The 60,948-nt window shown below is 37.5% G+C and overlaps 1 protein-coding gene across 1 annotated transcript; it reads left to right on the top strand.

Moving 5' to 3' along the window:
* Nucleotides 1–5,284: 5,284 nt before the first annotated feature.
* On the top strand, nucleotides 5,285–38,591 carry Afm (afamin). The gene is given in 17 exon segments (XM_087185294.1): nucleotides 5,285–5,466; nucleotides 7,633–7,673; nucleotides 8,369–8,439; nucleotides 9,777–9,909; nucleotides 10,760–10,971; nucleotides 12,279–12,411; nucleotides 13,007–13,104; nucleotides 13,656–13,785; nucleotides 25,262–25,476; nucleotides 33,578–33,710; nucleotides 34,340–34,437; nucleotides 35,413–35,554; nucleotides 36,313–36,385; nucleotides 36,388–36,434; nucleotides 36,436–36,533; nucleotides 37,323–37,455; nucleotides 38,530–38,591. Coding segments are annotated over 17 exon segments (1,872 nt in total). The 5' UTR covers nucleotides 5,285–5,372; the 3' UTR covers nucleotides 38,551–38,591.
* Nucleotides 38,592–60,948: the final 22,357 nt, after the last annotated feature.

The following is a 60,948-nucleotide window of genomic DNA, read 5'->3' as shown; positions in this document are numbered from 1 at the left end:
CAAAAAGAAAAAGTCATGACAAGGCTTTTAAAACTTTCAACTTCATCTCCTGAGTGTATAATTCAATCTTGTTATTGTACTGATTAGTATTTTTCTGATTCTAGAGTTGCACACTTTTCCTTGTGCTGTGCTAGCTATTTATCATCTTCTTATGCCTACTTTTTAATTGGGTTGTCTCTTAATGAGCTGTTAGAGATCTTTATATATTTTGATCATAGGTTACATGCATTGTAAATATGGTCTGTTTAAGGACTACTTTTCATTTTAATGATGTCATTTAAAGTTCTAAATTTTGATGGAATGTCATTTATCAATTTTTTTCTTTTACACATCATGTCTTTTGTATCCTAGGTAGTTCTTGCCTACCCTGAATTCATAAATATTTTCCCTTATATTTCTTCATAAAGTTTTATACTTTTAGGCTTTCATATTTAGGTTCATAGATCCCTTCAAGTTATTTTCATGTATGGAAATAAAGGGTGGAGGTTAATTTTTTATGTACGGATACCAGGTGTTCTAGTGCCATGTGCTGAAAACAGTATCTTTTCCTTGGCTCTCGAATTGAGTTTATATTCTATAAAATGCTAATGTTAAATAATCTTTCAAAACTCAGTGGACCACATATGTGTGGTTCTATTTCTAGATTCTCTGTTTTATTCTAATGATCTATATGTCTTTCCTTACACCAACACTGCCTTGATTACTGTAGCTTTAGAAGAAGTCTTAAAATTAGGTACTAAACATCTTCCAACACTGTTTTTTGTCTTTTTTTAAAAAACTTTTCTAGGTCCTTTGTACTCCTACATAACTTTTAAATTTCACTATCCAATTCTTCATTTATAGCAAGTATACACAGACCTGAAGTTTTATATATACCTTGTGTTTTCTAATCTTGCTAAATTCAAATACAAGTTCTAGGGGCTCCTAGAGATTTCTTAGTATTTTCTCTGTAGATGATCATTTCATCTACATCTAAAGATTTTGCGTCTACCTTCCCAATCCTATCCTAACTGTGTCATTTTATTTCCAGACTATTTTGGTGAAGCCTAGGTTTCAAAGTTTAATGGACAGATAAAGAGTAAGCATATCTGCCCTTGTTCCCCACCTTAAGGAGAAAGCATTGTATCTTCTCCATTCATATAAGGCGTTCTTGCTGGAAGTATGAAGTACATGTCTTTAATCTGTTGAGAAGGTTCTGTTCCACTTCTAGTCTCCTGATAGCTTTTACCATGAACAGCTGTAGAAGTTTGTCCAATACTTTTTCTCCAACTAGTGTCAGGATCATATGGCTTTTTCCTTTCCTCTGTTAAAATGATGACTTTTGGAGGTGGATCTTCCAATGCTGAACCAACACTGACATCCCTATAACAAAACCACTTTCTACATCCTGCCAGATCTGACTTCTAAGAGATTGTTTTGTTCAACAAATTTCTATCTATGTTCATACTTTTTTCTTCTATTATCTTTATCCAGTTTTAGGATTAGCACAATGCTGATTTCCTAAACTGAGGGGCGAAGTGTTCCTTCTTTTTTCTGCTTTAATTGTTTGATATAATTTATGAGTTAAAATGTATATGAGCCTGCTGTTGTCATATAGGTAGGTTTTCAAGCTAGGAATATATTTTCTTTAATAGGTGCTATTCAAATTTGATATTTCCTCCAGAGTTAGTTTCATTAATTTGTCTTCCAAGTTACTTCTTAGAAGTTGTCAAATTTATTTTAAAACATATTTTTGTAATATGCTTTCTATATCCTTTTAAATTCTGTAAAATCTGTGGTAATGTCTCCTAGATCTTGATATTGTAATTTAAAAAAATGTACAATTGATATTGTATAATAGGAAGAAAAGGTCTATAGGAGCAGGAGAAGTGGGAGGGGTAGGGGAAAGGAAAAAAGGGAAAAGAAAAATTTTAGAAAAGGAAAAAAATGGAAACAAAGTCTTTGCAAATAGGGAAGGGTGGAGTGAAGGGAGGGCAGGGGAAGTGGAAAAAAATAAGAACCAAGATACTCATGTAATGGTACAAGATCCCAATGATGAATGTAACTGTATTTTACACCTAAAATGTACCAATAATCTTAATGGGGAGATAAAAAGAAATAGAAAACAGTAAATGTATGGAGAGTCATCTTAATTACTATTCAACTTTGTGAGAATATTTACAATTTTAAAAATAACTAGTTTTTACTTACCAAATTTATTTCTGAGATTATCAGGGTTTTTGTTCATTTGTTTATGTATAGAATTTATATCTAGTGTTGGACCAGTATAGAATTAATATTTTCTTCTAGAAAACTAAGTTTGAAAACCTTTTTCTTGGAGAAAGGTTTTTCCAGCTGCCAATAAGATTTCAAAATGTTAAAAGTCATTTTTCTTCCACATGATCATTTCTACTTTCTGGTATTTATTTTGAAGAGATAATCATCAGAAATTCCAGGACTAAGAACTATGTAAAAAGATATTTTTGCACCATTTTTTTATAATAGGTAATCTAAAAGTAAGTATGTATTAGTTGAATCAACTCATTATATTGTAGATCATCACTTCCATGAATTACTATGTAGCCCTAAAATGGGATAAAAATAATGATAATGAGGTTAATACTGATAGCTGGCATTTATTGGGTACTTACCGTGTGATGGCTACTGTTCCTGGATGCTTTACATACAGCTACTGGTTTCATTACTGGGACCCTGTGGCCTAGGTTTCAGTATATAAATGAGAGAAGAAATCTCTCCATGATCACAAGATCTGCTAGCACAGAGCAGAGCATTTGAATGTGAACACAGACAGTCAGGCATCGGATATCAGCAGCCCAGGCTGCAACAGAGTTCCAGGGGGGTACCTTTAAGAGTACCAACAAAAGGCAGAAAATGCAATGATTTCTTTTCCTGCAGCCCCTTTGGTGGCTGGAACCAGCAGTATGGAAGGCAAACCAGAGGGACCTACTTGAATTTGATCCAAGTCCCTGAGAATCCAGAGTAACTTGCCTTGCTTTGCTCTTTCTCAGCCTTCACCCGGTTCCATAAACAGTCAGTATATGTTTGATGTGGTAGGAGATGGTGACCTTCAAGGATGTGGCTATGGTCTTCAGTGAGGAGGAGCTGGGGCTGCTGGACTCTGCGCAGAGGAAGCTGTACCGAGACGTGATGCTGGAGAACCTCAGGAACCTGCTCTCCGTGGGTGAGGCTGGCTCCCTGTGTGACCCCATGGCTGCCTCCTGGGTGTCTCTCTGGGCTCAGGTGTTTGAAGTTCTGGGACTCTTGAAGTCATTCTCTAAGCTTGGGTGCCTGAAGGGCCCAAGGTCTCTGTGTAGCACAGACAGGAGGCCTCTGATTGTTCTCTCCAGGCCAGAGTCTGTCTTTTGAGCTATAAATGGGCAAATTAGGGCCCTGCTCCATTGGTTTGTCATGAAATCAGCTTAGTTAGTTGCTCCAGTTTTGTTTTGGTGTTTATTTGATTTATGGGAAGTATTACTATTTTTTCTTTAACAATATATTTGTAAATAATTTCAAATTTGCAGAGAATTTATAAAAATAAAAGAGCAAGAGTAAAAAAAAGACTAAGAATTTGGCATCTGTCTATGAAAATATTATGTTTGGAACAGTTTAAGCTCTACATAATAAGCCACAGCAATACAGTTGAAAAACTTAGAAGGGTATATGACATCAAGATGGTAGAACAGGATGTTCCAGGTTTCACCCTTCCCACCTCCAAGAATACTATCCAGAACACTTTCATAAAAATCCCAGAATTTCCAAATGAGACATAATTTCCTGGACCACATAACCCAAACTCAAACCCAAACGTTAGAAGAATAATAAGAAGGTCTCATTTTGACAGCACTGCTCCTCCTACTAGATGATGCAATGTCACTGAGGGAAGATTTTCTTGGGTCCACAGTTACAACAATGGGAAAGAGAACTGGAGGTGAACACCTAGCTGATCCGGCATTTGGTGACAGTTCTTAGGAGGCCCACTCCTATCTTGCCTCATGGGGAATGTGAAGGTAGAGACATAACTAAACTGTCTGCCGTGCAGTAGAAAAAAAACAGAAGATAGGGCTTATAGCAACCAGCATGCAGATCTGGACAGTGTCTCTGTTTTTCTTCTAGCAGTGATGATCAGAGACACCAGCCAATAGCATAGCATACCCATGAAGCAGAGCTGACTGGTGCCAGAAGCACAATGGAAAGTCCTACATGTTTTGAGACAAAATAAACCTAACAGACATTTACAAAACATTCTATCCATGCAGGAAAACACACATTCTGTAGGTTGGCTTCATTGCTGAATTTTACCAAACATTTCAAGAACTAATACTAATTATTCTCAAACTCTTAAAACAAAAAAGTAGAGGGAACTCTTCCAATTTCATTTTGTGAAACCAGCACTACACCAATACCAAAGCCAGACAAGGGCATTGCAAGAAAAGAAAGTTGTAGTCCAATATGTCTGTTAATCAGTGATGCAAAAATTCTCAGCAAAAATCCTCAACAAATTAAATTCACCAGCACCCTGAAAGGATCATTCACTATGAACAACTGGGATTTACCCTTGGAATGAAAGATTGGTTAGATATTAATAAATCAAGAGGTAGGACATAAGAACATAACAGAATGAAGGACAAAACCCTTATGTTTATCTCAATAAAGCAGAATAATATTTGACAAAATTCAATATCCATTCATGATAATAGCTCTTAACAAATCAGGTATAGAACATGATAAAAGCCATATATGACAAGCTCACACTAACATCATGAAATGAAAAATAATTCCATATGTAGAATCATGTTCTTGGTATAGATTCACAGAATTTGAGTAGTTCAAATACTGTGACTATTTTAGACTATCAATTCTCATTATAGACTTGTTTTCAAAAAGTTTTCATTAATTGAGCACTTTATTTGATATGCATTTCTAGATTCAGATGTTTTTATTGTTTTCTTTGTTCCAATCCTATCAGATATATACATTTTATTACTTTAAAGTCCCCTTGACTAACAGTGAAGCTTAATATCTTTGTGGTTGCATTTTGTCTTGGTGTATTATCTTTTCTAGTCTCTTTCCTTTGTATTTGTAGTATTTGAAGATTTTTATTTGTTTGTCTATTTGCTTAGGTACTGTGAACATTAGCCTGTGCACCTTTTTCTAACTCAGTAGATTTTTTCAAATGACATAAAGAGACTTTTTTGTGGTTAATAATTTGCAGGAAATTTTGTGATGTGATCAAATAGAAACCAAATACACAGTACTTCAAAAACAGATTGTACATGTTACTCGTTAACTAATGGTGTTCAAGAATGACATAAAAACCTGATCCCTCAGGTATAGTGCTTTCCTTTGTGAATGTTATTTCTTTTCTTTTTTAAATGCAACAGTTAAAACTTACAGGTTTTTTTTTTCTTGTTTTTTCTTTGATTGACTCCCTAACTCTGCCTACACAGACACACCCTCAGGATATAGGTAAGAAATTTACTTGCATATCAGTAAGGAATGACTAAATTAGTATAACTTTTTTCAATTTAATTCTTCCTCGTTTCTCTCTCTCCTTATGTTTATATATTCTGATCAGTTATCTCAGCAGTCCTGTAGAATTTGTGTTTTGCTAATCACATTACTCAGTCCATAGGCAGACAGTTTTCACACTCAGAAAGTAGTCAGCACTGATGGCAGGATAAAAAGTGTTGTGAGACGTGTAGTGGACTTCACAATATTGGTATTTATTGAAAATGTGTATTTTTATAGCAACAATGGAATAAAAAATATGAGTTGAATTTTTCTAGGAATGTGGTTGCCCAGTGTATCTCCCAACTAGATAGTAAATACTTTTAGGGTACACAAGACCCCATGTCCTCATTCAACTGGGCATTTTCTGCATACCCCTTAGTACTATTCAAGGCAGTATGGACCTTGAGGAAGGAGTGAATTTTATATTTCTTACATTCAAAGGGAAACATTTTAACTTTATTTGTTCAGAAAAAGGTTTTTTAAATAATCCCTCTGACCTGGGAGTTGCATTTTTCTGTAAAAGTTCCTGTGCAATGCAGTGGCCCTGAAAGTGCAGATCGTGTTTTACTCAGTTTAACAATCCCAAAGTGCCTGCTAGTGAGGTGTCATAGGGCTTGGTGAGAATGATCATTTTTTATTTCTCTCTCTCCTTGTTTAAAAAATCCTGTAGATTTTTGTTAGTTTAATATCTTTTATGCCTGTTTTCCTTTTCATTTCTATTACTTCTACCAAAATTAAGTTCTTGCTGACTTCTCAATAAAAAATTGCACAAGTCTTCTAATGTTTACTTTTTCAAAACATCCATTCCTCCATCCATCTATTTGACAAATACTTCTTATCACTTTCTATTTGACAGGCACCATAGGAGATGCTGGCATGTGATATATATCATTACCTGATTATGTAGAAATGTGCAATGGCTCCCAGTGGCTTCTGATTGAATCCTAAATGCCTTGGTTTTATGTGAAAGACTCCCATAACCTGAACCAAGCCCTTTCTATTCTAAAGAAGTCCTATTATTCACCTTTATGTTACTTTTTCATCAAAATAAATTGATACATATATCTCAAGTTTCATATCTCTGTACTTCTGTTCATAACATTCACAGGATTCTCTTCATACAGAAAGGGCTCCTTGCTACCCTGCTAATTGAATCTTTTACATTTCTCCTCCTCCTCCTCCTCTTCTTCCTCTTCCTTCTCTTTCTCCTTCTCCTTCTTCTTTTCCTTGTTCTTTTGTGGTACTGGGGATTTAACAGGGCCTTCATATTATGCTACATTTCCAGCTCTTTTATTTACTTAAAATTTTTAAAATTTTGAGACAAGGTCTCACAAAGTCACTGAGTTGCCCAGTTTGACCTTGAACTTGTGATCCTTCTGCTCCAGGCCCCCAGAGTGCTTGGATTACAGGTGTGCACCAGCACATTCAATTCTTTTACATTTCTCAGATTCAACCCATATACTGCTCCTCCAGTAATCTTGTTCTGATTCCTCATCCAGGGATCATAAAGCACTCCTGTCAAATACTGAAGCATTTCCCAAACTGTTTTATAGTCATGTGTACAAGTTACTTCTGCTATGAGTGCCTAGGATGCAGAGGTCCAAGGGAGAGGTCTTTCTTGATTACTGTTCATTGCCTCATGGTGTTCAGCATACTTTGCAAGACATAAGGACTCTGTAACTGCATCTATGTGAACAGACATAAGTGTCCTCTGGTTACTATATGCTCATTGGCAAAGAAATCTGTGATTTTAGGAGAGTCTCTGTATGACTAACACTTATAAACTGCACTGACCTGCAGCCTGCCATGGCATCTCCTATTAGGCCTGACCTGGAATTACATCACCTATCAGTAGTCTTCATATTACTAGAGCTCCAATCATAAATGGCAGTAATGGGGCATGGAGATAGTGTTTCTGTTTGGCATTTACATCAGAAGACCTTCAATGGCAAATCACAGTGTCATATTTGGTTCATATGACTTCTATTTTCCTTATTAGGTATATTAAATTACTTAATACTGTTTCATTTAATACTTTGTTTAAATGTCATATGTAGCTATTTATTGAGAAAATGTTAAAATAGCAGGATACATAATAATCTAAATATCCTTGCTTTTCAGGTAACTTCAATGTTAACCAGAAATTTATAGAAGAAAATATTGTACCCATATGAGTTGTGCCAGACTCCTTGTTTTGCACATGTGGTTTTTAATATTTTTACAAAACAAACATCATAAATTTCTTTAAAATCAACAAGTATGCCTACACAACTTTCTTTTCCTTCTCTGTTTTACTCTTTAAAAAATTTTTTATTAGTGCTTATTAATTTTCCAAAATATTGGTTTTCAATGCATGTATTTTGGTGATATCCATCCCCCCAGTACACTTCCTTATATCCTCCTTTATTCCGTTCCTCTTGTTTAGTAATAGTTTTCTCATCTACATTAATGTCATTTTAGATTCTTCATATTAGACATAACATAAAATACTTGTCTTTCTGAGGATGGCTTATGTTGCTTAACATGATGATCTCCAGATCTATTCATTTTTCTATAAAGGACAAAATTTTGTTCTTCTTTGTGGTTAAATAACACTCCAACGTGTACATTTTCTTTATTCATCTGTTGATAGGTACTGTCTTAATTCTCATTGCTGGGACAAAATACCCTTAAGTTGAAGGCTGAAAGGTCTATTTTAGCTCACAGTTTGTAGAGCTTTCTGTGCATAGATGTTTGGCATCAAGGCAGAGTGGCATGGCAGAGGGGCATTGCAGAGGAGAAACAGTTCATGGCAGGGTAGGCAGGAGGCAGTAGCAGCAGCAGCATCAAACCTCCCTTTGCATTTTATCCCATCCAGGATACAAGCTTGATTGTTGGTGCCACTGACACCCAGTGTGGGCTTTCCCATTATCCACACCCAGAACAGTTGTAAACTAATCAATCGACTAATTTAGTACCACATATCTTTAATCCATATTCACACACTCTAGATGGAACCACCTCTGAAAAGCCCCACCTATGAAAACATGAGGTTTTGGGGGGGACATCTAGATAAAAGCCATAATAGGCACTTAGGCTGGTTCCATATCTTGGGTATGTTAGTTGTGTCAAAATAAACTTGAGTATGCAGGTGTCCATATAGTAAGCTGACTTTATTTGGATATATACCAAGAAGTGGTATAGCTGGGTTTATTTTTTGATTTTTGAAGAACTTCCATACTGATTTCCATAGTGGCTGTACTAGTTTACATTTCCACCAGTAGTGGACAAGTGTTTCTTTTCCCCAGCATCCTTGTCAGCATTTATTTTTTGGTATTCTTGATTATAACCATTTTAACTGGGGTGAGGTGATATCTCAGTATAGTTTTTTTTTGTACCGGGGATTGAACTCAGGTCCTTGTGCTTGCGCAGCAGGCGGAGAAACTACTGAGCTAAATCCTCAATGTAGTTTTGATTTGCATTTTCCTAATGACTAAAGGTAGTGAACTGTTTTTCATATAATTATTGGTCATTTGTACTTCTTTTGAGAAGCATCTATGCAATTAATTTGCCCATTTATTGATGGAGATATGTGATTCTTTGGTGATTAGATTTTTGTGTTCTTATATATTCTAGAAATTAATCTGCTGTTGAAAAAGTAATTAGCAAAGATTTTCTCTCATTCTGTAGGCTGTCTTTTACTGTTAGTTGTTTCCCTTGCTGTGTAGAAACTTTTAAATTTGATGCACTTACATTTATTTATTCTTCCTATTATTTTCTGTGCTGTTGGAGTCCTATGGAAGAACTCTTTGCCCATGCCTATGGCTCAAGTGTGTCCCCTGTTTTTGTCTAGCAGTTTCAATAGTTTTGATCTATTTTGAATTGATTTTTGTACACAGTGAGAGATGGGATCTAGTATCAATTTGTGAATATCTAATTTACTCAGCACCATTTGTTAAAGAAGCAGTCTTTTTCTCCAATGTGTATTTTTGACTCATTTTCTAGACTCCTTTTGATGATATTTATTGTAATCTTATCTGATAGATTTGAGAAATGTTAATGCTTCTCAAAGACCATTATGTAGAAACTATATTAAAAAACTAAATACAACAATTATAAAATCTGGATGAGGCAATTGAATTATCAAGAAGATGAAAAATTTGTATCCTTCATTCTTAATTAATTTCCTGAGGCTATACATCAAGTGGCTGCTCCTGTGAATTTTTATTAGACATCAATGAGAATTCTGCCAGAAATCACTATGTGCCCTGTATGAACTGTTGTAGGACTATCATTGCATTTTCTCGGTATGTCCAGGAAGCAACCTTTGATGATATGGAAATTCTGATCAAAGATGTGATGAAATACAAAGATAAGTGCTTGGCCAACAAGACACTTCTAGAGTGTTCAAAACCAGCTGTAAGTAAATTGTTCACAATTCTTATATATGCAAGATTATTTGTCAACATTGAGAATTTCTAACTTGGAATTATGAAAAGAAAGATGCCCTATGCACATCATTTTAGTTTTGAATAATTTTAGTATTTAGGACAAGTTACTTTTCTCTGAAGAAGTGCAATTCTGTACTATGTTGTGCTGGAGGACTTGGGTGTGTACTTGTATGAATATGTTTTATGTACACAGTATGTCATGTATATAGGCAGAAAAGCAATTAACCCATTTATGTGAACAATTGAAAATTTTTGCATGAAATTCATATAAGTTACCCATAAAAATTCAAGGAACAAAGATTTGAAGAGAAAAAAATGTATTATGTTCCAGTGTTATGGGCATTCCAAAAATGGATCACTAGGTATTGAACAGTTAATAGCCTGAAAATGCAGATGGAAGTAGAGAGGCACTACTCTTACCTGCTTCCTTCAATATGTGCCCCACTGTGGCACCTCTCTTCTGGGTCTCCCCTATCTCTATGTCTAGAAGCTACTAAAGAACATTAGCAAACCCTTTTCCAATACATTAGCACACTGACCTTGTTACTTTGAGAAATGAGGAAAAAAGTCATAATGGATGGGAAATGGGAGCAACACTGAGAATAGGTTAAGGGGTCCTGGGTAGGATAAAGTTTCCCAAAGTATGAGATGGTTGTTGAGGGTGTGGGTGAAGAAGTTTTTTTTTGGTAATGGTTGGGAAATTGCCATCTCTTTCTCAAAAGATGACCCTGATCATTTATTGTGTCCCTTGTGTCTTCTCAAAAGGCAGAATAGCTTTACCATGACTAAAAATTGTCCTTTTCCTCTCTGTTGTTCAGAATAATGTTTTACAGGACATGATATGTTCAGTGGAGGGGCTGCCTCAAAAGCATAATTTTTCACACTGCTGTAGTAAAGTTGACTTTGAAAGAAGACATTGTTTCTTATATAACAAGAAAGCTGATGTAGGATTTCTGCCTCCTTTCCCTATTCTAGATCCTTAAGAGAAATGTGAGGCTTATAAAAATACCAGAGAATCTTTTCTAAATCAGTGTTTAATTTTAATAGAAAAATGATTTAATTGAAGCATTATTCTTTCACAGGAACATGGCTGACTGATTCATTAATTCATCCAAAATATATGTCATTTTCTGTGCTCAGAGTTGAGGATATAAATATGAATGAGAGAGATTGTATTAGTTAGCTTCTCCATCACTGGAACCAAATACCTGATGAAATTTAAAGGAGAAATGGTTACATAGTTTCAGAGGTTTCAGTCCATGGTCAACTGGTTGAAACTGAAACATGATAGAGGAAGAAGTGGTGGACAAAAGCTGCTTACTTCATGGCAGCCAGGAAATGGAGATCTAGGGAGAGAACCAGAGAGACAGCAAGGGGTGGGGACAAAGTAAACCCTTCAAAGGTGTACCCTTGGTGTTCTGCTTCCTTTAGCTAGACCCCACCTTCAACAGCCCATTCAGCTATGAACTCATTAGTGGGTTAATCAATCTCTGTAATCTAATCACCTTCCAAAAGCCACACCTCTCTGAACATAAGAGGAGGAACATTTTTGACTCAAATTCCCTGCTTTCAAGACCTTCACATTAGTGATATACATCTTCTAATGCAGTAAGGCCTAGGACAGAGGTGGATTTGCAGTGTTAAATTGCTAGTAAACACAAGAAAAAATAATTTCTTCTCCCCAAAGGGAAATTGCAAGTTTTTTCTTTTCTTTCTTTTTGGTACCAGGGATCAAACTCGGGTCCTTACGCTTGTGAGGCAGGCGGCGGAACTGTTGAGCTAAATCCCCAGCCCTGCAAGGTTTTTCTTAAACCTCAAGCAGATAGTAAATTACTGGATGTTTAGCCAAAAGTCTGTTTTTGATTCACTAATTTCAGAAGCAGAGACTTTTTCTGGAAAGCTGGTGTACTTTGAAACCTGTTGCAGGTTTATTTAAACAAAAGTAAATAGGATCCTTGAATCTGAATGGGTTGTGTATAGACCACTGTTCTTTGAACATGGAAGGGAGATCTGCTGTTCACTGGCCAACAAGGGATGAGGAGAATAGTCATAGATCAGTGTTCAGGATTAGAACTGTAATCACTAGCCTTAATTTGGAGGTAGCAACTCAATGATGAAGACCTCAGCAAGATTCTTCCTGGGACTGGATAATGCTGCCTTGTATCGCACTTTTCTATTATGGGACATCTTATTTCCTTTTATCTTCATTTTTACAACTTGCTTTTCTTGTCCTCTCCTTTCCCTTCCCTTTTCCATCTCTTCCTTTCTCTTCTCTACCATTTCTTCTTGTTTGTTCCCTTTATTGTCTCCTTTTTTAAAACTTTGAATTTTTAAAAGATGTATGTATGAAGTTGCCAGAAGAAACCCCTTTGTCTTTGCCCCTACACTACTAATTGTTGCTGCTCGCTTTGAGGAGGTGGTAAAAACCTGTTGTGCAGAACATCAGAAAGCCAACTGCTTTCAAGCAATGGTGGGTATTAAATTTGCTCCATTAAAGAGAAAACAAATCACTCAACATTAGGCTTCCAGGTCCTCACTCAGTATGAAATCTGAGGGCATTTACCAGATATGATACTATCTTGCTACATTCACTGATTCTCAACCCCTTGGCTACCAGCTGCTAAACTCAGTACTCTGTTTACCCAAGACCCTGGTAAGACAGTCACTAATTTTCAAGGGCTCTCTTCAGGCTTTTTATACTTTGCAAATTGGAAGAGATCCTTCTTGAGTGAAAATCCAGGTGGAAGATTTTCCAGTCTTAACAATAATCAGTGCCTATGGGATGGAGCCATCCCCACAGAGACAGCAAGCTCACAGCCCACTGCCCCAGGAGGCCAGCACTGCACCACTTTCCACCCTGTGCAACTCAGAAATCAGGATCCTGGCCTCACAGTTTAAATGTGCCACAAATGCAGTGTTCAATTTCTAAATATACAAAAATAAAAATCCCATAGATTTTCTGTCTCTGAATAAAATTCTGTAAAGGTTTGATTGATATGTAGTTAAAATAAGAAAATAGTGAGATTGTGCTTCTGTTTCAACAGAATTTTCTCTTTCTCCTTCAGGCCACACCTGTTACACAGTATTTAAAAGCATTTTCTTCTTATCAAAAAAATGTCTGTGGGGCCCTTATGAAATTTGGACCCAAAGTCTTAAACTCTATGTGAGTTTTATAATATATATCTTATCTCTACTTCTCTTTTTTTGTCTGTGTTCCATTATTGTTAAATACTTAATGAACTTTTATTTGTATTTTTCCAGTTCTCTAGGAGGTATGAGGTATGTGTGTTTATGAAGATAGCTCAGAACCAGCTCATTAGGACAGGATGAAAGAAGACTGGGGAGAAAGGGGCTACTTCTGGGATATGTTTTGGTTAGTCTGTGATGGATGTTTTTATTGGCCTGCCATAGGCTCATATCAGGAAGTGGAGGCCTTCACATAGTATCTCTTGCTGTAATAATTATGGCAAAGAGCGTCTCTTTCCAGTCTTTTTTGCTTGGATACATGATGCTGGGGGAGGGGTGGAATATCAGCCTAGAATTTTCGAGTGACTGTCTAGATTGTACAGCCCACCATCAGTTATTTGATAGAATATCTGTGCAATGCTAAATGGCCCCAGGGGTGTAGGAGCTGGCAGCTTGTTTCAGCTCAGAGTGCCTTCTTGTTGCACCTGGTATTCACATCATTTCAGTGGCTCTCAACTCTCTTTCCAGAAACATTGCTGTGTTCAGTAAAAAATTCCCCAAGATTGAATTTAGGGAACTTACCTCTCTCCTACAAGAGGTTTCTTCTATGTATGATGGGTGCTGTGAAGGGGATGCTTTGCAGTGCATCCATGACCAGGTAAATATTCTCTAAAACCAAGCAACATACTGATTTTTAGCACTTACTTTTTTCTTTCTTAAGCATGTAATAATGGTACATATTGATAGGATACACAGCATTATGACTTGTATTTAGATATTCCCCCAAAGCCTCATGTGGTTATAGGTGGGGCTTTTTCAGAGGTCACTGAATCTAGAGTGTGGGATTGATTTGTGGTACAGTGGTAGGCTCGATGGCACTAAGATTAAGGGTGTGAGTGTTACCCACCCTAAGAAAGACTTTTCTTGTTGCTTTGCTACCTTCTGGCTGCCATAAACTGTTTCCTCTCTGCCAAGCCACCCTGCCTTGGAACCAGCCGATTATGGACTGAAACCTCTATGAAATGTAAGCCAAATCAAAGTTTTCCCCTTTAATGTTGGGTGTCAGGTTTTTTGTTTCAGCAACAAGAAAAGAGGATAAGACACACAGCATGATATTATACATATTATACACACATGGACATTACATATCTATCTATCTATGAATCTATCTATCTATAGAAAGATATATGATCAAATTGCAGTAATTAGCATTTCCATGCCCTAATCATTTCTTTATGTTTGGAGCCTCTTTTCTACTTCTTCATAAAATGTATAACAGTCTATTGTGAAGTATAATTACCCTACTATGCTGTAGAACATTAAAACCTATTCTTCCTATCTAACTGCATTTTGGTAACTATACCCAACCTCCTTCTATCCCCTGCCCTATCCTAGCCTCTAGTAATTACTGTTGTACTTTCTTATGCTTTTGAGATCAACATTTTAGCTTCCCTATGTGAAATAAAAAATTTAATACCTGTCTTTCTGTGCCTAGCTTGTTTTATTTAATATCATGGCTTCCAGTTTAATTCATTTTGCCACAAATGACAGGTCTTCATTTTTTTTTATTAAATTCTTTTATTGGTACATTGTAGGTATACAACACAATTACATCTCTCATTGGGAATTGTACCTTTACATAATACATCTTGGTTTTTATTATTTTCCCATTCCTAGCCCTCCCTTCATGCCCTCCACCCTTCCCTGTTTACAAAGACTTTATTTCCATTTTTTCCATCTTCATTTTTTTATGACCAAGTAATATCCTTTTTTGGTAAATACACCACATTTTTAATCTATTGAGATACCTTAGTTGATTCCATATTTTGGCTGCTGTAAATAGTGCTGCAATAAAAGTGAGAGTGCAAGTAACTGTTTGAAAAGCTAATTTCATTTATTTTGGACATGTATCCAAAGAGGCATGCCTAGATCATGTAGCAGATCTATTTTTAGTTCTTTGAGGAGCCTTGATACTGCTCTCCATATGGCTGTATTAATTTACATTCCCACCAGTGCTGCATAAGAGTTCTCTTTTGTACACATTTTTGCCAGCATTTGGTGTTTTTTGCTATTCAGAACATAACCATTCTTCTCTGAGTAAGATAATATTTCATTGAGATATTGACTTGCATTTTCCCTGTGGCTGGTGAGGTTGGTCATTTACATTTCATCTTTTGAGGAATGTCTACATAGATCGGTTGCCTGTTTTTTAAAATTAATTTTATAGTTAAATTTTAGGTATACAATATAATGACATTCATCGTTGGAAATTTGCACCTTTCATTAATCTCTCTTGGTTCTTTTTTTTCTCATTCCCCTGGCCTCCCTTCAACTCCTCCATCCTTCCCTATTTACAGACTTTTTTTCCATTTTTTCATTTTCTCATATTAATTCCATTCCCTTCTTTCTTTTCCTCTCCCCCTCCCCCTTCCCCTTTGCCTCTTTTCTTCCTATTTCACATTATATATTATACCTTATAGTCCTTATTTACACTTTCAGTTTCTCACACTAGAGAAACTATTCAGTATTTACACATGTATGTCCTATTTATTTCACTAAAGAGCATCGCCTCAATGTGCATGTTTGCCTCTTTTTAAATAGGATTATTTGGGTTTTGTAGTTGAATTCTTTTGAGTTCCTTATATGGTCTAGATATTAATCATTTGTCAGATGAGCAGTTTGCAAATGTTTTCTCCTGTTATATCAGTTGTCTCTTTGCTCTGTGGATTGTTTTTTTTGCTGTGCAGAAACTTCTTAATTTGATATACTTCCATTTGTCTATTTTTACTCTTTTTTTGTGTGTTTTTGGGATCTTTTCTGAAAAGTCATTTCTTATACAAATATTTTTCCACTGTGGTTTCTCCTAGTTGTTTCACAACTACTTTTTTAGAGGTATATCTTTGATGATCCATTTTGAGTTGATTTTTGTGTATAGTCAGAGGCTAGTTTCATTTGTCTACATAGGGTATCCAGTTGCCTAGCACATTTTACTGAAGACATGCACATTTTACTGTTTGCAGTGTAGGTTTTTGGTACTTTTGTGGAAAATTGGTTGGCTGTAAATGTATGGGTTTGGTCGCACAGAACACGCTGAATCAACCCGCTGCAGATAGGCAGACTTGCCCACGCCCTACCGAGGTCCCCAGTTGCACTGAATACACTGAAATCACCCTGCTGCAGATAGGCAGCCACCTGGTTCCACACTACAAAGATGCAGAGGACACCAGACCACCAGACCAAGGTACTGAGTCCCGCTGTTTCCAGCCCAGAGGTAGGGGCTTCTGAGCCGTGGTCCCACAGCTCCTGGCATAGAGGAAGGGGCTTCCAGGACACCATCCCTCCCACCACTCCCTGCCCAGAATGAGGGGCTTCTGAGCCACCATCCCACTGCTCCTGATCAAGAGAAAGGGGCTTCCCAGCCACCATCCCTCCTGCTGCTCCCAGCCCACAGGAAAGGGCTTTTGGGACACCATCACCACTGCTGCTCCTGGCCCCTGTCCCACTTCACCCAGTACAGAGAAGGTAATCCATGTAGGCGCTAACAGCCCCCCGCCCCAGTCGAAATGAGAAAACACATAAATAAGTCTCAAAACCAGACTTCCAGATCACCTACAGCAACCCCAAAGGGAAATGAGATGGAACCCTCTGATACTCAACCACCTGGACCCACTGAACTGGCAACAAAAGGGGATCTGGAAAAAATGAAATCAGAAATAATTTCTCAGATAAAAGGAGAAATTGTGCCCCTAGTGCAAGGCATGATTAATAAATCTAGAGAGGAGATCAGGAACATGATGGAATCCCAACATAGGAAACAAATGGAATCCATAAAACAGATGCAAATAGATTTCCAGGACATGAACTTTCCATTGAAAGTCAACACAGCAGAATGAGCCAATGTGAGGACAGAATTTCAGATATAGAATAAAAGATTGCAATTAGTGACCAGGAAAAGAAAAATGGCTTCAAAATTATAAGGGAACATGAGAAATCAATCCAGCAGCTGCTAGATGATGCAAAGAAGAATAACTTAAGACTGATTGGGCTCAATGAAGAAATAGGAGAGAGTGCAGATGACATAAAAAATCTCTTCACAGAAATAATGGCAGAAAACTTCCCAAGCAGGGGAAAAGAGCTTGACATAAAGATAAGTGAGGCATATAGGACTCCAAATAGCCGTGATCAAAAAAAATCTACACATAGGCATATAATTGTTAAGATTCCAGAAACATAACAGAAGAACAAAGTTCTCCAAGCAGTCAGAGAAAAGAAACAAATCGCATACAAAGGAAAGCCCATCAGAATCACAGCAGACTTCTCAACACAAACCATCAAGGCAAGAAGAGCTTGGAGTGACATATTCCAAGCCCTAAAAGAAAACAGCCTCCAACCCAGATTGATGTACCCTGCAAAACTAACTTTCAAAATTGATGGAGAAATAAGATACTTTCATGACAAAGAGCACCTTAGGAACTTCATGAATACCAAACCACCACTCCAAAGAATTTTACACAATATCCTAGGAACAGACATTGAGGATCATAACCCCAGGAAGCAAAGCAGAATGAACACATCAGGCATGACAAGAAACTAAATGTAAAGGGGGAGAACCCAACAAAAAGAGAAAGTCATGGCAATGACAAGTCAATACATTTCAGTTATAGCCATCAATATTAATGGTCTCAATTCACCATTCAAAAGAAATAGACTGGCAGAATGGGTCAAGAAGCAAAAACCAACAATATGCTGAATACAAGGAACACACTTAATTCAAAAGGAAACTCATAGACTGAAAATTAAAGGGTGGAAAACAATACTCCATGCAACAGGAACCTGAAAAAAAGCAGGAGTACCTATCCTCTTTGCAGATCAAGTAGATTTCAAACCAACACTGATTAAGAGAGATGAAGAAAGACACTACATCCTTGTAAAGGGAAGAATCCAAGAGGAAGAGATGACAATCTTAAGTATCTATGCACCAAACACTAGTGCACCCAACTATATAAAACAAACACTAACAGACATAAAAAGTCATATATGCAGTAATACTATTGTAGTGGGGGACCTCAACACCCCACTGTCACAAATAGATCAACCAGACAAAAAATAAGTAATAAAATATTAGAACTCAATCGAACTCTTGAACAAATGAACTTAACAGATGTTTACAGAGTCTTCCAACCCACAAAATCAGAATACACATTCTTCTCAGCTGCACATAGGTCATTCTCCAAAATAGACCACATACTCACACATAGGACATGTTTAAGTAAGTGCAAAGGAATTGAAGTTATCCCGTGTATATTATCAGACCATAGTGCGATGAAATTGGAGATCCATAGCAAAAGAAACTCAAAAAATTTCATAAGCACGTGGAAATTGAACAACACACTTCTGAATAACCAATGGGTGACAGAGGAAATGAAAGAAGAAATCAGACAGTTCCTTCAATTAAATGACAATGACAATCCAACATATTGGAATCTATGGGACACAATGAAAGCAGTCTTACGAGGGAAATTCATAGCAGTGAAAACGCATATTAAGAAAACAGAATGAGCCCAATTAAACAACCTGATGCTGCACCTCAAGCTTCTAGAAAAAGAAGAGCAGAACAACCCCAAAGCTCATACAAGGGAGTAAATTATCAAGATCAGAGGAGAAATCAATGCAATGGAGACTAAGAGAATGATACAAAAAATCAATGAAGCCAAGAGTTGGTTCTTTGAAAGAATCAACAAAATTGACAAAACTTTTGGCAACCTTGTCAGAAAAAGGAAAGAAAAGGCCCAAATCCATGCAATTAAGAATGAAAAGGGTGAAATTACAACAAACCTAGCAGAAATACACAGGATCAACAATACCTACTTCCAGAACCTATACGCCAGTAAGATGGACAACACAGAAGAAATGGACAGATTCCTAGATACATAAGAATTACCAACATTGAACAAAGAAGAACTAAAAATTCTGAACAACCCAATATCAAGCAATGAAATTGAAAATGTAATTAAAATCTTATCAACTAAGAAAAGCCTGGGCCCTGATGGCTTCACTGCTGAATTCTACAAGACATTTAGAGAGGAACTGCTGCCACTACTGTTTAAACTCTTCAATGAAATTGAAAGGGAAGCAATACTCCCAAATTCATTCCTGGAAGCAAGCATCACCTTGATTCCCAAAGCAGAGAAAGACCCAACTGAAAAAGAGAACTATAGGCCTATCTCACTAATGAACATAGATGCAAAAATCCTTAATAAAATAATGGCAAACAGAATGCAGAAGATCATCAAGAAGACCATACACCCTGATCAAGTGGGATTCATCCCAGAGATACAGGGATGGTTCAATATATGAAAATCAATCAATGTAATACACTATATCAATAGAGCCAAGGACAAAAACCATATGATTATCTCCATAGAAGCAGAAAAAGCATTTGACAAAGTCCAACATGCATTTATGATAAAAACCCTCCAAAAAATTGGAATAGATGGTCTCTACCTCAAACTGATACAAGCCATCTATGAAAAACCAACAGCCAATATCATACTAAATGGTCAAAAACTGAAATCCTTCATACTAAAATCAGGGACAAGACAAGGATGTCCACTATCACCACTCCTGTTCAATATAGTTCTGGAAATATTAGCCACGGAAATTAGACAAGAGAAAGAAATAAAAGAAATAAAGACGGGTAATGAAGTCAAATTGTCACTATCTACAGATGACATGATACTGTATATAGAAGACCCCAAAAACTCCACCAAAAGTCTTCTAGACTTAATAACCAAACTCAGTCAAGTAGCTGGTTACAAGGTCAACACACAAAAATCAATAGCTTTCCTCTACACCAATGACAGACTCACTGAGAGAGAAATGGGGCAAATAATTCCTTTCACAATAGCATCCAAAAAACTGAAATACCTAGGAATCATCCTAATGAAAGAAATCAAAGACTTCTTCTCTGAAAAGTATGGCACTCTGAAAAGAGAGATTGAAGATGATATCAGAAGATGGACAGACATCCCCTGCTCCTGGGTAGGAAGGATTCATATAGTGAAAATGGCCATACTTCCAAAACTGCTATATAGAGTTAATGCAATTCCAATTGAGATTCCAGCAGCATACTTCATAGACCTTGAGAAAACAATCCAAAAATTCATTCGGAACAAGAAGAGACCCAGAATAGCAAAAGCAATTCTAGGTAACAGAGACATGGAACGGGGTATCACAATCCCCAACCTGCAACTATACTACAAAGCTACTGTGATAAAAACAGCATGGTACTGGCAAAGAAACAGACCTGAGGACCAGTGGAACAGATTAGAAGATGCAGAAACAATGCCAGACACACTCAGCCATCTCATCTTTGATAAAGGAGCCAAACACCCTCACTGGAGGAAAGATAGCCTCTTTAATAAATGGTGCTGGAAAAATTGGGTTTCAACTTGCCAAAGATTAAAACTAGACCTGTATCTCTCACCATGCACTAAACTAAAATCAAAGTGGATTAAAGATCTAAATATTAAAATAGAAACTCTGAACCAGTTGGAACAGAGGTTAGGTAGAACCCTTGAAGACATCAGTGTAGGAAAAGATTTTAAGAACAAAATCTCAGTTGCCCGTGAACTAGCACAAACAATCAACAAGTGAGATCTCTTCTTATGAAAAGACTTCTGCACAGCAAGAGAAACCACCAGCAGTGTGAAGAGACAACCCACAATGTGGGAAAAAATCTTCACCTGCTCTTCCTCAGACAAAGGTCTACTATCTCGAATCTATAAAGAATTTAAAAAGATCAGACCTCCCAAATTTAAAGACCCAATCCAAAAATGAGCATCTGAAATGAACAGACATTTCTCAGACAAAGAAGTAGAAATAACAAATAAATACATGAAAAAATGTTCAACATCACTGGTCACTGAGAGATGCAAATGAAAACAATGCTGAGATTCCACTTCACTCCAGAAAGAATGGCTGCTGTCATGAAACCAACCAATAACAAATGCTGGTGGGGCTGTGGGGAAAGAGGAACCCTGCTCCACTGCTGGTGGGAGTGTAGACTGGTGCAAGCACTGTGGAAATCAGTATGGAGATACCTCAAAGAACTAGGCCTGGAAGTCCCATTTGACCCCACTATTCTACTGCTGGGGATCTTCCCCAAAGAATGGAAAGAATCATACCACAGTGATATATGTGCGCCCATGTTCATAGCAGCACAGTTTGTAATAGCTAAAACTTGGAAACAGCCCAAATGCCCATCAACTGGAGACTGGATCAAGAAAGTGTGTTTTTTTTTAATAAAATTGAGTACTACTCAGCCATAAAAAATGAGAAATTAGAGACATTCATAGCTAAGTGGATGCACATTGAGGTGATACTCTTAAGTGAAATAAAGAGGACACATATGTGTAAATACTGAATAGTTTCTCTGGTGTGAGAAACTGAAAGTGTAAATAAGGACTAAATGTATAATAGGTAATGTGAAATAGGAAGAAAAGGGGCAAAGGGGAAGGAAGTGGGAGGGCTAGGGGAAAGGATAGAAGGGAATGGATTAATATGAGAAAATGGAAAACTAGGAACAAAATCTTTGTAAATAGGGAGGACTGGAGGGGTTGAAGGGAGGGCTGGGCAAGGGTGAAAAATAAGAACCAAGAGAGACTATGTAAAGGTGCAAATTTCCAATGATGAATGTCATTATATTATATACCTAAAATGTACCAATGATTAGAATGAATAATTGATAATGTAAAATAAGAAGAAAAGGTCCAAAGGGGTAGGGGTAGTGGGAGGGGCACGGGAAGGGAAAGAAGGGAAAGGAAAAATGCTGAGAAATGGAAAAAATGGAAATAAAGTATTTGTAAATAGGGAAGGGTGGAGGGGGTGAAGGGAGGGCTGGGAATGGGGAGAAAGTAAGAACCAAGATGCATTATGTAAAGGTACAATTCCCAATGAGAAATGTAATTGTGTTGTATACCTACAATGTACCAATAAAAGAATTTAATACAAAAAAAAAAGAAGAATTGACCAAGAACTAAAATAGGAGATGAAAAAAAAATAAAGATACAGTATAATACCAGTTGTCGTAAGATTAGCACATAGTTGATTTCTTTTATTTTTGAATGTAAAATGTCATAAACAGCTCTTATTTTTTCAGTGGAAAGTATTTTTTGTAGTTTTGGAAGACATTCTTTCAGTATAAAGGTACTTTTCTAATAGAGACATTTTAAAAAATGGAAGAAATTTAAAATGTTTACTAAGGGGAATGGGAAAGGAAAAGAGGGAAAGGACAAAGTATGAGAAAAAAAAATGGAAATGAAATCTATATAAATAAGAAAGGGTGGAGGGAGTGAAGGGGGCACAGGTAATGGGGAAAAAAATAAGAACCAAGATATATCATGTACAGGTACAAACACCCAATGATAAATGTAAGTGAATTGTATAACTAAAATGTACCAATAAAAGAACTAAAAAGAAAACAAAACAAAACAAAATGTATGGGTTTACTTCTGGGGTTTATGTTTTGTTCCACTGCTCTGTTTGCCCTTTTTGCTTGTTTATGCTGGTCCATGGTGTTTGGGTTTTACAGCTCTGTAGTGTGTCTAGGTCGGGTATTGTCATGGCTCCAGCTTTACTTCTTTGCTCATGATTGCTTTGGCTATTCTGGGTCTTTCTTGCTTCCACATAAATTTTAGAGGTTTGTTTTTTTGTTGAGGGCAACTATTTTTTACTCTGGAGTTGCCCTAATGTGTGATTACTTTGTTATAATGAAATCAGAGTGTTAATGTTAAAAAATAACATAGAATAAAAGTAACATTTTAATAAATAACCTCCCCTAAACACTTTTTGAAAACATGAGATTATTATCAACAGACTGTATTTTCTGACTAAATATCTTAACATAAAATTTATGAATTTATAATTTTTGAAAATTTATTTATTCCAGATTGAAGCTTCCTTTTATAGAGATGTTAGAACATAGTAGAAAAGCACAGGGAATGACTTCTTATCATTATGGGGTTTTGTTTGTTTGGTGAGTCACTTTTACTTTTATTTTTTTTGGAAGACATTTATTGGCACATTTTAGTTATACATAATGATAACATTCATCATAGGGAATTTGTACCTGTACATGATATATCTGGCTGCTTTTTTTTCCTCATTCCCCGCCTTCAACCTTTCTTCCTCTTCTTATTTACAAAAACTTTGTTTCCTATTTTTCTTTCTATTCTTTTTTTTGTTGCCCTTTCCTTCCTTTCAAGAGCTGCTTTTCCTTACTTCATCAGGATTTTTTAGGTACAGTTTACCAAATAATTTCAAATAATGTTGCTTTCTTTGTATCTTTTTTTTCAAATTGTAAAATGAAAATTGTCCATATTTATAGTACTCAGCCTGATATTTTGATGTATGTATACATTATGGAGTTGCAAATCAAGCTGTTTAACATATGCACTTCTTTATGTACTTATAATTTTTGTGGGGGGAACCCTGTATTTAAATCTACTTTCACAGAATTTTTGAAGTATATAGTATTGATAATAGCTAGGTCATCATGATGTACAGCTGATCTCTTGAACTTATTCCTCTTGTCAATCTGAAATTTTGTGTCCTTAGACCAACTTCTACCTAGTGTCCCATCCCCTGGCCTCTAGTACCTGAAGCAATTCTCTACAGGAATATACTAGTGAACATAACGTTGCATAATTTAAATTGTTCATGCACTCAAAGATAATGCAATTTAGAAAATCCTGAGTTTTTCTTAGTTGAAATTAGGGTTTATCTTAGTGATTTTTAATCAGTTTAACTGTTTTAGACAGTATAAAGATAGCATGTTAATTAAATAATTTGAATTTTAGGGTATTGAGATATGCTTGTTTTATTTCAAGCAGTAGACCACAAATGTCAAAGAATTATTTTATTCCTAATTATACCCCAGCTAAAGGAAACTTACTCATGATTTATTTCTGTAGTGTTTTATTTTTTTGGAAATGTGCATTTTATAATGTTAAATCTAATTGTGAAATTAAGATATACTTGTAATTTTCTGTGAAATTCAGTGGTGAGATTAAGGGATCATATTATATTTCAAATTTCTTAGTGTCTAACTGAAAATAGAAGTGAATTTTCAGAGAGTTCAAGATAGACTCTGCCTAGAACAGCAATAAGCCCAGGTGAACTGTGAATGTTTGCAGACTGGCTCTGCGTGGCTGGTTGGAAACATGATACCAACCCCCATTCTGTTTCTCAACTTGGCACCGAGCTTTGTCCCATTCCTCACCTCTGATATCAACAGAAAATTCCAGTGTGTGCAGCTTGAGTACAGTCAGGGAGGTCAATGAGGGCTGGGACACAGTAGAAAGAACATGCATTCTGGAAAATTTGGAAAGGGGACAAGGGATCTGATCAGCTTTTAAAAATCACCCAGCTGGTCTGTAAATAAGGTAATTTCAACTGCTCCCTAATTTTTAAACTTTATGTAGGAGTCTGAATCAAGAGGAAGGATAGAGACAGAGGACAGTGCAAAATTTTCTATTTTGCACATTTGAAGAAACTCAAATTCATAATATCCACAGGAAAATGATACCATGAGTAGAAGAGCTTCCTATATTTGAGAAGATTTATATGGTAGTTGCTGTAGTGGTTTCTTTGCTCTCCATTCTTTCATTCATTTATCAAATGTTTATTGGATTTTTGCTATATGTTTGAGTTTCAGCCCACATATTAAGAGCAAGTCTATAATACTACACTGACTTGTCTCTGATGATCACCATTGAAAGCACAGGTGAATTTTTTTGGCAAAGCAGTAACATTTGGAACATAAGATGCCAATATATCAGAGTAGTAGGGGTAAAGTATTTAAAAGTTTAATACTTAATAAATATGAATTTATGATAGAGCTTATTTTTTATAATTATTTTGTGTCTTGAGAAAAAGCTTGTGTTGATGTGAAACTTCATGTGTGTTACATGAACACAAAATTTAAATCAATATCATTCATCAAATTAGCAGATGAGGTTATTTCAGATGTCATGTTTGTGAATGCCTTTGCTCACAACCATTCCATTATGAGGGAAATGCATCCCTGAAGAAATTTTGGAAATAAAGTCATTTCTCATTCTTATTTGGTACAGAGCAAGGTTATGAGACATATTTTTTCAAAACAAGATTCCATCTCCAGCAAAATCAAACAGTGCTGTGAAAAGAAAATACCAGAACGTGAAGACTGCATAATTAACTTGAATAAAGATGACAGACCAAAGAATGTATCTCTAACAGAAGCAAAATTTATTCACATTGAACATATGTGTCAAGAAAGAGAAACTGACCCAGAGCACTTCTTTGCCAGGTAATGTAACTGTCTATTGACATTTAAAAGACAAATAGAAAGAAACTTGTAAGATTTGTTCTATGTTGGCTAATTTTGGGTGATAGGATAAGCAACTGTTTAATTCACTGGGTATCACACAATTTTTGAAAATCATAGTTATAGGCTATAATGTTTTCATATAACTTTTTAAAAAACTGTTATAGTGATGGCTAACATTTATTGAGAACTTGGGATGTGCCAGGGAATAGGCTAAATATTTTGTACAGATTGTCTACCTCAATTTTCTTAACATTCATCTAAAATAAGTACAGTTTCTCCCTATTTTTAAGATTTGTAAAATGAGATATAAAGAAGGTAAGTGACTTGTTCATGATCCACTGTAGAAAAGTGCAAAGTGATGTTTGATCCCTCGAGGTCTGGCCTAGGAAGCTGTAGGTTTAGCTACTGTGCTGAACCACCTTTCCCTTGTTATAGGAAAGATTCATGGGCTAAATCTGCAAGCACTAACTCTGAGTCTGGTGGAGTCACTGGGACAAGTTAAGCTTTCTTTACTTTATTATATCATAAATGAATATTCATTCAAAATTTATTGGTAATGAAATATAATCCAAGCACTTTACTGGTTTTCTACCTCTGAGAAACCATTAAGAGACAGGCTTATAGGGCCAGGGATTTAGCTCAGTGGTTTTGCTGCCTGCTGTGCAAGCACAAGGACCTGAGGTCAATCACCAGCACCAAAAAAAAAAAAAAAAAAAAAGAGACAGGCTTATATTAAATAAGTACAAAAAAAGGTTCTTTTAGTTCTGAGGATAGCACTAGGACCGTGTTCTAGGTAATTGAAGAAGCAGTCAATTGAATCTGAGGGCCCTGGGAAGGCTCAGTAGGAGGTGCTACTTGAAGAAGCTTTGGTAATCTAGACAGAGAGGGTAGGGAGGTTATGGATTGGAGTGTAAAGTGCTTGGTGTACATATGGGTGTGAGCAGAGGGTCTGCACTGAGAGAGAGACAAGGCTACTGAGAAGTGATGGAGCCAGATCAGCAGGCATCCTAAGTAATGGGATGTTCCTGAAGAATTTCCATTGAAGAATAGAAAGGACACATCATTTTCATGTTTTAGAAACTTCACCTGGAAATGTATACCCATTTGGGTCTTATGTGACTGAATATGTGGTTTCCTCATTCAATGAGATGGAGCGCACAAGTGAAGAAGCAGGTTTTGTGGGAAAAGTAGCATGTTTAGGGTCTGAGCATATCAACTCTGAAGTACTTGTACAGTAACTGGAGATATCAAGAGATAATTATATTGTAAACCTGGAGTTCTTCAGGAAGTCTTGATGGACGATATAGTTCTGGGTTGAATAAACAGCTACCTTTTATTGAACATGTATTAAATTTTATGCTTTTATCTACTAGCCAAGTGGATTTTGTAAAGAAGCTTCTGAAGTTAGTATACTTTTATCTTTCTCACTTTACAGGTGATGACATAGGCACAGAGAGGTTAAGAAATTTGCCCTCAAGTTACACAGATAACATGTGGCACAGCCAGGATTCAGAGGCAAGCAGTCTGGCGCCAGACTCCTGCTCTTATTACTGTGTTACGTTGCTTCTTCTGAGCTATGGAGAGTGAGTAGAATTTAACTAAACAAAATTATAAATTTTGCCTGACACATCAGCTCAATAAAAGGAAGCAATCCTCATCACCACTGTTCTCATCATCTTTTTTTAAACTATGCAACTTAAAAAACTGAGAGAATATAAAAGCTAAATTTTAATACAGATTAATACAGACAATTTAAGGTAGAAGAGAGGAACACAGCATCATTATATACATATAAATTAAGGCCCAGTTTCCCAAAGGCAATGTTCCTTTTCAGGTCTAAAATCAGGTTTTGCCTTTTTCAAATCATCATCTTTGTCCTCATAGACACTATTGTCTCTGTGACCACACAGTTTGTGAGGAAACATGAGGGAGAAGGGCAGGGAAGGGGAACTGCCAAGGACCAGTTCTAAGGTGCAGTCTCTCGGGTGTTAACATCTGAAGCAAAAGCACAAATGATTGCCCATCCCAGTGTAGGGTCCCAGGGTTTTGTGTTTGCAACATTTTAGGAATATGTCTGTAGGTGTGCCTTGTCTGCCACCACCCTGGGGTAAAGTCCATAGCTCACAGCAGATATTAAAAGGAGCTCTGACTATGGAGGTGAAATCCCACTTCCTTAGTGATGGGAGTGTAACCCACATATGAACTGAGGGGGTAGGTGGGAGGCTGGAGAGATTGTATCAGGAAACAAGATTAATGAAGAAAGTCAAAGGCTGAAAGGTGGGTGGTGGAAAGGGCTGCTAGTTCATGAAAAACTTTAATGAGGTTATGTCCTCATAAAATATGTAACTTATTTTGAATGAACAGATAAAAATTTTTTATGAATACTGTAAACAGCATAGCTAAGGTACTTCAGGAAGACAGCTTTCTCTTAAAAGAAGATTTAGCCTCTTATAAAGAATGGAGGAGAGGGGCAAACATACCACCACTCCCAGCACAGAGAAGGAAGCTTCCAGGTTGATGTGCCACCACTCTCAGTGCAGAGGAGGAGGCTTCCAGGCTAATGTACCATGGCTCCTTGCACAGAGGGAGTGAGCCATGAGGGTGCCAGGAGCACACCCCACACTCCATCAAAATAGGAAGACATGTACACAAGCCTCAAAACCAGACTTCCAGATCACCCACAGCAACTCAAAGGAAAATGAGATGGAACACTCTGATACTAAACCACCTGGACTCACTGAACTGGCAACAAAAGAGGATCTGGAAAAAATGAAATCAGAAATAATTTCTCAGATAACAGCAGACATTGAGCCCATAGTACAAAACATGATTAATATATCTAGAGAGGGGCTGAGGAACATGATGGAATCCCAACATAGGAAAAAAATGGAATCCATAAAACAGATACAAACAGATTTCCAGGAGATTAAAAACTCCATTGAAAGTCTACACAGCAGAATGAGCCAATGTGAAGACAGAATTTCAGATATAGAAGATAAGATTGCAATTAGTGACCAGGAAAAGAAAAAGTGCTTTAAAATTGTAAGGGATCATGAGAAATCAATCCAGCAGCTGCTACACAATGCAAAGAAGAGTAACATAAGACTGATCGGAGTCAATGAAGAAGCAGGAGAGAGTGCAGATGACATTAAAAAACTGTTCACAGAAGTGATGGCAGAAAACTTCTCAAGCAGGTGAAAAGAACTTGACATACAGATAAGCGTGGGATATAGGACTCCAACTAGCCTTGATCAAAAAAATCTACACATAGGCATATAATTGTTAAGATTCCAGAAACCCAACAGAATAACAAAGTTCTACAAGAAGTTAGAGAAAAGAAACAAAACACATACAAAGGAAAGCTCATCAGAATCACAGCAGAGTTCTCACCACAAATTCTTAAGGCAAGAAGAGCTTGGAGTGATGTATTACAAGCCCTAAAGGAAAACAGCCTCCAACCCAGACTGATGTACCCTGAAAAACTCTTTCAAAATCGACGGAGAAATAAGATACTTTCATGACAAAGAACATCTTAGGAATACCAAATAAGAACTCCAAAAACTTTTAGACAATATTCTAGGAAAAGACAACAAGGATCACAACCCCAGGAAATCCAGCAAAATGAATCCCTCAGGCAGGACAAGAAATTAAATGCAAAGGGGGAGAATCCAACAAAGAGAAAAAGTCATGATAAGTCAATGATAAGTCGATACGTATCAGTTATAACCATAAATGTTAATGTTCTCAACTCACCAGTCAAAAGAAATAGACTGGCAGAATGGGTCAGCGAGCAGGATCCAACAATATGCTTCATAAAAGAAACACATGTAATCCAAAAAGAAACTCAAAGACTGAAAGTTAAAGGGTGGAGAACAATACTCCATGCAACAGGAATGCAAAAAGAAGCAAGAGTAACTATCCTCTTTGCAGATCAAGTGGATTTCAAACCAACACTGATTAAGAGAGACAAAGAAGGACACTGCATCCTTGTAAAGGAAACAATCCAAGAGGAAGTGATGACAACCATAAATATCTATGCACCAAAAACTAGTGCACCCAACTGTATAAAATAAATACTAACAGACATGAAAAATCAAATAAGCACTAATACAATAATAGTGGAGCACCTCAATATACCACTGTCACAAATAGATAGATCAACTAGACATAAAACAAGCAATGAAATGCTAGAACTCAATCAAACTCTTGAACAAAGGAACTTAACAGATGTTTACAGAGTGTTCCACCCCACAAAATCAGAATACACATTCTTTTCAGCTGCACATGGGTCATTCTCCAAAATAGACCACATACTCACTCACTGAACATGTTTAAATAAGTGCAAGGGAACTGAAGTTATCCCTTTTATATTATCAGACCATTCTGCAATAAAATTGGAGATCAATAGAGAAAGAAATTGTATCAATTTCATAAACACATTGAAATTGAACAACACACTTCTGAATAACCAGTGGATCACAGAGGAAATTAAAGAAGAAATCAGACAGTTCCTTTAATTAAATGACAATGACAATAAAACATATTGGAATCTGTGAGACACAATGAAAGCAGCCTTACGAGGGAAATTCAGAGCAGTGAATACTCATATTAGGAAAACAGAGCTAGCCCAATTAAACAACCTCATGCTGAACCTCAAGCTTCTAGAAAAAGAAGAGCAGGACAACCCCAAAGCTCATACAAGGGAGGAAATTGTCAAGATCAGAGGAGAAATCAATGCAATGGAGACTAAGAGAACGATACAAATAATCAATGAAACCAAGAGTTAGTTCTTCGAAAGAATAAACAATATTGACCAGCCTTTAGCCAACCTTATCAGAGAAAGGAAAGAAAAGGCCCAAATCCATGCAATTAGGAATGAAAAGGGTGAAATTACAACAGACCCAGCAGAAATCCAGAGGATCATCAATACCTACTTGGAGAATTTATATGCCAATAAGATGAAAACACAGAAGAAATGGACAGATTTCTAGATACATGTGAATTACCAAAGTTGAACGAAGAAGACCTAAAAATTCTGAACAACCCAATATCAATCAATGAAATTGAAAACATAATTAAAAACTTACCAACTAGAAAAGCCCGGGTCCTGATGGCTTCACTGCTGAATTCTACAAGACATTAGAGAGGAACTGCTGCCACTACTGTTTAAACTCTGCAATGAAATTGAAAGGGGAGCAATACTCCCAAATTCTTTCCTGGAAGCAAGCATCACTGTGATCCCCAAAGCAGAGAAAGACCCAACTGAAAGAACTATAGGCCAATCTCACTAATGAACGTAGATGCAAAAATCCTTAATAAGATACTGGCAAATAGAATGCAGATCAATAGAGCCAAGGACAAAAATCATATGATCATCTCAATAGATGCAGGAAAAGCATTTGACAAAATCCAACACTCATTTATGATAAAAACCCTACAAAAAATTGGAATAGACAGTCTCTACCTCCATCTGATAAAAGCCATCTGTGAACACCAACAACCAAAATCATAACAAATGGTCAAAAACTGAAATCCTTCAGACTAAAATCAGAAACAAGACAAGGATATTCACTATCACCGCTCCTGTTCAATATAGATTTGTAAACATTAGCCACGGCAATTAGGCAAGAGAAAGAAATAAAAGGAATAAAGATAGGAAATGAAGACCTCAAATTGTCATTATTTGCAGATGACATGATGCTCTATATAGAAGACCCCAAGAACTCCACCAAAAGTCTTCTAGACTTAATAACTAAATTCAGTAGAGTAGCTGGATACAAGGTTGACACACAAAAGTCAGTAGCTTTTCTCTGCATGAACAATAGACTCACTGAGACAGAAATAAGGCAAACAATTCCTTTCAAAGTTGCATGAAAATAAATGAAATACCTAGGAATCAACCTAACAAAAGAAATCAAAGACCTCTTCTCTGAAAACTATAGCACTCTGAAAAGAGAGATTAACAATGATATCACAAAATGGAAAGACATCCCTTGCTCCTGGCTAGGAAGGATCAACATAGGCAAAATGGCCATACTTCCAAAACTGCTATATAGATTCAATGCAATACCAAGTGAAATTGGATCTCCCAAATTCAAAGACCCAATCCAAAAATGGGCATCTGAAATGAACAGACATTTCTCAGACAAAGTAGAAATAGCAAATAAATACATGAAAAAATGTTCAACATCACTGGTCATTCGAGAGATGCAAATGAAAACAATGCTGAGATTCCACTTCACTCCAGAAAGAATGGCTGCTATCATGAAATCAACCAATAACAAATGCTGGTGGGGCTGTGGAGAAAGAGGAACCCTGCTCCACTGCTGGTGGGAGTGTAGACTGATGCAACCACTGTGAAAATCAGTATGGAGATACCTCAAAGAACTAGGACTGGAAGTCCCATTTGACCCCACTATTCCACTGCTGGGGATCTTCCCCAAAGAATTAAAAGAATCATACCACAGTGATCTATGTGTACCCGTGTTCATAGCAACACAATTTATAATAACTAAAACTTGGAAGCAGCCCAAATGCCCATCAGCTGGAGACTGGATAAAGAAAATGTGTTTTTTAATGAAATGGAGTACTACTCAGCCATAAAAAATGAGAAATTGGAGACATTTATTGGAGAAATTGGATGCACATTGAGGCGATACTCTTAAGTGAAATAAAAAGGACATGCATGTGTAAATACTGAATAGTTTCTCTAGTGTGAGAAACTGAAAGTGTAAATAAGGACTAAAAGGTATAATAGATACTGTGGAATAAGAAGAAAAGGGTCAAAGGGGAAGGGGAAATGGGAGGGGTAAGAGAAATGAAAGAAGGGAATGAGATTAATATGAGAAAATGAAAAAATAGAAACAAAGTCTTTGTAAATAGGGAGGGATGGAGTGTTTGAAAGGATGGCAGGGAAGGGGGAAAAAATAAGAACCAAGATGGATTATGTAAAGGTGCAAATTTCCAATGATGAATGTCATTATATTGTATACCTAAAATGTAACAATAAAACAAAATTTTAAAAAAAGAATGGAGGAGGCATCTCATGGCACCTTGGTCATGTTTTGTATCTTCCATTAATACAGGTTAGATGTCCCTTGTCTGATAGGCTTGGGGCCAAATTGTTATGGGCTTCGGATTTTCTCATAATTTTAAATATCTACATATACATAATGAGATACCTTGAGAATGGGATCTAAGACTAAACTTTAAATTCATTTATACTTTATTAAAACTTTATACATGTAACCTGAAGGAAATTTTATACAAGATTTTTGTGCACTTGCAAGTTGACTGTAACCTGTTACATGAAGTCCGAGATGGAGTTTCCACTGTGGCATCCTGTCAGTGCCCAAAATGTTTTGGATTTTGGAGCATTTCTGAGTTCAAATTTTCAGATTTTCAGATTGGGGATGCTCAGTCTGTACCAGGAGTCCATAGCCAGTCAGGGAATTAGTTTCTTCAGCTATAAAATAGTGCTTATCTTGTTTATTTCTTATACACAAAGCTTGATTCAGAGTGCAGCACCTACTAAATCTTATAAACTGTAGCCTTATTCTACTGTCTTTCTCACCTTCTCCTCATGTCACAACCACCAAGGCTTCTGGAGCCACTGCCAAAGATTCAGGGCTAAAGGGAGTGTTACTCCCCTATGTGCCCAGTTATAGAGGGGAATGGAGAGAGTCTGTGCCTTATCTCTTGCTAAGGCTAGACTGAGAGCAAGGAGAAAACTACATGCACACTATTCCAAAGTGGAAGTCTGAATGCACTCTTCAACAGAATTACATTCAATGTGTAATTTTTAAAGCTCTGGTAGCAACATTTACTATTTCTCATTCATTATGTGTTACATTATTTTATTTATTCTCTCAACTAAAAATGTCTAAACCATAACATGGAAGAGAATTTTTATTAAATGATCTTCTGTGGTGAGACTGTCTTCCTCAGAGACTCCCTGATCAAACCAGAGGAAGAAGTTAGCATCTGACAGCAGACTTAGCATTGCATTTGACTTGAAAGTGGAGTTGGGTGTCTTGCTTTTCTCTAATTTTTAATATACAAAATATCTCACACATCTCAGGTTTCTTTATGAATACTCAAGGAGACATCCAGACCTGTCCACATCAGAGCTTCTGAGAACTGCTGGAGTGTCTGAGGATTTTCTGAGAGATTGTTGCAGCAGAGAGACACTTACAGATTGTTATCGTCACATGGTAGGTTTGATCATTGTAGATTCAGAACTTGGAAAAGGAACAACAATAAAACACTTAAAGCTTACATTGAAGTTTTACTTCAGTCTAGGGCAAAGAAAATGTGATTAACCAATCTGAGTGTAGTTTGAATTCAGTGTAAGATTGTCATTGGGAAGAGCAACATCATCAGTTTAGCTTATGCTGTCTGTTCCTAATGCTGAAATGAATCGTGATGCTTTTTTTTTCCATAGAGACACAATTTGTCCCACTGGATCCACTCTCATTCTGTAGTTCTTCATGTTATGTGAAAGAGAAGCTGTCAAGTATTTGAAGAAAACTATTGGAAGCTTAAAGTTCCAAATCTAAATGATTAGAAAAAGGTATAAAATAATGACAAACATGATAAAATATGTTCCTTAGCAATAATTACTAGCTGAGTCATTGTAGGAAAGTCTCTTAATTTCACAAGGCCCATTTCCTTTATTTAAAAATGGTGATAAATTCTCTGGCCACTTAAAAGTAGGAATCAAATATAGTCATTGTCAACATAAATTTTTAATTAGACTTTGTAATTCTTAAAGCTCTAAAAAGGTACAAGATGATGAAAAATTGGACTTTGAAATGTAACCATGACTGTTTTTAATTTTCAGAAAGACAAATTCAATGACACAACTGGGGAAAGTCTCCAGATGGTACAACAAGAATGTAAACATTTCCAAAATTTGGGAAAAGATGGCTTAAAACACCAGTAGGTTGATTCCACACGTGGACTAAGTATAAAAATTCCCCAAGGTGGAAAAACAAATTAGGTTAGTCTTTCAGTTATGGCCAATCCATAACTCTGGGAGTGAATAAAACAAAACAGACAGGAAAGAACACTGAGCTGTTATACATATTTTTGCCCAGAGACAAGGCTGGATATGAAAGAAACACTAGACACTAAATTGATTCTCTGCCACTTTAGTTTCTGTTTGAACTTGGCTTTCTCATTCTCAGATCAAGATCCCTGCATTTTGCCCTGTTTTGGAGTGACATGGAGCAAAGTTCAGGTTGCAACAGTTTCCTGGGAAGGAGAAGGTTTGCCTAGGATTTTGACCCATTTTAACTGAGTTTATAGAAATAACTCTGGGTTTGCTGAACACTGCAATATTTATTCCTTTAGTGCTCTTGTGAGCATTCATGAATAATATACAGTTAATTCAGATTTTCTTAATGAATTATCACACTAGTTGGTGTCTCTTGAAACTAAACATCTTCAAATGAAAACAAAGCACAACTTAAAAAATATGATTTCAGTATTTCTGCAATCGTGCTTGTTAGCTGAGAATTCAAAGTCAGTCCATTAGTTTTCTTTATCTCATTCTCAATATGCATCTTTCAAATTCTCCCTTAAAAATATTTACTAACTATGCAAAGAATTTCAAGCAGAATTTTTCTTACTAGGCAAGATATTTTTTGCCAAGAGCTCCTATACTAATAGGTAAGAAAGGACAGGTAATTCTAAAGGCTTAAGACATAACCGTGACATTAGAAAGGAAGTAAAACTCTAGAGATGTAGAAGACAGAGTGATGGAGAAAAGAGAGTAAAGAGATTTTTGCTACTATCTATGAGAGCAGAAGTTCACTTTGCACTTACCTTTGAAGGGCCTGGGTTTTAATAGCCATTCAAGGGCAAATGGGTATTTGATTTTGTTCAGAACCAAACACACATGTGTTCTTTCAGCTATCTTATTAAGCTCACAAAGATAGTCCCCCAGCTTTCCACTGAAGAACTGATCTCTCTTGGCAAGGAGATGGTGACAGCTCTGACCACCTGCTACACACTAAGTGATGAGTTTGCCTGTGTTGATGATTTGTTGAGCATGGTATCATAAAAAAGAAAGAGTACTTCTATTTGTTGATTTATCTACCTTCATCTCTTCCTCATTTTCATCTTTGTCAAGTAAGGGAGGTCACATTTTCCTTTTAGCTCACATGTAAAAATTTTGAGAAGCTAAAGAATGTCTTAAATATTTTTCAAGGATTCTCCAATTATCATTTTTACTTCTGATTTATGTCAGAAGTGATTTGTTAGAACAAATGATTTAGGAATCTCAAAGTTGTTTCAGAATGATGTAGGAAACCTTATTGTTACTCTGCTGTGTAATAGGGATCAGGTTCTGTGCATTCTAGACAAGCTCCTTACCACTGAACTACACCACAAGCCTGGATGCCAAAAGGTTTTAAATAATGTCACAAATTCTCCCTCTTGTCCCAAGAGGGTGAGTTCAGTAAGAAAACTGTTACTTCCTGCCTAGTGTTTTCAGGGGAATGGATGCAAGGACTACAAGGTTAGTTGCCTCTGTGAATTGAATGTTTGCAGTTGTATGCTCACAATTAAAAATGTATATGTTTTTTAAAAAAATCTATTGGAATTCAAATTGCTCTAGCTTAAATTTCTGTTGGACTTCCATTTAGGACACCAGACTTTAGTTTTCTTTGTATATAGTGTAGTGTTACAACTCCATGTGTCTTTTTCTGAGTAAGGTTAAGAATAATCTAAGATCTATTTATCTAATAATAATTTTTGAAACTCTATACAAGTTTTATAGTAATATTCAATTCCAATTCTCTTTGGAAACAGGCAGATTTAGTTCTTGGAGAATTATGTGGAATAAATGAAAATCAAACCATCAATCCTGCTATGGACCACTGTTGTTGAATTTTGCCTTTAGAAGGCACTGCTTTGAGGGTTTGAAAGCTGATAAAAACATATGTGCCTCCCCCACTCTCTCAAGACTTACCTGTTTTTCCTGTTGACTGGTGTCAGTCTCAGAATGAGGTGCCTCAGGGAAAGAAATACAGGTACAACCATTCTCGTCTCTCCCTCTTTTTCCTCAGCCTGAAGGCACACTATGTCTCAGTGAGAAGTTTTATTGTAATGAATGTGTGCTTTTTGGCATCACAATTCTGTCCTTTCACCAAATTGTCTACTCTCTCCTATTCAGAGAAACACCAGTGCATATTTATTGCTGTTGTTATAAGTACAAACCTAGGTGTCTTCCTTTGTTAGACTTGGAATGCCCAGTAATGTGGATTATGGCAGCAAACAACAAGGTTCATGGGCAGGTTCAAAATGAGTTGAGTTTTCTTGAGAGAATGGCATGGGTATTTTCCTGAGAATTTCTCTTAATGTTTGAAAAAAAGGGAGATGCCCAAAGGGACAGGAATTTTACTTTCATTCTCTCAAAGCCAAAGCAAGAAGACCTGTTTTTGTTCTATTTAGATGTCTGTATCAAGTGTCTGTATCAATAGTATTCAGCTATTGAGGAAGGTGGATTGGAGTTGTTCTGGACATGAGCTGTCTAGACAGATCAAATGGAGTCATATTCATACATTCTATAATAATGTGTATAACACAGGCCTACTATATATTCCTATTTTAAATAATTTTGTCTGTGATTATCTAACCCTCCAAAGAGACCATTCTGTAAGTTTATCAGGAAAGTTTTAGAAGACTCTTTCAATATTTTTATTCTTTATTCTCACCCAAGTTGAGACTCTGAAACATGTGATTCCTTAACAAGCATTGTGGAGAAGAGGAACTTCAGAAGAAACCATTAATTAACTACATTTGACATCTTTGAGCTATAGGTTTCTTATCAAGTTAGTGAGGCTGAAGCCTCAACTCACTGATGAAGAGCTTCTGTCTTTGTTGACAAATTTCACCAGTGCGGTGGAGAAGTGCTGCAAAGTGCCAGAGCCTGAAGCCTGCTTTCATGAAGAGGTAGTTATATTTCTTTTCAATTGAAATTCAACTGGTATTCCTGGTCAAATAAATTAGAACTCTTCATAGGACCCTGCCTCCCTTCGGTGGCATCCACACATCATGAGAGTGACAGCACAGTTGCTACCAGGCTGAAATGCAGACATCTCTGTCATGTAGGCCTTGGGCACATCTCTTCCATGGTGACATGGTATAAGAAATGCTATCAGGAAAACCTAGATGCTAATCCCTGCACTCTTGGCTATGTACATTATTTAAACTGAATTGCAGTTTACCGTCTGTAAGTGACAATGGTAATATTTATTTCTAAGATACTGTTGGTTCTTACCTTTCTGTTTTGAGTCCTAATAAGGAGTCAGAGTGACTTGCCAAGAAAATCGTAATCAGTTCCAAGGGAGAAGAGCAGAAAAGGTATCAGAAAGCAAAGCCTGTCAGAGGTGGCTTCTGCAGCATCCTCAAATGAGAATACATGGGGGAGAGGAAGGGTAGAGATAGGGGAAGGAAACAGGAAGATGTCGCCTGTTTCCTGTCACTACAGAGACTGTGGAGTTGCTGTCAGCCCACTGGATGGCTTTGTAGAAGTGCCCATTCATCGTACCAATTTCCCTTCTCATTATCTCATCACTAGAAACACCCACTACATCACAAAGCTTATAGTTCAGGCACATTCTCAGGCACACCCAGCTGTCGCATCTTGATTCTGGTTGAGAACCCTCTACTCTCTGAGTGGCTACTTAGTGTGTGGAAATATTTTGGGGGAGGGAGCTATAAATTATTAGCTTTTTAAAAAATACACTCAATTTTAGTTAGGGGATGTTAACCAATAGCTAGCATTTTCCTAAGTGAGTGTGGTATTAGGACCAGGTGAAGGGAGAGATGAACTTTTTGGCAGTTCAAAAAAGAACTTGAGTGTCTATCCTCAAGTTAAGAAGAAAAAATATTCTCTGTTTCTTTATATGATATAGAAATGATTTAAAGTTTCACTCCAAAATTCAGGGTAACTTGCTCCTCAAAAATTAGATATTAGTATCTTAAATATTTCTTCCTTTATATTTTTCTTCTCTCCCCTCTCAGAGCCCATACATTGGCTACTAAAGCCAGGCTGCTTCAGAAACATGAAATAAAAAGCACCAGAGGTAATTTCTTCCATCTCAACCCTGGACAAGGGGATTCGCTGCTGATTTGGTCTCCCTGTCTGTTTCCTCTCCTGCCTCTGCTTCCAGCCCACCTAACTGCTTTGGAACTCATGGTGCCCCCTTCAGACCTGCAGTGCTTATGGGGTAGCAATGATGTGTTTGTGCCCTCACTTTCCAAGCAGTTTTCTGAAAAAGGCTCCCACTCTGCCTTTCTGGTATTGCATTCAGTTGTCTGGTCAAGGAGGCTAAGACAGTTGAACCTCAAATGCTGATACAAAGAGGAAAGGGAAGTGTTCAGCAGTTGAGTGTGACAGACAGGCCTCAGTAGCCCTTCTATAAGTTTTTTCTTTTAAATCTCAATAAAACTAGTCTAATGAGATAGAATTGACATACAAGCCAAGAGTCTTGCTACAGTGTTTACATAAACAAAAAGAAATGTACAGATTTGTGATTTCAGAAAAAAGTGTATAAAGTATGCTTTTATCTCTGTTCTTTATGTAAGACTTAACTTTAGGAACAAAATGTTGCATAAATACACCAATGATGTATAGTGTCAGGAAAAATAGACTTGCATCCCAAAAGAGCAGAGGTTTGCAAATACAAGAGACAACACATAGCTACCACTAGCTGTTTTATTAAATATATGACTTTCTCTTGCCCAAGTTATAACATTTTATATTCTTTTGATGCATTAAACACTATTTTTTTCTTTTCAGCAGAGACCAACTAATAGGCTTCCTATGTTTCTGGTAGTGAATTTCATTTCCTTAGAAGAACGAAGCAAAAAGATTCTTCTTAAACCTTTGCTTGAGGGCCTGGGATTTAGCTCAGTGGTTCCGTTGCCTGCCTTGCAAGCGCAAGGACCTGAGTTCGATCCGCGGTACCAAAAAAAAAAAACCAAGCAAATAAACCTTTACTTGAAATCATGTTATTGTAGCAGGCAATAAAACAAAAGTATATAAAGTTATTTCTTAGACTGATGTCCTTTATCAACCTGATCACAAAATTAAGCAGTCATCATTCATTCATTCTGTCAATATCTTTTGCAAGCTGGCAGACCTGCCCTATGCTATGGAAGTTAGAATTCTAAGTAACCCCTGTGATGACAGAATTCTCCCAGATCCTGTTCTTATCTGTGGGAAGGAAATGGGGGGTGAGCACATGAACCTTTGCTGTTACATCTACTTCTCCTATTCACCCTGGAATTTATTGAATGTTTTCAGTGTACCCAGAATTATTCCAGGTACTTTATATGTATTATATCATTTAGTCCTAACAAGTTTATACACAGTATTATTTGCAAACAGAGATCCTGAGATTTGGGGAGATAAACAAATCTGTTCCATTCAGTAAAGACTGGTAACTGGAAAAACTGAGGTTTGAGTTTGTACTCTCTAATTCCACAGAAATATTCTTTAACCATCGTCCATACAACCTCCTCAATAGGGTCATTGGTATGCCTTGCAAGTCTGTTCTTTAGAGCATACAGGAGAGGCCATGGTATTAGCAGTAGTGGGGCTTTTCCTCCTCTATCCTACACCAAAACCCCTGTGGTCACTGCTTGGCAGTGATTCCCTCAGAAAGGGGAACCCAGAAAATGAGCTCATGGCTTGATTATCCTGATTGTGCTCTAAACCTGTAAGGTTTTATACATGAGAATATTCATTGGAGTTCTCTTGGTATAATGTTTAGAACATGGTCTTTTGGATTCTTATTCTTTTAACCAACAAATGTTTATTAGAATCCTACTGTGTGTCTGACATTGTAGACAAAAGTGTGAAACAAATGGATGTGGTTTCTATGTCCTGCTGGTGAAGGAGAAGACAGCTAGCAAGCAGGAACCTCTGCTGTCACAGGTGAGAGACACCTGCTGTAGTGCAAAGTACTCAGGTGATCCCCCTAAGCAGAAGGGTGTGTGTGTGTATGTGTGCATATGAATGTGGTTTCAAGTTGGTACTGCCTTGCTGTAGGGCCTTGTACAAGTTCCTTACACTCTATGGCCTCTGTTACTTGGTGCAGATAGGGTAATAATCATCATGTCACTAAGGCTTTACAGAAACGAATAAGAGCAATACATATCTTACTCCATACACTGACCAGCAAATGATAGGCACTGAATTCATGAAGCTATTGTGTCCTTTAACTATGTTTTCCAGTCACTCTCATTTACCAAGGAGAATAGCAAGAGAGAAAGCTTTACTTAAACAATGAATGATAGCCTTCATAAACAGAAGTGAAACCAGGCATAGTTAACTATCTAGGCTTTGTACCTAATGTTGGATTCTGCTTTGTGTGGAATCCTCTGTTAAGAGCAGCAGATGTGAAACCTGAGATCCTAGAAGCTTCCACCTCACACACTACATTATCACAGGAAACTGCCATATGACTCTCTCTCCACTGCATGTCTGTCCTGTGGTCTGATGTTCCACTGTTAGCATTAATGAAGGACTCAACATCTTTTTATGCTTTCAAGAATTTCTTACTAGTAATTGCAAACATCTCTGAGAGGAAGTTTCCATGGATAGTTCATTTGGCCAAGGATTTAGCTCAGTGGCTTCACCGCCTGCTGTGCAAGCACAAGGACCGGAGTTCAATTCCCGGTACCAAAAAAAAAAAAAAAAAGAAGGAAGGTCCTATTTCTAGTGGTAAGTGAGTGCGCACATGTGTGGTGGGTGGGCATGAGGTGGAGTGATGGAGCTCACAGCATGGAGGCCTTTTCTTTGCCAAAGTAAGCCTTCAAGTTGTTAACATTTATAATTTTGTTCCCAATGCTAATCTTTAATTTTGGGTTTGCTGACAACTTCAACTAAAGAATTAAGTAACCAAATCATCCAAGTTTAGTTAATTCAGAAGTGTCTATACAACTACATGCACCTTATTCATAGATCAATGACAAATTTCAGCTACAGAGGATATTTGTATATAGATAAATACTTATAAAAAACAGTTTAAATATATGTGATGATGACTCTAGCAGTTTGTTCTTATTCATCATAGAAAATAAAACATACCTAGAAATTTGTTACTGTAAAAATACAGATTGCAGAATTTAAAAGGGTATTTCAATCTGGAAAATTTCCAGACAGATATTTCAGTCCACCGAGGTTACCAGAACTAATACTATAAACTGAGATTATAAACATCAGAAATTTATTTCTTTCAGTATTGGAGGCTGGGAAGTCCAAGAGGGTGATGCTCCAGATTCCATACCTGGTGAGGGCTCTGATATTTGGTGTCTTGTATGATCTGACTTTCAGATATTTGGTGTCTTCTGTGTGTCCTCAGGTGGGAAGTTGGAATGAATGCCTCTGGGCCTCTTTTATAAGGGCTTTGATTCCACTTGTGAGGGCTCAAGGACTCATGGCCTACTAGAAGTTCTCACCTTCTACTATCAATGACTGGAGTGTCAGAATTTCAATATTTGAATGTTGAGGGAGTCAAGAATTCAGATTATAGCAAGAAATAAAACTATCTTTTATGCCTAATATCATCAGCCAGAATTATTTGGAGGACAACTTAAGAGACATATGAGTTTTACAATCAATATTGCTTTTGAAATTTGAAGATACATTAATGGGGGACAAGGCAGCAGTGATGTAACAAAGAATTGTGGGGGAAACAGGTTTGATTCTAATTTTAATGTTCACAAATATTATGTTTCAGCACCAGCATTATGGTTGCTCAGTTTCTTCACAAAGCAAATCATGAAGAAGTACAGACCTGACTTAAAGAGTTACTAGCTCTTTTGGAAAAGTACAAGAAGCTGAAATACTATGAGGCACTTTCAGAAGGTGCTCACCAATTGGTAGGTAAATAATAGGTAACTTTTTTCTCTTTTTAAAAACTAGATTGTAAACAGAAGCTATTATGAAGAGAGAAGGTTGAATAATTAGGCAGGGAAGAATGTGTAGATGAATCACACTTCAGATATAAGCTTTGAAGATTTCTAAACCTACATTTTGTCAGTTCATCCCTACGAGTCCAGGCTCTGAGAAGCAAACACTCTAGAATGAATTCTAGGCAGGGGATTTAGCTCAATGGCATGTTCAAGGTCCTGAGTTTGATCCCTGGTACAAAAGAAAAAAGAATGAATTCTAAGTTAAAATAGCAATATGTTAATTTGTGTTGATTGCTCTTCCTGAATCCCTAGGAGGTTCAGTATCAGGTTGCTTAATTGGGCTCACTCTGTTTTCCTAATGTGTATATTCACTGCTATGAATTTTCTTCGTAGGACTGTTTTCATTATGTCCCATAGATTCTGATATATTGTATTGTGATTTTCATTTAATTATAGGAACTGTCTGATTTCTTCTTTAATTTCCTCTGTGACCCATTGGTTTTTCAGAAGTGTGTTGTTCAGTTTCCATGTGTTTATGAATTCATGCAGTTTCTTTTGCTATTGATCTCCAATTTCATCACACTGGGGTCTGATAATATACAGGGGATAACTTCAATTCCTTTGCACTTACCTAAATATCTTCTATGAGTGTGTATGTCATCTATTTTGGAGAGCGACCTGTGTGCAGGTGAAAAGAACGTGTGTTCTGATTTTGTGGGGTGGAACACTCTGTAAACATCTGTTAAGTTCATTTTTTTGAGAGTTGGATTGAATTCTAGCATTTCATTGTTTATTTTTTGTCTAGTTGATCTATCTATTTGTGACAGTGGGGTTTTGAAGTCTGCCACTACTATTATATTAGTGCTTATTTGATTTTTCATGTCTGTTTGTATTTGTTTTATATAGTTGCACTCACTAGTGTTTGCTGCATATATATTTAGGATTGTCATCTCTTCCTCTTTGATTGTTCCTTTTAAAAGAATGTAGTGTCATTTTGTGTCTTTCTTAATCCGTGTTGGTTTGAAATCCACTTAAACTGCAAAGAGGATAGCTACTCTTGCTTTTTTTTTTGGTTCCTGTCACATGGAAGATTGTTTTCCACCCTTTAACTTACAGTCTATGAGTTTCTTTTTTTGTTTTTTCTGTACCGGGGATCGACTTCAGGTATTTGCACTTGTCAAGTAGGCAGCAAAACCACTGAGCTAAATCTCTGGCCCTATGAGTTTCTTTTTGGATTAAGTGTATTTCTTGTATGGAGCATATTGTTGGATCTTTCTTCTTGAACCATTCTTCCAGTCTCTTTCTTTTGATGGGTGAATTGAAACCATTAACATTGAAGGTTATAACTGATACATATTGACTTATCCTTGTCATAACTTTCTTTTTGTTGGATTCACCCCCTTTGCATTTAGTTTCTTGTCCTGTCCAATGGCTTCATTTTGCTGAACTTCCTGGGGTTGTGATCCTCATTGTCTTTTCCTAGGATATTGTTTAAAAGTTTTTGGAGTGCTGGTTTGGTATCCATGAAGTTCCTCAGGTGGTCTTTGTCATGAAAGTATCTTATTTCTGCATCAATTATGAAAGATAGTTTTGTAGGGTACATCAATCTGGGTTGGAGATGGTTTTCCTTTAGGGCTTGAAATATGTAACTCCAAGCTTTCCTTGCCTTGAGTGTTTGCATTAAGAAGTCTGCTGTGATTCTGATGGACTTTCTTTTGTATGTGATTTGTTTCTTTTCTCTAACTTCTTGTAGAATTTTGTTCTTCTGTTGAGTTCCAGGAATCTTAACAATTATATGCCTATTTGTAGATTTTTTTTTAATCAAGTCTAGTTGGAGTCCTACATGCCTCACTTATCTGTATGTCAAGTTCTTTCCCCTTGCTTGGAAAGTTTTCTGCCATCACTTCTGTGAACATTTTTTTCATGTCATCTGCACTCTCTCCTGTTTCTTCATTGATTCTGATCAGTCTTATGTTATTCTTCTTTCCATTGTCTAGCAGCTGCTGGATTGATTTCTCATGGTTGCTTCCTATTTTAAAGAAATTTTTCTTTTTCTGGTCACTAATTGCAATCTCATGTTCTATATCTGAAATTCTGTCCTCACATTGGCTCATTCTGCTTTATAAACTTTCTATGTAATTTTTAATCTCCTGGAAATCTGTTGGCATCTGTTTTATGGATTCCATGTTTCCTATGTTGGGACTCCATCATGTTCCTCACCTCCTCTCTAGATTTATCAATCATGTCTTGCACTATCAGCACAATCTCTCCTGTTATCTGAGCAGTTATTCCTGATTTCATTTTTTCCAGATCCTTTTATGTTGACAGTTCAGGGCATCTAGGTGGTTGAGTATCAGTGTTCCATCTTGTTACCCTTTGTGGTTTCTCTAGATGATCTGGAAGTCTGGTTTTGAGACTTGTTTACATGTCTTTTCATTTCAAAGGGGATGTTCTGCTTGCATCCTTCTGGTTCACCTCCTAGGCTCTGGGGGAGGGGCCCTTCTCCTCTGCATTGAGGGTGGTGGTAGTGTGGCCTGAAAAGCTCAGCTACTTGGTGCTGGGGTCCTCTGCTCCTCTGCACTGGTAGTGGTGGTATGCTGGCCCAATAGGGTCACATCCTGTGCACTGTGGGGGGCGGCCTTTTTCATCTGTGCTGGGGCTGGTGGTATGGCAGCCCAAAAGGTTCAGCTACTTGGCACTTGGTGCCTCTGCTCCTCTTATATAATTCCTATTTTTATTTAAATATAATGTTATTTTTATGGTGGAAGGAGGTTGTAAACCTCATGGCTCTCGTTTTAACTATCTTCTGGGAGAGGCAAAGCTTATTCTTAAAGCTCTGTGGAGGAGACACAAGGCTGATCTCATCACACTGGTGAAGGTCTGCAGTGATGGTTTCTGTACCTCAGGAAGCCATGTTTTGATGATTTCCAAGGCGATGGCACTTACATTTCTCAAGCTCTGCCTTGTGACCAAGTTATCAGCCTTCAGTAGGACTTGTTCAAAGCTCAGGAGGAGGAACTCCAAATTGAAAAACAAGAGTATGTCTTTACTTGGTTCTTTGCTACCAACAGGAAAAACAAATAAATTTTATCTATGTAGAAAGATAACTGCTGCATAATGGAGTAGATAAATGTATTGGAAATTAAGTGGAATTAAAAATATTCTGTAATTTTATAGACATGGTTATTATGGTTGTTATCCCTAATTTGATCAGTTAATGAGAGTGAAGAAAATTATACATAAAATCTTGACAGAAAAGAATTTTTTTTAAAATGTGAACTTTGTAATGTTAGATTTATAAGGTGTTCAAAGCAAAAAGGGTTCTGTGATCAAAAAAGTTTGAAAATACTTTATTCCCTTCTCCTCGAGAAAAGTAATACTGTCCATTAAAAATGGAAATCTCAGAGATCCTATAATAATCTGCCTAGCTTTTTCTTAATAGGAATCATTGATCTGCAGAATGTACTGAGATTCTGCCAGACCTGTATGACCAAAGAGTGCTTCAGAATGTCCCATGAGAATGAGGGCTGTTAACTCACAGTGTGTAATTACATTTCCTGCAATTTCCTTTATGCTTTCTCTACTGTTGCTAGGAGTGCCTGTTTCATCTGTTTGGGAGAACAATTTTGGGTGATTAGAAGATGATGCTGGGGGTGGTAATGCAATGTGTAAAGTTGACTTCTTCAATCCTTGATTTCCCCCTTGCAGTGCAGTTTCTTGCACCTCATGACTCTTTGGGGTAATTTTTTATTATATAAGGGAAAAAGATGTCATTAGAATCTTACAGGAAATAAATGTTTAAATGCTATTTTCTATGAAAATATAAAACCAAAGCACTGTAAAAATTGAAGGAATTCTAGATATTAGTCCTTTCCCCAAGATAAGAAATACTTCTAAAACACACTGTGAAGATCCTCTTTAAATATTTCCAGTGGTGGGGAAATAATTTGCTTGAAGCTGCTCATTTTTATCTTCATGTTAAATTATTGAAAGATCATCTTTTTGTTGTTAAACATAAATGTGCTTCTTTGTCACTTCCAACCACATTTTTACTTCTGAAATTACAGTGAAAATAGCTTTACAGATGTTCTGTATTGTAGATTAAGGATACATCCTTATTATTTAACAATCAACAAGGGATAAGGTAGGGTTGTTATACTCTTTTATTTTTATTTTTTTTAGCAGATTGACATAGAGCTTTATTTAAGCTGTCTGTGTGAAGGAAAATAATGTACATCCCTATCATATATGTGTAAAAATACTAAGGATGTGTAGTGAGTGTACAAAAACAGCTTTTTATATTTATCTTACATCCTTATTGGTTATATATTTAAGGAAAGAAACAGTTTTAGTATAACCAACAATAATAATAATACAGTTTCTTGGGTTCGTAGTTGCATCTGCTTAAAATCCTTAACTGGATGACCAAATCTTTCGTGGATCTAATGAAAGAACTGGCAAAATCAAGAAATGTCACAAACTATAAAGCTACAGGGAGATAAGTCAATCACCAATTAGAGGTTTTCTTTGTATTTAAATAAATACTTTACATTTCATGCTTGCCTGTAATGCACTACCAGGAGCAAGATAAGGAAGTTCTACTGTAGACAGTACAAATAGTAGCAGCAAGTGTGCACTGAGGTGTAGTATACAGACCCTGCCGTTAGTAAGGGAGGCCCTTACTTTTGTACTCTAGAAGAAGCAAGTGGCCCCTCAAGAACAGTCAGCTTTGAGAAGCCAGAAATCAGGTCTGGGAAATGGAAAACATACTGGAATAATGCTATGTAATTAGTGTAGAAAGCAAAGCTATGAGCAAACTTTGCCAATAATCCAAGCAGAAGTGGCCAATTTGCCGTGTGACAATAGGTTAAACTTCATGACAGTACAAATCGGCGTCTGCAAGTTGGAACTGAATAGGATGATTCCAGGTTTTTGGCTGTTCTACCTGGCAGAATCCAAAACTATACTTATGGGCAACACAGGGAAGTTTCACAATTTCCCTCTGCACACCTATCTGTGTTGTCTTATGCCTTCATGCCACATGAGTGAGATCTGGGCTTGAAATGGAGGGTTTCTCAAAATCGAAGCCAAGAACACACTTTCTGTGAGACTGACAGCCTCAGAGGGGATGACTGGGCCCTGTGCATGGATGGGGACTGAGGGCTAGCTGTCAGGAGGGGCCAGCCCAGGGCACTGTCAGCACCCATCATTAATCTTTATAAAGTATCCTTGGCTAAGGTCATGGAAATCAACTTAAGATTTTTTGGGGATAAAACTAAAACAACAAAAAGCTATGTGCTCAGTGTACAGTGTCATGCTTTCCCTCTAAAGGAATAAATGCTCTAAAAATCAACCAATCTCAGCTTTCTCCTGTTCTTACCTGTCTCTTTCTTAGAAAATGGATGCAAGACAACTTAAAGGACATACCTTCTAGTCTACTTTTTTGTCACTGTGAAACATTCAATATAATTCCAAGTGAAAAAAAGTTAATCTATAGATGTAAGAATGAACTACCATTTACTGTAACTTCCTACTTAACATTAAGGATGAATGTCACTCAGGTAGAAATATGAAAAATTAGGATAAAATCTATATCTGGGGCCACCCACTTTCCAGTCCCCCTTCTGTCTTTCTTAGGCAGAAGCTTTCTTTTTCACAATAAATTTTTCCTACTCTTAACCTCTGTGCCTAGAATTCATTCTTCAATTTTAGAGAACACAAACTCATGTTTCAGATATCTAGTAGGTTTGGGAGCTACATCTCTTCCCCCATATCATTTTGGAGGTCTTCCACAGAGATTACTGGTCAGAGGTAAGAGTTTTCTTTCATATGTTCTAACATTGGTCTTTTTGCTTCATAGATTATAACTTTTTTTTTCATAGGGTCTGGATATTTGTTTCATAAATACTGGTTTTTGTTTCATATAAATTCTGGCCTTTGTTTCAGCTTTTGTTTCAAAAGTGTCTTAATTTTAAGTTGTGTTGTTTTAAATATTTGCAAATTTCTTGTTTTTCTTATGCATTGTCTTTTGTTAAAATTACATTTTATTCTTGTTTCCTATATGTTGAATTTGAACTTAGTTACTTAATAATGTTGTGAAATGGGTCTTTTATGAAAGCATCTTAGATAAAGACAGTTCAGGCCTTTATCTGTCCCTTATAGTATGCCAAACAGTGGTTACTCTGTGGGACTGCATAACCTTTGTTCCTTTTCTCCAGCCCCGTTGTGATTAAATGTGAGTTAATGGATAAAGATGCTTGTTAGTTTTGGGACACTAGATAAAAATCTGTAACAGACCTAAAGTCCCAAAGTAAACTACTCAACTCCTTGTTTGCCCGGAACTGATGTTCCGGACACCACAATCTATAGAACAAGCTGCAAATGTCTGCTGACCATCAATACATGACAGTCGACCACTAACCTTTGTCCCTTTTCTTCAATTCTATATGTTAACTTCCCCCTCAACCCCCTATAAGAACAGCCTCAGACTCTGAGCCAGTTGCCTCTCTAAGCTATTTTGCTTTGGGAGTGCCATCTGGTCAGACTAATAAAGGTCTGTTTTATTTACCAACTTGTCCAATGTGTTCCTTCCCAGGTGTTCTTCTCTGCAGTCAGCTCCTTGGAGCATTTGGTAAGGCCCTCGGTCTTACACTCTGCCAGCTAGTAACAGCCTTTAGGTCACCTGCCACTCTCAAAGCAGAGGACAGGTTTCTCCTGTTGCCCTTAGGTGAATCCCCACTCCTATCGATGCCAATGGTGGGTGGAACATTGACCAGATAGGCAATTGGGTTCCTTTTGGAGACAGATCTCTGATTGCATGGAAGTAGCAGAAACTGAGGTGACAACTGAGGAATCATGATCAGGGCTACTCACTGGTGGATACCCAAAGGTTCCTCAAAAGAAACTAGCTCCTGACAGCCTAACTGGGTAATCAGCAGAAAATCTCCACATCTTGTCCCTAACTAGACTCCTCAGTGAGGTGAAAGAAGAACTCTGTCAGTGATCATCAGATATCCTCTGTCTCAGAGTGATGTAAAACAATGCCATCAGAGCCCTTTCTTAAGCCTTTCTTAAGGGTTGAGCTACAGGTTTGGACTGCTTTCTCTACTACTAGTAAGACCTCTAGATAAATGTAGAAAATGAATCTTTGATAGATTAAAAGCTACCTGAACCTTTTCTCCCCCCTAGGCATGGTCTTCATCATTTATGTGTAGGAGAGAAAAATACCTTTGCTGATATGTTGTGGACTTCAAAACTTTGACTGAAGACTTAAAGAGTGCTATGTGGTGACTTTTTGTATGTTTAAACAGCTTGAGCTTTATTGGGCTTTTTCTCACTGACAGTGAGTTAGAAACTCCCCTTAAACTTTTTTCCAACTTGTTGGGAGTTCATTTGAGAATCCCTTGTAGTCAGAGCACTCCTCCTTCCAGAAAGTCAGAGTAAGGCAACACCCAACAACTAGTTTTGTCTTACACTAGGGAAAATAACAATCAGTAACTTGCATTTGTGTTTTTACATGTTAACTAGAATATGGGACTATTTTAGCCAGCCTTTCTCTTCATTCATGAGTGCATAGAAAGTTGATAAGAGTGCCTTTACTATGTAGATTGTGACTGCTGGGGGACCTATGAGTTTCAAATACTTAGTGAATTTAAAATGGACCTTAAAAGAGTACCCTTGTCTTGCTAATAAAAGTTGCCTAAATGACGGAATAGACAACAGTAATTTCTCAGAGCTTTCTCTCCCCTAGGGCCCAGGGCAGAATCTCTGACCTACCATCTCTGGAGGTGATCTCTTTTGCAGAAAAAGTGCCCTAATTTGACTGTTGACCTATTTTCCTCTCTCTTTCAATGAACTAAAAAGGCAGTGGTTTAAATCTCTTGGATTGCTAGCAATACTTCCTTCTCTAAACATAATTGTTATGGCTGAAGTCAATTGTAACTTGTGCTTTGAGAGCACTTACTGGAGTAAAGATATGAATTACCTGAGGTAAATAAGATCACATGCTGATAAGATCACATGCTGGTAGATAGTCCAGTCTGGTTTTATTTTCTAGGTCTCTCTCCAAAATGGTATCTACCCACCCCGGAGTGGAATAAACCTTGGGGGATGCCCTGGGGATGCACTAGGGGGCACAGGAATCAAGCAGAGACTTATGGGATGCCATATTTATTTCTATTGTTTCAGATTAGGAGCTCCATATCTGAACCTCATACTCTTTTGGAAAGCACTATTTCTGTACATCCGTGTATGTGGTGTGCCTGCCTCCTAAAGCCAAGTACACAGAGGAAAGCACTATGATGGTATCTCACAATTAGAATTATACTGTAAAAGAGGGAAAATGGTCAAAATCATCTTATGTTGAGATTTTCTTTTTAAGAAGTAATTCTTGCTTGTGTTAAAATGTACCATAGAAAAATGAGAGACACCTCACCTTTGAGACATTCAGTACTTCTAAGCCTGAGGCTACTCCTTGCTCTTTAGAACCAGAGAACAGTTTCCAAGACAACTTCAAGCCTTGACCACCAGGTGCTGAAGGTGAAGTTTCTAGGCCAGCCCTAATTAAAACTTCCATAATGCTATGTCCATCCTTAGCTAAGTTGTTCAGGTCCCTCAAAGACAGCATCCCTTGCAGGAAGTAAATGGCAAATATGGAACTACCTGCATTCATGTGTATTTTTCTCTCAATGATTTAAGACAGATCAAATGAGAACTAAAAAAGATTTCAGATGATCCTCATATGTCCATTGAGGTCTTTGAAGAACTTACTCAGACCTATGGAGTAGATTAGAAAGATGTTGCTCTTAATTCAAACATCAATTTTTAATGAGAGACAAGTAGTATTACAAGCTGCTACTGCATATAGAGACAAATATTATCTTAATTTTGGAACCTGAAAAAAGATGCAGCCAGGGGAAAAAACTGGTTATTACAAGAATACAAGCAGGGAGGTCCTGAGTCACACGAAAGAGCCGAATCAGCCCGCTGCAGACAGGCAGGTCTGTGCATGCCCTACCAAGGTCCTGAGTCATGTGGAAGACACTGAATCACCCCACTGCAGACAGGCAGACACATGATTCCACATTCACAAAGGCACACAGGACACCAGACCACCAGACCAAGGTACTGAGTCCCACTGTTCCCGGCCCAGAGGTAGGGGCTTCTGAGCCATCGTCCTACTGCTCCTGGTCCAGAGGAAGGGGCTTCCTGGTCATCATCCCTCCCGCTGCTCCCAGCCCAGAGGAAAGGGCTTTTGGGCCATCTTCTGTCCCACTGCTCCTGGGCCAGAAGAAGGGGCTTCCAGGCCACCATCCCTCCCACCACTCCCGGCCCAGAGGGAGGGGCTTCTGAGCCACCATCCCATTGCTCCTGGTGCAGAGGATGGGGTTTCCTGGCCACCATCCCTCTGGCTGCTCCCAGCCCACAGGAAAGGGCTTTTGGGTCACCATCCCTACCGCTGCTCCTGGCCCCTGTTCCACCTCACCCACCTCAGAGGAGGTAATCTGTGCAGGTGCTAACAGCTCCCCGCCTCAGTCGAAATGAGAAAACACATAAATAAGTCTCAAAACCAGACTTCCAGATCACCTACAGCAACCCCAAAGGGAAATGAGATGGAACACTCTGATACTCAACCACCTGGACCCACTGAACTGGCAACAAAAGGGGATCGGGAAAAAATGAAATCAGATATAATTTCTCAGATAACAGGAGAAATTGTGCTCTTAGTGCAAGACATGATTAATAAATCTAGAGAGAAAATCAGGAACATGATGGAATCCCAACATAAGAAGCAAATGGAATCCAAAAAACAGATGCAAATAGATTTCCAGGTCATGAAAAACTCCACTGAAAGTCTACAGAGCAGAATGAGCCAATGTGAGGACAGAATTTCAGATATAGAAGATAAAATTGCAATTAGTGACCAGGAAAAGAAAAATTGCTTCAAAATTATAAGGGAACATGAGATATCAATCCAATAGCTGCTAGATGATGCAAAAATGAATAACATAAGACTGATTGGGCTCAATGAAGAAACAGGAGAGAGTGCAGATGACATAAAAAATTTCTTCACAGAAATAATGGCAGAAAACTTCCCAAGCAGGGGAAAAGAGCTTGACATACAGATAAGTGAGGCATATAGGATGCCAAATAGCCTTGATCAAAAAAAATCTACACATAGGCATATAATAGTTAGGATTCCAGAAACTTAACAGAAGAACAAAGTTCTCCAAGCAGTCAGAGAAAAGAAACAAATCACATACAAAGGAAAGTCCATCAGAATCACAGCAGACTTCTTAACACAAACCATCAAGGCAAGAAGAACTTGGAGTGACATATTCCAAGCCCTAAAAGAAAACAGTCTCCAACCCAGATTGATGGACCCTGCAAAACTATCTTTCAAAATGGATGGAGAAATAAGATAATTTCATGACAAAGAGCACCATAGGAACTTCGTGAATACCAAACCAACACTCCAAAGAATTTTACACAATATCCTAGGAACAGACATTGAGGATCACAACCCCAGGAAGCAAAGCAGAATGAACCCATCTGGCATGACAACAAATTAAATGTAAAGGGGGAGAACCCAACAAAAAGAGAAAGTCATGGCAATGACAAGTCAATATGTTTCAGTTATAACCATCAACGTTAATGGTCTCAATTCACCAATCAAAAGAAATAGACTGGCAGAATGGGTCAAGAAGCAAAATCCAACAATATGCTGCATACAAGAAACACACCTAATTCAAAAGGAAACTCACAGACTGAAAGTTAAAGGGTGGAAAACAATACTCCATGTGACAGGAACCCGAAAAAAAGCAGGAGTACCTATCCTCTTGGCAGATCAAGTAGATTTCAAACCAACACTGATTAAGAGAAATGAAGAAGGACACTACATCCTTGTAAAGGGAAGAATCCAAGAGGAAGAGATGACAATCTTAAGTATCTATGCACCAAACACTAGTGCACCCAACTGTATAAAACAAACACTAATGGACATGAAAAGCCATATATGCAGTAATACAATTGTAGTGGGGGAACTCAACACCCCACTGTCACAAATAGATAGATCAACTAGACTAAAAGTAAGTAATGAAATACTAGAACTCAATCAAACTCTTGAACAAATGAACTTAACAGATGTTTACAGAGTCTTCCACCCCACAATATCAGAATACACATTCTTCTCAGCTGCACATGGGTCATTCTCCAAAATAGACCACATACTCACACATAGGACATGTTTAAGTAAGTGCAAAGGAATTGAAGTTATCCCGTGTATATTATCAGACCATAGTGCGATGAAATTGGAGATCAATGAAAGCAGTCTTACGAGGGAAATTCATAGCAGTGAATATGCATATTAGGAAAACAGAACGAGCCCAATTAAACAACCTGATGCTGCACCTCAAGCTTCTAGAAAAAGAAGAGCAGGATAAACCCAAAGCTCATACAAGGGAGGAAATTATCAAGATCAGAGGAGAAATCAATGCAATGGAGACTAAGAGAACCATACAAAAAATCAATGAAGCCAAGAGTTGGTTCTTTGAAAGAATCAACAAAATTGACAAACCTTTAGGCAACCTTGTCAGAAAAAGTAAAGAAAAGGCCCAAATCCATGCAATTAAGAATGAAAAGGGTGAAATTACAACAGACCCAGCAGAAATCCAGAGGATCATCAATACCTACTTCCAAAACCTATATGCCAAGAAGATGGACAACACAGAAGAAATGGACAGATTCCTAGATACATATGAATTACCAAAGTTGAACGAAGAAGACCTAAAAATGGTGAACAACCCAATATAGAGCAATGAAATTGAAAATGTAATTAAAAACTTATCAACTAAGAAAAGCCCGGGTCCTAATGGCTTCACTGCTGAATTCTACAAGACATTTAGAGAGGAACTGCTGCCACTACTGTTTAAACTCTTCAATGAAATTGAAAGGGAAGCAATGCTCCCAAATTCATTCCTGGAAGCAAGCATCACCTTGATCCCCAAAGCAGAGAAAGACCCAAATGAAAAAGAGAACTATAGGTCAATCTCACTAATGAACACAGATGCAAAAATCCATAATAAGATACTGGCAAACAGAATACAGAAGATCATCAAGAAGATCATATGCCCTGATCAAGTGGGATTCATCCCAGAGATGCAGGGATGATTCAATGTATGAAAATCAATTAATGTAATACACTATATCAATAGAGCCAAGGACAAAATCCATATGATTATCTCCATAGATGCAGAAAAAGCATTTGACAAAATCCAACATGCATTTATGATAAAAACCCTACAAAAAATTGGAATAGACGGTCTCTACCTCAAACTGATAGAAGCCATCTATGAAAAACCAACAGCCAATATCATACTAAATGGTCAAAAACTGAAATCCTTCATACTAAAATCAGGAACAAGACAAGGATGTCCACTATCACCACTCTTGTTCAATATAGTTCTGGAAATATTAGCCATGGCAATTAGACAAGAGAAAGAAATAAAAGGAATAAAGATAGGAAATGAAGAAGTCAAATTGTCATTATTTGCAGATGACATGATACTGTATATAGAAGACCCCAAGAACTCCACCAAAAGTCTTCTAGACTTAATAACCAAATTTAGTCAAGTAGCTGGTTACAAGGTCAACACACAAAAGTCAATAGCTTTCCTCTACATGAATGACAGACTCAGTGAGAGAGAAATAGAGCAAACAATTCCTTTCAGAATAGCATCCAAAAAACTGAATTACCTAGGAATCAACCTAATGAAAGAAATCAAAGACCTCTTCTCTGTATGGCACTCTGAAGAGAGAGATTGAAGCTGATATCAGAAAATGGACAGGCATCCCCTACTCCTGGGTAGGAAGGATTCATATAGTGAAAATGGCCATCCTTCCAAAACTGCTATATAGATTTAATGCAATTCCAATTGGGATCCCAGCAGCATACTTCATAGACCTCGAGAAAACAATCCAAAAATTCATTTGGAACAAGAAGAGACCCAGAATAGCAAAAGCAATTCTAGGTAACAGAGAAATGGCTGAGGGTATCACAATCCCCAACCTGCAACTATACTACAAAGCTACTTTGATAAAAAACAGCATGGTACTGGCAAAGAAACAGATTTGAGAACCAGTGGAACAGATTAGAAGATGCAGAAACAACACCAGACACACTCAGCCATCTCATCTTTGACAAAGGAGCCAAACACCCTCACTGGAGGAAAGATAGCCTCTTTAATAAATGGTGCTGGAAAAATTGGGTTTTAACTTGCCAAAAATTAAAACTAGACCTGTATCTCTCACCATGCACTAAACTAAAATCAAAATGGATTAAAGATCTAAATATTAAAATAGAAACTCTGAACCAGTTGGAACAGAGGTTAGGTAGAACCCTTGAAGACATCAGTGTAGGAAAAGATTTTAAGAACAAAACCTCAGTTGCCTGTGAACTAGCACAAACAATCAACAAATGGGATCTCTTCTTACTAAAAGGCTTCTGCACAGCAAGAGAAACCACCAGCAGAGTGAAGAGACAACCCACAATGTGGGAAAAAATCTTCACCTGCTCTTCCTCAGACCAAGATCTACTATCTCAACTCTATAAAGAACTTAAAAAGATCAGACCTCCCAAATGTAAAGACCCAATCGAAAAATGGGCATCTGAAATGAACAGACATTTCTCAGACAAAGAAGAAGAAATAGCAAATAAATGCATGAAAAAATGTTCAACATCACTGGTCATTTGAGAGATGAAAATGAAAACAATGCTGAGATTCCACTTCACTCCAGAAAGCATGGCTGCTGTCATGAAATCAACCAATAACAAATGCTGGTGGGGCTGTGGGGAAAGAGGAACCCTGCTCCACTGCTGGTGGCAGTGTAGACTGGTGCAAGCACTGTGGAAATCAGTATGGAGATACCTCAAAGAACTAGGACTGGAAATCCCATTTGACCCCACTATTCCACTACTGGGGATCTTCCACAAAGAATTAAAAGAATCATACCACAGTGATATATGTGCACCCATGTTCACAGCAGTGCAGTTTGTAATAGCTAAAACTTGGAAACAGCCCAAATGCAGGAACAGCAGGTGAATAATTTTTCCCACATTGTGGGTTGTCTCTTCACACTGCTGGTGGTTTCTCTTGCTGTGCAGAAGCCTTTTCATAAGAAGAGATTCCACTTGTTGATTGTTTGTGCTAGTTCACAGGCAACTGAGGTTTTGTTCATAAAATCTTTTCCTACACCAATGTCTTCAAGGGTTCTACCTAGCCTCTGTTCCAACTGGTTCAGAGGTTTTTTTTAATATTTAGATCTTTAATCCATTTTGATTGTAGTTTAGTGCATGGTGAGAGATACAGGTCTAGTTTTAATCTTTGGCAAGTTGAAGCCCAATTTTTCCAGCACCATTTATTAAAGAGGCTATCTTTCCTCCAGTGAGGGTGTTTGGCTCCTTTGTCAAAGATGAGATGGCTGAGAGTGTCTGGTGTTGTTTCTGCATCTTCTAATCTGTTCCACTGGTTCTCAAATCTGTTTCTTTGCCAGTACCATGCTGTTTTTTATCAAAGTAGCTTTGTAGTATAGTTGCAGGTTGGGGACTGTGATACCCCCAGCCATGTCTCTGTTACCTAGAATTGCTTTTGCTATTCTGGGTCTCTTCTTGTTCCAAACGAATTTTTGGATAATTTTCTCAAGGTCTATGAAGTATGCTGCTGGGATCCCAATTGGAATTGCATTAAATCTATATAGCAGTTTTGGAAGGATGGCCATTTTCACTATATGAATCCTTCCTACCCAGGAGTAGGGGATGCCTGTCCATTTTCTGATATCAGCTTCAATCTCTCTCTTCAGAGTGCTGTAGTTTTCAGAGCAGTTTTCTTTGATATCTTTGGTTAGGTTCCTACGTATTTCAGTTTTTGGATTGCTATTGTGAAAGGAATTGCTTGCTCTATTTCTGTCTCAGGGAGTCTTTTGTTTGTGTAGAGGAAAGCTGTTGATTTGCACGTGTTGACCTTGTATGCAGCTGCTCTACTGAATTTGGTTATTCAGTATAGATTACTTTTGGTGGAGTTCTTGGGGTCTTCTATATAGAGTATCATGTCATCTGCAAATAATGACAATTTGACTTCTTCATTTCCTATCTTTATTCCTTTTATTTCTTTCTCTTGTCTAATTGCCATGGCTAATATTTCCAGAACTATATTGAACAAGAGTGGTGATAGTGGACATCCTTGTCTTGTTCCTGATTTTAGTATGAAGGATTTCAGTTTTTGACCATTTAGTATGATATTGGCTGTTGGTTTTTCATAGATGGCTTCTATCAGTTTGAGGTAGAGGCTATCTATTCCAATTTTTTGTAGGGTTTTTATCATAAATGCATGTTGGATTTTGTGAAATGCTCTTTCTGCGTCTATGGAGATATTCATATGGTTTTTGTCCTTGGCTCTATTGATATAATGTGTTACATTGATTGATTTTCATATATTGAACCATCCCTGCATCCCTGGGATGAATCCCACTTGATCAGGGTGTATGGTCTTCTTGATGATCTTCTGCATTCTGTTTGCCAGTATCTTATTATGGATTTTTGCATCTGTGTTCATTAGTGAGATTGACCTATAGTTCTCTTTTTCATTTGGGTCTTTCTCTGCTTTGGGGATCAAGGTGATGCTTGCTTCCAGGAATGAATTTGGGAGTATTGCTTCCCTTTCAATTTCATTGAAGAGTTTAAACAGTAGTGGCAGCAGTTCCTCTCTAAATGTCTAGTAGAATTCAGCAGTGAAATCATCAGGGCCCAGGCTTTTCTTAGTTGATAAGTTTTTAATTACATTTTCAATTTCATTGCTTGATATTGGATTATTCAGCATTTTTAGGTCTTCCTCGTTCAACTTTGGTAATTCATATGTATCTAGGAATCTGTCCATTTCTTCTGTGTTGTCCATCTTCTTGGCGTATTGTTTTCCACCCTTTAACTTTCAGTCTGTGAGTTTCCTTTTGAATGAAGTGTGTTTCTTGTATGGAGCATATTTTTGGATTTTGCTTCTTGACCCATTCTGCCATTTTATTTCTTTTGATTGGTGAATTGAGACCATTAACGTTGATGGTTATAACTGAAACATATTGACTTGTCATTGCCATGACTTTCTCTTTTTGTTGGGTTCTCCCCCTTTACATTTAATTTGTTGTCATGCCAGATGGGTTCATTCTGCTTTGCTTCCTGGGGTTGTGATCCTCAATGTCTGTTCCTAGGATATTGTGTAAAATTCTTTGGAGTGTTGGTTTGGTATTCACGAAGTTCCTATGGTGCTCTTTGTCATGAAATTATCTTATTTCTCCATCCATTTTGAAAGATAGTTTTGCAGGGTCCATCAATCTGGGTTGGAGACTGTTTTCTTTTAGGGCTTGGAATATGTCACTCCAAGCTCTTCTTGCCTTGATGGTTTGTGTTGAGAAGTCTGCTGTGATTCTGATGGGCTTTCCTTTGTATGTGATTTGTTTCTTTTCTCTGATTGCTTGGAGAACTTTGTTCTTCTGTTATGTTTCTGGAATCTTAACAATTGTATGCCTATGTGTAGATTTTTTTTGATCAAGGCTATTTGCAGTCCTATATGCCTCACTTATCTGTATGTCAAGCTCTTTTCCCCTGCTTGGGAAGTTTCGTACCATTATTTCTGTGAAGAGTTTTTTTATGTCATCTGCACTCTCTCTTGTTTCTTCATTGAGCCCAATCAGTCTTATGTTATTCTTCTTTGCATCATCCAGCAGCTATTGGATAGATATGTCATGTTCCCTTATAATTTTGAAGCAATTTTTCTTTTCCTGGTCACTAATTGCAATCTTATCTTCTATATCTGAAATTCTGTCCTCACATTGGCTCATTCTGCTGTGTAGACTTTCAGTGGAGTTTTTCATGACCTGGAAATCTATTTGCATCTGTTTTATGGATTCCATTTGTTTCTTATTTTGGGATTCCATCATGTTCCTGATCTCTTCTCTAGATTTATTAATCATGTCTTGCACTAGGGGCACAATTTCTCCTGTTATCTGAGAAATCATTTCTGATTTCATTTTTTCCCGATCCCCTTTTGTTGCCAGTTCAGTGGGTCCAGGTGGTTGAGTATCAGAGTGTTCCATCTCATTTCCCTTTGGGGTTGCTGTAGGTGATCTGGAAGTCTGGTTTTTAGACTTATTTACATGTTTTCTCATCATTTTGACTGGGGCAGGGGGCTGTTAGTGCCTGCACAGATTACCTCCTGTGAGCTGGGAGAGGTGGGACAGGGGCTGGGAGCAGTGGTAGGGATGGTGTCCCAAAAGCCCTTTCCTGTGGGTTGGGAGTAGCATGAGGGATTCTGACCTTGAAGCCCCTTCCTCTGGACCAGGAGCAGTGGGATGGTGGCTCAGAAGCCCCTACCTCTGGGCCAGGAGCAGCACGACTCACTACCGTGTTCTTTTGGTCTGGTGTCCTCTGCATCTTTGTAGTGTGGAACCAGATGGCTGCCTGTCTGCAGCGGGGTGATTTGGCATCTTTTGTGCAACTTGGGACTTCGGTAGGGAGTGCACAGACCTGCCTGTCTGCAGCGGGCTGATTTGGCCTATTCCACATGACTGGGGACCTCGGTAGGGCATGGGAATACCTGCCTGTCTGCAGCAGGCTGATTTGCTGTGTTTTGTGAGACCTCAGGCATGTATTCTTGCAGGTCTAAGAAATATGAGATCTAAGTTCTTCAGTTATTTTAAATTGTCAACTATTTACAAGAAAAAAGATGAGGCCATACCTAGATCCTGATTTAACAAAGCAAATACTATAATTTTTCCCAAGTCACAGTCTTGCAATATGTAGATGGTATAATGTTATGTGCCCCATCACAAGAGCTTTCCAGCCAAGACATCTGGTCTGATGAATTTTCTAACAGACATGGGTTATAATGTTTCTAGATCTAAGGCACAGCTTTGTAGCCTTGAGGTAAAATATTTAGGCCTTATTATATATAAGGGAATCAAAAGACTGGAGGAAGAAAGAATTCTTTCCTTTCCATGGCCTGATAAATTTCCCTCCAATTTGGGGTGGCTGCTGTATATAACAGCTATCTTCTTTCCAACCTGCCCCTACTCCCACTAGAAGAGTAACCTAATACTTGTTCTCCTCCTAGCAACTAGTGATGTCACAGGCTCCTCCAGTCTCTAGCCACTATCTCACTCAACCCCACCTTAGCTCCTATAAGCCCCACCCCTGCTCCTATAAAAGGCACTTTCTGTCCTGGCCATATTGCTTTTGTCTCTCCTTTGTTCAGAGACAGCCCAGCAGATTGTTCCTACAATAAAGGCTTGTTGTGGCCTGGTCTGGTCTTGGTTTTTGGTCTTTTACCTGACACAGCCAAAGACTCTGAAACAGCTAAGGAGATTCCTAAAAATTACAGGCTTTTGTAGCCTTCAGATAGCAGGATATAATGAAATTGTGTGACCCCTTTGATCAGCTTATAAAAGAACCCCAAAAGACAGATACCATATTTTAAC

Source organism: Heterocephalus glaber, unplaced genomic scaffold (assembly GCF_053883595.1).
Source record: "Heterocephalus glaber isolate CG9 unplaced genomic scaffold, H.glaber_assembly_v1.0 deba00000281, whole genome shotgun sequence".
In the NCBI taxonomy this organism is placed as follows: domain Eukaryota; kingdom Metazoa; phylum Chordata; class Mammalia; order Rodentia; family Bathyergidae; genus Heterocephalus; species Heterocephalus glaber.
This window is presented reverse-complemented; position numbering and strand designations above follow the sequence as displayed.